Source organism: Hetaerina americana, unplaced genomic scaffold, assembly GCF_022747635.1.
Source record: "Hetaerina americana unplaced genomic scaffold, ioHetAmer1.1.p SCAF_1, whole genome shotgun sequence".
NCBI classification, from domain to species: domain Eukaryota; kingdom Metazoa; phylum Arthropoda; class Insecta; order Odonata; family Calopterygidae; genus Hetaerina; species Hetaerina americana.
In genome coordinates this window covers 33,824,090-33,896,178 of record NW_027286069.1, presented here as the reverse complement: position 1 = coordinate 33,896,178, position 72,089 = coordinate 33,824,090, and positions in this window count along the sequence as shown.

Sequence of the window (72,089 nt, the reverse complement as noted above, 5' to 3'; positions counted from 1 at the left end):
CAGAATAGGTCATAAAGCAGTTGAATTTATTTCACGTGCGCAGGCTCGCCATATTGGAATAGCGGAATACATCTTACAATTGCTATTGCGATTCGAATGAAAACACAGCTCGAACGTTGCAACATGAATTAACTTGAATTTATATTTATGTGTATATTTATATTATATATATACATGTATATAGTATGTTGTATATATATGTATGTGTGTATATATATATATATATATATATATATATATATATATATATATATATATACATATATTCTTTCACATGGAAATAGATATAAGGAAAAGGGATAGGAACACATTTAAAGGACGAACACAGGAGAGGTGTGAAAGCGGAATCGAGCAGATCACAAACGCAAAAATATCAACACCGGATCTTTCGACTTGCCGGGCCGATGCTCTAACCACTTTCGCTATCGAGGAAAAGTAATTTGCACTGGGAAATATTTTTGCGCTTGTGATCTGCTCGATTCTGCCTTCCCTACCTCTCTTGTTTTCGTCCGTTATGTGTTTCTATCCCTTTTCCTTATATCTATTTCCATGTGAATGAATATTTGTTCACCGTATGGCGGGATTTCGTGTTTGAATATACATATATATATATATATATATATATATATATATATGTGTGTGTGTGTGTTGTTGTTTAATTGTCTACGGAATATAGGTCCAAGATATTTTAGCTTTTGATTGACGGAATGCGGCGTGGATACAGGAAGTCAGCTAAATGGAAGGAATACACTTCTGAGCCAATTGAAAGCGGGAGTTTTACGATATGCAATATTTGTTGACCATATTTTGTTTTCGTAATCCAGTTAGGAATAAATTTCAACTGCTTCATTTTCACACTCAAGAGGCAAACACGTGTAGCGATCTTTGAAGCTTCCCATGGACCAAATTAATATTGTGGACATTTGTCGAGCCATAATATCGTCGAGATGAATTATTTCAAAATATTATTTTTTCAGCTTAGACTAACATCCAATCGGAAAATCACAGTTAAAAAGTCGAGAGGCAGGCGGAAAATAAGATATCTTTATGGGCCGTCACATTATGGAGCCTGTTTTGTTGAACAATTTGTACATATCTTCACAAGCATTTTTCACATACGTACATGACTTTCTCGAGCTCCCATTTACGCACAGCCACCTTCCCTTAAACATTTATTTCTTGTCGTCGCAAATCCTACTCCTTTCCTTCGTCCATCCACCCCTCTCTTGCGCATATACTACCTCGAGCCACCTGCTCACTCGCGTGGGACGGGAAGGACTCGAGAAGGAAGGGGCGGATGGAGGGAGACGCTCCCGTGCATGGGGTCGGTGTTCTTGACTCCGTTTACAAGAGACGAGGAGGAAGATGAGGGAGGCCAAAACGAAGGCAGAATATGTATGCGTATGAACGAACGAGAGAAGGGAAGAAGGGAGGGAAAGAAGGGGTTAGGGTGGAGGAGAGAAGGGCGTGGATGAAAGATGGGGGTGGGATAAGGAGCGAAGGCGAGAGAGAAGATGACGAGCGGACCACTTTATTTTTTAAGGCTCCTGAGTGAGGTTAGGCAAGTCAGGAGCCAAGGTAATTAAGAAAAGGGTTCCTCCAACGTCTTCGTAACTGTTTAAAGGCATTGTTTTGCGTGGAGAAGGGCACGGCGGGAGAGGATATCGAGCGGGGAGGGTTTGAGAGAGTTTGGGAAGGGGGTGGAAGGATTTTTGAAGGGAAGCCGGGGAAACCTCGATGTGGAGGTTGGGGGTTTCGGTGGGTGAGGCCGTCTTTGGGGGAGTCTCGAGGTCCCTCCCCCACGGGGGTGGGAAAGGGGGGGGGTCGGAGACGTGGTGGTTGGAGTGGAGGGAAGGAGTATCCGTAGAACGGGGCCTTAAATCTCACTTGATGAGAGAGTCTGTCTCCCCCTCCCCGTCCCATCTTTCCTCTCCTTCGGCGAAGGCGAGATTGACTCCGTTAAAGAGAGGCGGCGGGAATGATAACAAGGGGGCAGGGAAGGGGGGGAGGCGGGAGGTAGAGGGGGCAATGAGAGGGCCGGGGGCGGCTCTTTCGGGGGAACTTTTGAGGGAGGAAAGGTTAGTGGGGGGGGGGGGGGGTGGAGGAGGGTGTGGGGAAGGTGGTTCGGAAGTGTGGTGGGGGAGAAAAATGGATGTGTGGTGAGCAAGGGGGGTGGTGGTGTGGACCGCTTTGGGTGGGGAGAGCGTGGTTTGGCGCGGGAGGAAGGTTTTTACGAGCACTCCTTGGAATGAAGAAAGATCCTGAAGAGATGAAGTTCCGTTGAGTCAACAGCGAGGGAATGTTTCTTCGTGGCTTGAGGAAAAGGAGTTGGATTGCTTCCACCCTCTCCTCTCGGTCCCCGCCCCCTTTGGGCACTCCTCGATCCTCCCTTTTGCCTCTTCACTCCCCCACCCTCCCACTACACCCTCCCCAACCCTCCAACATCCTCCCACAACCCTTAGGCTCCTCTTCCCTCCCTCGTCTTCCCTAGTCCCCTTCCTCCTTGCCTTGCCGCTTCCCTCCTCCTTCCCGGACTCCTCCAGGGCTGTCTTTTGCTTATTTTCCTCGCGATTTCTTTTTTCTCGGTCGGCGGTGAAGCGGACGGGAGATTAAGGTGTGCAAACTTTCCAGATTCCCAATCAGTGTTTGTTACGTGAAGAGAGTTTCCGATTTCTTTTTCGGATTCTTGAGAAATTTGGCGTGGAGTTTTGTGCTGGAAAGGTGGAGAGCGGGTGATAAGGGTGTGATCCGTGGTTATTACGACACAAAGAGCAATTGTAGGGACTCCTATTTATCTGCAGGTGTTTGTTGTGTGTATATAAATGTGTTTGTGCATATATATGTATATATATGTGTGTGTGTATATGATATATATGCATATATATATATATATATATATATATATATATATATATACTAGCTGAATACCCGGCTTTGCACGGGTTAGGGAGAAACAATAATATAAATATACTACATAAATAAAAACAACAAATTATAAAGTACAATAATACACTACTTCATACATATTAAAGAATCTTTTTTATTTAACCCCTGTTTATAAACTACATTTTTTGTTTCATATCCAGGAGAAAGAATATATAAATTTTTAGGCGAACCTACTCTGGAGCAAGTAACATAAAGTTGCCCGTGGCTAAAACATGGCGATCTTAGATCAACACCACAAAACTTTAAAGACTGTCCCTGTGATTTTTTAATGGTAATTGAAAAAGCTAGCCGGACTGGAAACTGTAATCTTTTAAAGTTGAAGGGAAGATCAGTTGGGATTAGAGGTATCCGTGGAATAAAAATTATTTCACCTTTTCCTTTGCCAGTTTAAATGACTGCCTGGATTATATTTTTCATTAATTTTGTCACACACAATCGTGTCCCATTGCAGAGTTTTGGTGGATCTAAATTTCGCAATAAAATGATTGGAGATTCTACTTTAAGTATAAGACGATGTTGTGGCAATCCAGCTGGATCAAGTGAATTTAGGAATTCCGTTGGATAATTGACGGCTTCGTCAGCATCCACTACGGTATCAACCGATTTATATTCAATCACGTCTCCTGGCAGCATGGCTAGTTTCTCCTTGTTAATTTCATTAACATCATCGTTCTTAGGAGCAAGATTGGCTCTTTCTCGCAACCATTCTAAATTTTTATAATTTTGATTAACGTTGGGATAGACTGCTTGTATCATATCGCGGACAGTTTTCGCCGATACACATAAATCTGATGACAGTTTAATCATAACAGATGCTTCAATTACTAATCTATCTTCTCCAATCTCCTAAAGTTTATTTGCAAAATTTTGAGCATTCCCATCTCTTAAGAGGATTCGCATGTTTTGTTTAAGGCTAATTTCTTGGACATGATTCCATAGAACAGAATGTTTTAAACAGGCATAAATTTCATCGGCTGGAGTCGATTTTGGAATGACAGGCAGAGTTTGACGGAAGTCTCCACACAGGAGTACCAGAGCTCCTCCCATTAAACTGCAGTTTCCTCTAAGATCTTGAAGTGTTGCGTTGAGGGCCTCAAGAGATTTTTTATGAGCCATCGTACACTCATCCCATACTATCAATTTACATTCTATAAGAACTTGTACCTGGCCGCTTGTTTTATTTATATGACATGTGGGATTTTCTTGTCGGGAAATATTAAGTGGCAACTTAAGGGCAGAGTGGGCTGTTCTTCCTCCTTCCATTAATGTCGCTGCAATACCTGAAGATGCAACGGCTAGAGCAATTTCTCCATGAACCCTGATTTCAGCGAGAACTAAATTAATTAAAAATGTTTTTCCCGTGCCACCAGCAGCATCAAGAAAAATGATACCTCCTTCTTGTTTATCTACTTGATCCATTATTGTTTGGTACGCGAATTTCTGATCTCCATTAAGAAGTGGCTATTTATCCGCGATGTATGCTTCTAAGTCTAAGACATTGTAGCTAGTTTCCCGTATATAATCTGGATAAAATACACCCTGTTGATCTTGTACAGGTGCAAAAAGACCGAGTTCCACTAAAGTCTTGTTAACCATGGTGATACACTTTTCCACCAAAATAATCAAAGTTTTATTAAAAATGTCGGAGTTAAACGTAATATCCAATGTAGGATTTTCACTTCGAACTTTAGCCAGTATATCCTCACTCATTGATTCTTTATATTTTTCCCATATTGTTTTTGGGTTAGATGGATTACAGGAGGTTATTATGATGCAAACAAAATTCGGATTTGTCCTGGAAGAGAAATCAAACTGGCCTCTCGCAATGGGTCATCCCAGTGTTGATCTCCTTCTAGCAACCCTAAATTCTGGCAAGCTTCTCTGAATGTCTCACATATTTCTCCGTTTACCGTTCTTAATTCTGCAAATGAGCGAGGTCCTCTAATGGTATGTAGAAGTATTCATAAAAAATAACATTCGGCGTTGTTAGGATGGACTGGGTAGACTCGGCCCAATGCGTCACATGAATAAATATTATTCTCAGGATCAAATTTGCCCATTTTTCTTCTACAAAAGACTTTCCTTGATGTATTCCACGTATAATATCTCGGCAATTCTGAATACAATAGTGTTCTTGCAAAAGTATCCTGCTGGCATAGTTGGAAAAATGCTGTTTCTATGACAGCAAAAAAGTAAACAAATTACATACATACAAACAAACACTCTCCTTTATATATATAGATATATATATATATATATATATATTAATATATATATATATATACATACATATATATATATATATGCATATATATATATATGTATGCATATATATATATATATATATATATATATATATATATATATATATATATATATATATGTATGCATATATATATATGCATATATGTTTATCTTCGAAACAGAACGCTCTTCTTTGACGACACAAATGATGATGACGGCCGTGCCGTCGAAACTTCAAAACTACATATGTGAGTGCCCTTTCTTTGTGTTTCTGTGTTTTATTGTTTTGATCATTGTTTGATATATAATTACATTTATATACATATGCCATTGCATGTGTGCATAAATGTCTGTTTAAACAGTCATACACGCATTATGCTTTGCATAAATTGTATACTATTGGTATACATCGTATCTAGAAATGTTAATTCAGCGAAAGGAAAAATAAAACATGTTTTACCCCAATTTTAGGATCTGGTAATATCTTCAAATTTTTTAAATTATGTTTTGGACTAAATAGAAAACCTTAAAGAATGATCACTATTGATCCAGGAAACCATTAAGAGGCAATGTGTTTCTTCTAATCTAGTTATAAACCTGTGAGAATGCAATTTTCTGGATGAAATTTAATTTTCTTCGTGGTAGCACTTACTTTTCTATATTACTTCCATTTCCATACCTTAAGTGAGATTTGTAGGGCAATTCCAATTTTACTTCTGCTCAATGAAGATGTACAGTCGGCTTAATAACGTCATGAATCTGGCAATAAAAAAATTTCACCCCGTATCATGTAATGCATTTAATATGCTTTAAGCATTTTCACGAGTTTTCCATTTTCGAGGCGAGCTTCCAACGGGTGATATATACCCGCATCGACCGAGAAAATTCCTCTTCGGCAGGCAGCTTGTATTTTTTATTTTCTTTCCGCATTGGTTATTATGTAAAAAAATGTCTGTCTTTGATTTTAAGTAGAAAATGTGAACTTGCAACAACATTTGCAGGCAGCTTCCGCTGCGTTACTGTAAATGTCTGTCGCCGTATTGCTACCGCTGAGGAAGTTAACTAACCATGTGTGTATAGAGTATTTTTGTGGAATTCGAACGCGTATTACTCATCATTATCATTATTGGTACACTACTGGTTAAGGTAGGTTTTGGATGTACACAGCCTACACAACGGTAGGACGAAACATTTATTTGTCACTCCTAACAAAACACAACCCAAAATCCAGCACTCCAATTAGCCAATATTAACTTCTACATACTGCCTTTCTCCCTTCATTCTATCAAACATTCCTATTCTATTCCTTCCCTCCCTCATTTGCCAATCGTTCTCCCCTCTATCGCAGAATTAAACATCCCATCGCCAGTCTAAATGCTCGGTTTCCATCTTTCTTGCCTCCTTGGATCCCCCCCAACGATCGCCTCTCCTCCCTTAATCGAGGAACACTCCTACTACATCATCTGCCCATGTGTAACAATATATTTCCATATAAGAGAATGCAAAAGTAGATCGGCTAGCATCTAATGCGCAATTATCCAAAACAGTATTCTTGAGTTGAAGTGAAGTTTCCAGATAGAAGAGGAAAGAAAATGCATTCTTAGGATTACCGAGGTGGCAGAAGAAGAGAAGATTTTCAGCCAGAAGACTTCTGCGAGAAGAGGAGTAAACTCGCGAGAGTAGTATCCCCGCTGCATTTCCGTCTTCCGGGCGTCCGCAATTTGTTCACGTGCGCATAATTTTAAAAATTTTCCCGAGACGTCGATCTAGTTCCGTCGCAATGCGATCATCGCCCCTCAAGACCACATTCCTCTTCGGTTGGGGCTTCTAAAATGGCGGAAAGAAGAACGGAACGGTGCGAGAGAGGAAATGAGAGTTGGAAAGAGGGAGGGAGGGACGTATATACGCAAAGAGCGATAGAGATAAGAGAGGAGACTTTTGATCGTCCATTCCTGGGAGTCCCTTTGTCCAACCGTGCAAATGGGAAACGAATTAATCCTCTCCCTTTCAGGAGAGAAGGTTTGGTGGTCCGAGGGAAGTAGGAGGAGAGTCGGCCGTGGTCCACGTGTTGTGGCAGGGGACGGCAAACGACGGGGGGGACACACTTCTAATCCTCGCGGGTGGTGAGGTAAGACTCCTCCCGCACACCTGAACCGGCGCCTCCCCTCTTCCTCCCACCTCCTGTTCCCCTTCCTCGCGATCCCTTTCTCCTATTCACTTCAACCGGACTTGCTCTACCCCCCCCCCACCTCTTTTACCCCCCGAATTATTTTTTTCCTCGGCGGTCATTTCCTTCTCAAATGCGGGGAACCTCGTTTTCTCTCCCGCTCGGAGACGAAGTACGCCATCGTCAAGTGTCTCCCAGAGTGCGCGGAGGCGTATCATCATTTTGTTTGCATTCTTTCCACAATCGCCTGGGAAAAGATTCCTCCCGGAAGATTCGATGAGGATTTGGGCCCTATGTGTGTGCGCGGGGATGCTGATGAGGGAAATGTATCAAGCGCGAAGTCTCGCTGACAGATCTCGCGTCCATCTGGTGAGACACTTGATGCGCGCATAATCTGTTTCCATCTCCTCACTCACGTTCTCTCTCTCTTTCTCTCTCCTCACCCGCTTCCCACACCCTCCCTTCCCCCGAAGGAGGGCGTGAAAGTACGCATTTCGTTCACCGTGGAACCATTACCTGTCTGCCCGTCCGTCTTGAGCCCTTCTCCCGTACGAGGAGTTTTATTTTTGTTGGCAAAACGAGACGCATAACACTCCATTCATTCTGTGCACCGTGGGTTTCTCCCCCCCCCTCCAAACGCAAAGTATAAATATGCGCCCATCGAGATCGGGAAGCATTAAAAGAGTTTTCTCTGAAATATAATCTTTTCGTTTCTTTCGTCTCACGTATTTAATAGCATTTGGTGTAACATGTAATAGGGCTTTACTCCGTCGTGGAAAGAGCATGAAGAATGAGATAAAAAGGGCAGAAATTTATAGCTGCGATACCTTAGCACTTACTTACTCTTCAATAAGTCCATTAAATATCAATTTGGTCAAGCGCGCATTTATATCGCTCGTCGGCATTAATAAATAATAAATTGAATTGTTTTGTAGGCATTAATGGAAACCTAAACCATAGTGTTTAATTATTTTTGAAATTTATTTATTTCACACAAATAAGAAAACAGCACACCGGCCTTTAAATCGGACTTTTAATAATAATATAGTAATAGAAAATTCCAAACACCCAAACTCTAGTTGGAGAAAAACCCCACCTAGGCGGGAAACCCACCCGCGACCTCTGGGTTGGCAGGTGAAGACGTTCTCCCGCCGTCACCGGGACCGGCAACAACATTGCTTTCGAGCAACAACTAATCGAAGATTTTACCATTTATGTATTTATTTTTAAAGAAATGTATCCGTTCCATATATTTCGGGAGGGGTGGCCGTGGATAAAGTATTAATATTTATTAATGTTAAGTACCACTGAAATAAAATGTAAGGGTTTTATAACAACTTGTGGACATATTACGAGTTAGGTTCGTGGTTTAACTCATTGAGCATACCTGTGTCTAGTTACTAAAATATCGCATGTTCGAGTTCAACCTCTGGTATGTAACCTGTTCTTGTGACTTGACCACCGGGAAAAAATGTGCTAAAATGAGTCCGAGTTGGAACACGAGTCGCTAATATTGTCCAATAAGTTATATGAAGAATAATATATGAAATATTAAGAGTGATAATACTCTCATAAAGAGTGGCATACTTCTATAAATAATGTTTTATCTATATTAATATACAATATTAATGTATATAGTGTTCTGCGTAAAGATAAGCCTATAGCTGTCTCTGACAACTAATGATTATATTTGCGAACTCTTTTAACCCTTCCAAGGGTTAGGTGGAAGAAGGACTATAAGTCTCAACCTCGCCCAGTTAAGTCGATAAATAAATAAATAACACTTTGGCAAAATATGAATGCATATTACTCGCTATAATTTTCTTTTTCAGATATTCATAACTCCCGCCATCTTTCATGTCGTTTGAAATGGCTGCTATCCTCTGTATTCTCTTCCACTTTCACGGCGTTATTCCTTCGTATGCGGTATTTCAACACTCAGATACTCAAAAGACTCCATTCTCACTTTTGCTACCTATTTATAATCGAAAATTAATTTGTTTGAGTATCTACAGCTAGTTTCGTCAATGCGAATTTCTTTATTTTCTATAATTTTATGGATCTTCATGCATTAACAGTGATCAGAATACGATGGTGATGTGTTGTGATTGGAAAATTTTGATGTGTATCTAGACATATCTCAATACCACATAAAGTTGCTTCAATAGGCACGAATTTTAAGTGGGAATGTTAGAGCGTCAATGTGATTTTAGTATGCAATGGAATATTGAGAGAAGAAAAGTTTTCTTTTAGAGTGCAACGAAAAGTTAAAAGCGTTCGAAATCAATATGAGATATTTTGACTGTTTTGGAATAATAAGGAGATGTCGTAAATCACGAGATGCATGGGAATGCAAACCATTAAAACACCGACACTGAATGTAAATTCACCATTTGAAAAGCAGTAATAGACTGAATATAAATTTGGGTGCGAATTTTATTCCATTGTATTGTGTTTATTAATATTTTTCTTCAAATATAACGCGGCTCCAAATAACATGCAGGCATGGTGGGCACTTAAACGCCCATTTTTAATGGCGTTCCAAAATGTACGTAAAGAGATATTTAAATTCTCGACATTCGATGAGTGCGATGCGCCGTGCGATGCTTCAGTTTTTTTTTAAAGCAGTAGATTTTGAGTCTCTGTCATGTTATTGTCCGTGTTGTGAATCGGTGCGGGAAATACAAATACTTTGAGATGGGTAACATTCGCACTCGAAACCATATCAGGTGAGCATGTGCGGATTCAAAATGAGTAAATGGGATGATTACCCCCATAAAATAGCTGGGTACTTGAAAACATTAGCCTTATAATCTCGTCACTCGAGTTGAGCTCGTCAGATGAGTGACATAAAACATATGAATGGGGTATTATAATTAATTGCATTCTTTCACCGTTAGGGTTGGCGGAAAAATCTCTCTGGAAATTCGCGAAGAACTAGGTTAATACTGCTGTCTACGAATGTGAATATTCATCATGCGGAAGATCTCATTATTAGTGAGGATATAAAAACATAAGTCAGCCAAATAATACAATTTGTCGCCGATGGCTTACGGAGCTAGGCATAGAGCATTATTTATCTGGCAGACTTCCATTAGACATCAATAGATGGCATCTTAATTTTATTTTCACCTTTAATTCGTTTTTCATATATTATTTCATCAATTATGTTAAGTGTCTTTCATTTTTAAGCAAAAATACATAAACTTTTTTTTTAACATGTCAGTAGCCACTCAGTTAACACTCAGTTAACACTCAGTAACCTTGAACAACGACCGCCTATCTTATGATCAGTGTAGACTGCCCGTGCACAATGCCTGTGGTAGATTTACTCGTTCCAGTAACAGGAACATCTCTCTCCAACTTCACTCGGTTTTCATGTGCAATTATTTCTTAAATTATGAAAATAAATCTGCCACAGTTACAATCGCGGATGGATCCGTTAATTCCGGGCTGAAAAAAAATTCACAATGTGATGGACGGGGCGTGGAAATGGCTTCCTCTTACCCCATTTGGCTCTTTTACGTTTTGGTCCACCCCTCAAAGATTGGGCCCCCTCATGCTAACCCCTACGGCGTGTGAAATCCATGTATATATCTGGGTGTGGCTACCATATTTACTTTCCTTCTACCAGATGAAGCTGGATATAATCCATAATCTCCACAATTTGAACCTAGCCCGTCTACTCAATGGTTCAAAGTTCTAAAGACTAGGCAACCACGTCCCTCTTTTATAGATGCCTAACATTCTTAGATAATTTAACAAATTTGAATAATACAGTGATTATGAGTATACATGGTTTGTATCGAAAGTATCGAGAAAAGTTTCGGAAAAATAGATTCATTTCAGATCTTGCTACAAAGCCTCAAAATTCTTCAATGTACATCCCTTGAGCGTCGACACACTTTTTCCAGCGTCTTTTCCACCACTCTAAGGCTCCCTGGTAGGTAGATTCCGGAGTGTCCCTAAGGGGACGCGCTCAAGCTTCTTTGATGGCACTTAGATGGCACATGGTGGTGTCCTTAGAGGGAGAATTTCACTTTTGGGATTGGGAAATAGTCTGCTGGTGCCAAGTTGGGACTGTAATGGGGTTGGGGAATCGTTGCTTTGGGTTGCAGGTCTTCGCAAGCAGACACTCAACTCTGCTTTTGGTCATCCGTCAAGATCTTTGGGACGAGTTTAGCGCAGATGTTTCGCATCACCAAAATTTCAGTGATAGTGGTGTGCACTCTCATCTTATGAATGCCAATACGACACGCAATATTTGGCACACCAAACCGATTCTTTGAACTCAGCACTTCACGCACACGTCAGGAAAATATTGTTACCGATACTTTGTATACAAACCTTGTATCCATACCCTGATTGTTTGGACATAGATACATTTTAAAACAACTTATTCGCTAACGATTGAATTGAAATTAGTGGTTAATTGGCCAATACCAAAATGTTCGATAGAAATATTTACAGGTTTAAGGTTTCCATTATTCTATCGAATGGGAGAAGTCACTTAAAAATAATGATCCGGAATGGAAAAAAAATCTCTTGGGCCATACGAACGTCTGCACTGTTCATACTTCCAGTGGGCGTCCGTCGCAATAGATTTCCGAACTCGTAGCCAACTTGCAGCATCGGTAAAATAGACCAATGAACTGCATTAGGCGTGTACTTCCTCGTCTGGATGGAGTTCCATCCATTTGAACAAATTTTTTTTGTCGCGCCATAATTTTAGGGACGCGATTACCACTGATGACCACGCTGGAGGGGCAAAAATAAGTTATTCGCCGCACTTTTATAGATATGTATGGAATGGGTTTACGCGATAATCTCCCGGCGAGGTAAGGGAAGTTCTCCCTCACCCCCCCCTACCAACCTATGCAAGACGCAATAACGATGACACGGGTGGCGGGGATGGGGAAGAGCGTGGGGAGGGACCACCGCGATTGCCGAGGGGAGCGTGTTCGGATTCATTTCGTCGAGAGCGCTTTTAAGTGCGTTTCCTTATATTCCACTTCTGCGTCACTCAAACGTTTGTCCCCTCGCAACTCCGCGGTTTCGTCGCACGACAATGCGAGATGGCATTTGGAGGAATAAGGCATCAAAATCCGACCGGTAAATGACTCCGTCGCATCTCATCCCAGAAAACCTCCCCCCCATCCCAACCCTCTCTCCACCCCGAGATAAAAAAAAATGAGGGTGGAGAATTCCTTCGCTGAGCACTGAAAGATTCCTCGAACTCGTATCATTTTATTGTTATCCGCAGCGTCGTTAAGCAATGAATGCCGCGAAGCTTCGAGACAATAACTTATGCGGAAAAAATGGAAAACATATGAATGGAAATCAATATCGAAAGGACGGGGCGGTGGGAGGGGGGGGGGAGGAGATGATGATGGAGTTCTTGCTTCTGAAATCCTTTCCTGAGCGAATAATGGTGGATTGAGATTGCTCTCTCTCTCTCTCTAAATATTCTCCCCCTCCTCTCAGCATCGATTTGTTTCGAACGTCGGCAATTAAAGTCCCGAGACGCGCGAAAAAAGGCAAGGAATGGATGACGCGGATTGGAAGAGAGAGTGAGAGGATCGGGGGACGGGGGGGGGGAGTGGGTGTATGCATTGGTTCCAAGAGGGTGTGGGGGGAAGGGGCAAGGGAGTGAGTGGATGAAGCGATCGCCAAGGGGTGAGGGGAAGGATGGGTGGCGGGGGTGGGAGGGAGGAGAGGAGGAATGGAGCAGCATTGGCGGGAGAGGGAGGGGTGATTGGACGTCGAAGGAGCGAACGAGGAAAGGCTATTAGTGGCGAGGGGTTTGAGCGCAAGGGAGGCAAAGGAATAGAATAAGTAACGTGTAATTCTCGGAAGATGATTTCTTCACTTGACCGTCTGCCTGAAATACTATCGAAATGAGAAATTGCAAATTGCACACAGTTTTAGGTTACTTTGGTAAATAGAAAGGGTCTTTCTATGAAATAAATATATTCTTGTGTTGTGGAAAACAAAGGAAAAGCACTTGGAAATGAAGAGAAAATTTAGGACATTGATACCAGGTGACAACACCAGATAAAACTTTGTTAATGCGACAACACTTGCCTGTGGTGACAGATCTATGAGAGAGCACGACCGAGAGTTAAATGTATTATCAATAACACTGGTCATTACATTTTCTAATGGTTTTTGGATTCAGATAATAGTTTTACCGCTGAAAAGCTAATGGCGAGGCACCCCAACTTCTCAGGTATGCACTGTAATTAATAAAAACGAACTGAACTAATTTTCCACGGTACATGCGTTTAATAATATTCTATCGACTATTCAATGGCTGTACATTTAAATATAGTATATAAAAATACAATATACAACTTTTTTCCCCCATAATTTGATCATTCTACTATTTTTGTCCCTGAGGATACGTGCGCATTTATCGTGCTTTAATTCGCGACCGACATGAAATCGGTTTCCTGTTAAACTCTGAGAACGAAATATTGCAGTTTCGAAATGCCCCCCATATTCCTTAAAAACGGATATTTTAGAAGATATGCGTGAAGAAGATAAAAATCATAAAATAGGGATTAAAAATGAACTTATTATGTAACTATTATCATCGTGTAAAATACACTGTTAATATATTGTAGCACTACGAAGTTGGTTAGGTTGCCGAATTAGATCGTCTGCAGCGGAGATAAGCTGAATTAGTATGAATAAATTATATGATAAACTTAGGAGAGTATTAAACTTTTATTCTAAGTGGCCAAGTAAGTTATCATTATTTTATTGTTCTTGTTACAAGCAGCTCGTCTCTTTTGCCAGGCGAGGTTTTTTACACTAAGATACCGTAGTGCACATAGCTGTTGTAAATATTATTTTCATAATTGGTTTAAAATAGTATTTGATGGTAAGCGATCGATCAAAACCTAATCTTTGACATTGCCAGTCTGGTGTTGAATCACCATGTGTCACGCACAAAGGGGTAGCTCAATTGGCTGCATATTAGTTCAGAGGGTAGAGCGTTCCGCTTCGAGCCGGAGTGTTCCGGGCACTTGGGTCGGGTGTGAGATCTTTTACCTCACGTGGCAATGGAAAAGATTCTGACTTAGTACAAGGTGAAATATTTTTTCATCAATCAGAATAACATTGCTCGGTTGATTGGTGCCGTTTGGTATGAGAACACTGACCCATATAACCTAAGTACGGTGGCAGACTAACGTAATGTATTCGTTGGCTATAACAGCGACTTGGTTATACTGGGAGAGCTTTCGACTTTTGTTGCCTTTGAAGAATTTTGTGGTTCAATCTTTGTCCTCGCGTTTTGGTCTTAGCCTTCAGCAGGCAAGTGGAATCTGTTGGGTGGTTTACCCCATGAAGACTCACTGCAATGCGAGAGAAATGTTTACTGGTTTAAAACAGCCAAGGATAGATGCCATAAGCAGCCAAATTCGGAAGATACCTCAATGGAGAATATTTTGGTTGACTAATGTTTTATTGGCATTCTACCAGCTAAGGTAGGTTTTTTATGGACACATCCTATAAAATTGCTCAATGATGTATTTACTTTCCTCTTCTAACCAAAAGCAAAACCTGAAATCGAGCACTACGGCGAGTCCATCTTCAATTCCACGTACTTCTTTCCTTCCTTCATTCCATCTCCATTCCTATCCTTTTTCTTCCCCTTCCACGTTTGCCCAGCGTTATCCCTTGTATATGAGTCACCAATATCTTCTTGTCAATCAAAACACTTTGCGTCCATCTTTCCTGCCTCCTTTAGATTTCTCCCAACAATCGCCTCTCCTCCCCAACCATACCCAGCACTTCTTCATTTGTTTTCCTACCTGTCCACTTCACCTTCTCCACGTTCACATTTCAAAAGCCTCCAGTTTACGCCTATCATTTTGCTTATATGACCATGTTTCCGCGCCGTACAATACAACACTAAAAATCATAGTTTTAAAGAGCCTTTTCTCATCATCCTAACTCAACGACCCTATCATCAATTCTTTCCTCCTAGTGAAAACTTCTGTGCTTAATACAATTCCTTGCCTTTTATCCCTATTACTCTGAACTTTTTAGTCCAAAACACTTCCGAGATGCGTAAACTATTCCACCTATTCTTGTTGCTATTTACATGCTTTATCGCATTGACCTTCAAATACACTCAGCAGAGATTGAAACCTGGATCGCTGATCGGCAAACTTCAACCTGTTCATCCGCAAATCTCACTGATTTAAAAAGCTAATTTTAGCAATGGGCGTTTAGATGTTCAATTTTTGTTGCGATTCGTGCCATGAATCTTCCTCAGCGTGTGTGCTACCCATTATTTGGTATTTCTTTTGCAAATTAAGGGATAAGGATACATTTACTAAGGTAATACGCGAAGGTTCGGCTTATTGCGCCAGAGATGCAATCCATTCCTGGTATTTTATTAAGTGAATGTATTGCAAAAAATGCATTTTCTGAGGAAATATTTTCTACGCTCGAGAAAAAATATTTGTGGCTTAGTTTAACCAAATTTGATTCTATACGTCATATGTAGTTACTAGCTTTTAAACTTAATGAACTTTCCCACTCTGATTATATGTATTTTATATTATAATGCAGGTTTAATTGGTAGCGTCAAAGAGACGAAAAATCATTTTCGGTGTTTTGGTCTACTTCAATGCCATTGAAGAAAATCATATTTTGAAAACTAGCATCGATGTATCTTCTCAAAGTTTGAAAAAAGTGTTGTACTATTTGAAAATAATACCAAAACTTTCAATCCATTGTGTATCTTTCACTAGTTTCGAGAAATGGTAGACAATGTAATTTCAGCCGAGAGTAAGGAAATTGGGAAAAAATAAGATTATCGTAAATTTTGGAAAGAGGTAAATGGTTCTCGCTTTATCTACTTCAACATGAAACCCTGCAAACCACCTCTACAGTGTGTGATAGAAGGTGACTCAACACCAGGCATGCAACATTAATTTAAGTAATTTTCGTTGTAGAGTTATCTTTGACCTAACCTGACCGTTGCCACCAGGAAATTTGCCTAATTGCAACGTAATTGTGTAAATAAATAAATAAAAAACATCCAGAAAAGCTTTTTTAATTCAATTAGTACTAGTAAATATAAAATATTTCAAATAATATGAATCATGATAACTATAGGTACATGCACTAAGGTATCAAAGTGAGATATACACCTCTAAGCATGAAATAGGAGCTATTAGTAACAAGAAGGTTTGTAAGAAAGGTTACATAAAATAATATAACACATTAGGCAATTAAGAATGAAAAAAGACAAAAACTTTCCCCCCTTCTCGCGATTACACATAACCATTCCGATTCCATACTATTCATGATGAAATTGAAATCTTAAAACTCTCTGTCCTACACTTGTTTTATCTAATTTTATTGACATAATCTCTCCTACCTTAGTGCGATGGGATCGTTGTAATACGTTTCTAACATCAAAGCTTAAGGTACTTACATACAATTTATGAAATAGACTTAATCTGTAATTTAACCTTCACTTCTTGAGTAATTCCTAACCTAGTTCCTCTAATAATCTTGATTGGCCACTCAGTTTATCATAACAACGTTTTACAAATCTAGCTCCCCTATGCTGCACGCAATCTAATTCGGAAATTAATCCAACTCCATAAGGATCCCTTTCATATACGTACTTGCAGCAATTTCTAAATGAAACCTAACTGACGAAAGATTCCATTGCTCTTTAAAATTCTCGTTAGATTTCACTAATACTCTTATAATAAATTCTATTATTTTTCCTATCTTGTCAACATATTACCTGTATACTATATGCTACACATCGGAGGTCGTGAGTAAGGGCAAGGCATAGGTATTTCATCAAGTCTACACTTTCTCTTTCGGTATTTAGATGCAATATGAATTCGAAAGGGAACTAATACTATTCCAAATATTCATCGTTACACATTTTTAAGTTTAACTCAATTTCTTAAATAGTACTCACATGATATTGAGTTAATGTTATTTGCTAAATTAACTGCAATTTTAGGACTATAGATATTTCTGAAAATCACTGTGTCGTTGGTAATAAGCGTATTTAACCTTTAACCACGGAGATAATATCGTTAATGCAAAGAAGGAATTAAATAAAGATGTCCAATAACACTTCTTTGGGGGACACCTTAAGTGTCTTCTACTGCATTAGAGCTAACGCCATCTATGACTACCCTTTGTAGGCGACCATTCAAAAAGTATTTCATCCAGCCTAGGATAATTTTGTCTATGCCATATGCTTCTAGTTTTCTGAGTAGCTTGTTTAGAGACACTTTTCTGAAGACTTAAAGCCTAGAAAAACCTAAAGATGCATTCCGCGTATAATACACATACATTATTTATTTATGGAGTAAAATTCGAAGTTTAAGTTCGTGCAAACACATTCAGAATTCCTCGCAATACATAAGGTACCCTTTTTCACTATTATTTATCATGACGTATATCACGTCATAACGGCTATACACCCTAATTAATCGTGACCCATTTCTCAGTTATGCATTTTTTCATCCTGTCCCTCGACGAATGTCGAGTCAAGACTGCAGCTGTGCTCTCACCGAGCAGGAGTCTCCTCGCTCGCCGATATGCCGTGTAGCGTCTATTCAAGTCGGCACTGGAGGGTGTTGTGTGCTCAACTCCCGCTTCGTTGGCGCAACCGACGTTAAGAGGCGAAAAGGGCGGAATGTTTATGCGCCCGACGAGAATTCAATGAGAAACTTCAAATGGGGCGGTGAGTAAAAATCTCGCTTGCGACCATCGAGAATGGCTCGAGAGCAATATGGGAAAGGTCGCGTGCCTGGTGAGTGTGGTATTGGGGAGGTGGAGAGTTTCCAACACCCCGCGGCACGGAGACTTTAGTCCTCCCGGAGGGGGCTGGAAGGGGTGGACGCGGGTTTATATTGAAGGGGTAGGGTGGGGGCTCGAGATACTTGGAGGCGTGCCATTGCCACTTCCAATCACTTCCTGCAGTTGGCGCGCGTTCCATTCCCGAGGCCCTCGTCCTCAAGACAATTCGTTCGGTGGTTAAGGATGGAAGGGGGGGAGAGAAGACGCGAGGTGGATGGGGACTCTCCCATCCCCCCGCCGTCACCCTTTCTTCGGTCCCTCCCCTGCACAACCTGCGTCGAACTCACCCCATCCTTCCCGTTTTCTTCAGCTCGAAAATGTATCGGTCCATTGTCCCTCGAAATATTCCTACAACCACCTTATCCCCACTGAACACACACATACACGAATGCGTACGCACATTAACGAGAATGCACTCGACCATTTCGCATTCCTCTCGTTCCCATCTTTTCAGGACGCCCCTCCCTTCGACTCCCGCCTTCACCAGTTTCTCTTGATCGTGCAGAGGATGTGCAGATATCTTTTATAACGCATCCCGATGTCCGTTCATCTCTAGAGGAAAACGTCGAGGTATTTAGTCAGGGTGACGAAGTCGAGGTAGAATACGAAATGACGAGCTACATTATGTAGATATTTCGATGACAATGGACCGAGTTAGTGGAGGCACGCGGAATTTTGGCTGCGTATATGATGACATGGAGCCTTCAAAAATATACCCTTAGTGAGGTGATCGCAAGCCAAAAAGAATTTTCGGGGTCACTTAAACCCTCATCCCTTTATCGCATTGCGTTTTTGACACCAAATATGTACGAGTATGAATTAACTTCAGCTTCCCTTGCAGGAAATAAGTGGACAATTATAATGAATGAAGAGAAAACTATTTCACTTTATACTTGAATATGAAAAATGATAGAAATGAAATGGATGGCTTGATTAATTGAATATTTCAGAGATGAGAGGAAGAAGATAGAAGTACCAATGTAGAAATGAAGAGGTAAGCATACCGGATGTAGTTTATGACACGTTAGCTTTTTGATGAGCGTTACGAAGGGGAAAATGAGAGCCGAAATTTTGCGAGAAGGATTAGGTAAAGGTTTGGTTAAGGAGGTACGGTTGGTTCCAGTACTAAATCGGTGGTTCAACTATTGTGTGTGTAACCAAATCATTTAATGCATGAAGGCCTTTTTAGTGTATGAGGGAGTTACCTTCCCTGTTCAACCTGAAAAGTCCCAGAAAAATCACACAGTATGGGTGACGATGAGGTAGCCTAAGTCACTGCGAGTAAAATCCGAGTGTTTCCGTCATTGAGGATCGCTCTGTTTACCAAACTATCTTTCCCCAAATGCAAAGCGAGGAAGCATGAACACCTGAAGATAGAATTCCAATTGTTAGTGCGTCTTACCAATCTTAAGATTCATGAAACGAACAGGGGGTGGGACAGGGGGGAACTATTGGCTGTGATTTTATAAGTGGACAATTCTATAGCCAGTATTGATTTTTTCTGGAACCTTTATTTCGGCAAAATCGGTAAAAAAAATTTCGGCGTAAAAAATAAAATTGTCTCCCTAGGATTAATGAATATGTGGAGTTCATTTTTGAGGTCATATTTAACAGGGAAATTTCAGATGTTTTAAGCGAAAACTTTAGGATTAAATATTGCCGGATGAAATGAGCCATTAGATGAAGGAAAATAGCTTTTCACTGTTGTTCTGAAACTCTTTACCTGAGAAAACCGTGCGCACTAAAATTTAATATCGTTTGGAAGTCGTCAACTATGGGTATCCTAAAGCAATCGCTCAATAATACTGTAAGGGCACAAGCCTCCATTGGCCCTTAACCAATTTTCACCAAGAGCAACGTTACTCCAATACATTATCCTGATGCGCTGTGCCAGAAGACGACGAAACTGATTGATTATCGCACCTCAGGGCAATCGTGTTTTATTGATCGGGAGCGAGCTTTGAATTCTCACTTCTCCATTGGTTGATAATTTTTAATTTCAAACGGATTCAGATTAACATTTATTGTTCCGCGTTTACCACCTTAATGACAAAAGACACGCTTCCAGTTTTTGTTTAACATTTTTAATTATATTTCTTACATTTCGATCTCTATCATATCGTATATAAATGCGAGCGTGAAGAGCGCGTTTATCATCAATGAGGACCAGTCCCATAGGTAAGATAAAATAAAGTCGAATTTAATGCGACTTTATTGTATCTTATTGTATCTCTATTGTATCTCGTGACTCAACAACAGAGAATGAGCACCACCAATCCGCTATCTGCTTTTCTACCCTCGCTCCAGCCTCCATCACCGTGCATCTTTCCACTCCCAAATCTTTCCTCTTCACGCCGTCATCTGTGGGAACAGTCTTGGTCCGTCCTACTTAAAAAAGTCAGCGCCTTCGAGGTGTGGTAGGTGGGAAGAGGGGTATGTTTAACATCCCCCGCTTGAAATGTCTGGGATGGGATGGTGGTTGGAAAGGGGTGGAGACTTCGCGCGACACGTTGCGTGTGTGAGGGATGGGGGAATAAGACGAGGGAGAGTGCCTTCTTATTCCATCGCCATCATTATAATTATTATTATTATTGTTATTATCGAGCCAAAACGGAGAATCAGAGTGGTTGGACTGAGGGGAAGCTGAAAAACTGTGGGAGAAGGGAAGTGGGGGGGGAGAAAAGAGTGGGATGCAATTAAGAAGTATGGAGGGAGATAAATTGCTCCATATGGGAAGAGGAGGGGAGCTCAGGTGGAGGTGGAGGGATGTGTACAGTTCTGGGAGGAGTTAAAGAGTTTGTGGAAGGATTCGCGGGGGGAGCGTTATTGTTTAAAAGGGGAGGGAACGGGAGTTCGGTGTGGTCAGAGTCTTGCATGTATCATTTTTTTTTAAGAGCAAGATATTTCTCACAAATGGAGCCTTAAATACAGGCCTGTATGTCCACCCGACGGATTAAAAAATAATGAGCGGCCAAATGAATAATTTATTTTCTCTTCTTGGGGTATATTTTTATCCTGTCTTCTCGCGAGTCACGGAGGACCCTGAGGGTGGGGAGGGGGAGGGTGGGTGTGGTTCGTGAGAGCGTGCGCAAATGTGTTTCCTTTCGTCGGTGGAACGAAACTTATTTAGGCGGTGATTTGACCGCTGCGGAGGATTTAAGTCATCCATCTATTCTCGCAGTTTCTCATGAAAAAAACACTTAGCTAGAAATTTGAGGTTTTTTTCAGCAAAATGCGAGAGAAAATTTGAACGGGTTAACTATGTCTGTTAGCTAGATATTAGATTTATGTAAAATATTTAACTTTTTTGTATTTCCCGCCTGACTGTTGCACTATGCCAATACTCGGAGCACGGATTCGTTCGTGTGCGGATTCGGAGTCGGATGTTACTCATATAATAATTTTAAGTAACGCCTAAAACTTGGTAGGATAATTATTAATATAAAGAAAATATTGTAAAATTTTATTTTTATAAATCCGGATGCAGAGATATTTTTCATTAGCCTTTAATTATAGATGTTATCTTCCTCATTTTCAAAATTTGTTCGGTTACCTCTGGCCCTTCCCAGCACCATGCTCAATCTTTTACCTTTTATTAGATCAGTATTCAACGTGGAAAGATACCTCAAATAAATAATATTTCAAAATTTATTGTAATCATGAGACGTGTTTCGAAGTTAAAACGTAATTTTCAAGTGCCTTTATCAAACGTTTAAACGCGCCATGCAGTGTTTTAAGTCTTATTAAGTTTAAAGTCATTCCAATTTAAACGCCTCCATTAGCAGCCAAATGTTCAATAACAATTCCCGATACCCAATTCTGAGTAAAAACAGCCATACTATGCATATTTTGAAAGCCAAGGATTTCCATTTCTTCCCCCCCTACATCCATTTCAATAAAGAAGACAATCAAGCTTTAAAATCTAATCGTGTTAAGTAAATAACCTCTTTTAATTTAACGGTAGCAACTTAATTATGATCTAAGATTATTGAAATTGGAACTTTTACTACAGAAAATGATTTACGTGTAGGTGTCAGTTTTAGGATTGATGTGGCAGGAAGAGTTTCTTTGTGAGGTCAAGAATTTAATGAGATCACTTCATCGCAAAGCAGAAACTCCCTAACTTAGGGGCGGGGATGATTTTCGACGCAAGAGCTGATGAGCGCGTATATCTTAGCAGGGGACTCGATAGTAATTAAGAAGGTAGATACTTGCTTGGATGGGCCTGTAAAAGTTTTCTTTACGGTTTGGCCACTTGTGGAACTCCCTCTGGCAGGAATTAAGAGCTCGGCCGGGCGAATCACGGAGTGGCTAACTCGTATTATATCTGCGCGAAAGACGACGGCAACGCTATTACGGTCCCTGAAAATTCTTGAAAATAAACCCAGCATCATACAGCAATACCACGATTTGTTGCTGGAGTACCAAAAATGTCCATGATTGTAACTTGTGCAGAGAAAAATCGCGTAATGGGTAGTGATAGTAGTGGCGCGCCAATAAAATAGCACGATTCCTATCCTGGCCCGCGAATCATAATTTCCCAATCCATGCCTTAACCTTGTTATAAAGAGATGCATGTTTGATTGTGTATGGGTATGAAGAAATCGCGCCGATTATTAGCACACATTTGTGTGATCTACTCGCTCTTTTGTCAATGGTGACAAGATTTTGGTTAATTGAAAATGATCGAATCCATTGAAACTACAGGGTTCGTCCGGAAAATAAGTGTACTGATTTTTTCCCGCCGCTCCAGGCGCGCCCAGCACCGCTCTGACGGGCTGCGATTGGAGGGGGGTATGTTGGCAAGCGACGCTGAAAAAGGCAGTCGGCTCTGAGCTGTGGTGTAGTGAGGAGCTCGGTTAACGCGAACCGCCACGCTCGACCCACGTCACGGAACGCGATGCCGAAGTTTTTGGAACAGCGTTATTCCATCAAATTTGCGGTAAAGCTTGGGAAATCGTCTACCGAAACTGTCGGTATGATTAACCAGGCTTACGGGGAGTCAGCCATGTCCAGAAACATGATCTTTCGGTGGCACAAGATGTTCGTGGAGGGCATAGAAGAGGTCGACGACGAGTCTTCGAGAGGTTCCCGATGATGCCTTCGCGGGAGCGTTCCAGGAATGGGAACGCCGCTGGAACAAGTGTATCGACTCACAAGGGTCCTATTTTGAGGAATATTAGCTTAAGATATGTAAAAGTGTAATAAATTTTTTTTCCTGAGCTCAGTACACTTATTTTCCGGACGAACTGTATTTGAAATAAAACATTATGATTGAAAAACTGCAGGTGTGTTTCACATCATGTGTAACACTTGCAGCATATCAGGCCCGATGACGCAATATTTATATATTGCTGGAATTTGTAGGTTCCAGGATGTAGATTAATAATAAAAATTAGTTGATGACCTTTCTCTCTTGAATTATTTTCTCTTTTTGGAAACACTACGAGATTCTCCAGTCATTAGGTTTCAGTTCACGATGCATTCTTTTTCGCGAATTCAATCTTTTATCTTTTCCTTTATTTTATTAGATTAAATTGTCATGTTATTTTAGAAAAATGAATTCCAAAACATTTTCTGCAATTATAGTTCATTCAGGAAGCCGTAAGTTGGTGGAATAGCATATAAAATGAACAGATTCCTCTTTTAAAACGTGCATATTTTATCCACAATAAAGGTTTACTTATGTCACGTGACCCGTTTTGATGTACTTGTATGTTCTCAACGTCTGATGATATTCCACAAAACCGGTCGTTTATTGTAGGAAAAATTGGAGCGGAGGAAAGCAACTTTTTAAGTAGCACAAAAAAGAAAACCTCATATTCCCTAATTACCCTCCAGTTATGTTCAAGTCTTTGAAAAAATAATTAGCAGGTGTATGACAGTGCTTGCCATTTGTATGAAAGGCTGTTCGTCAACACCGAACTAAAATGCAATATGTGAATCATTTCAACAATAGTGTTATTTCATCCATGTTCCAGAAATTAAAGAGAAGTATGATCTTATGATTATTTTCCAAATCAAAGTAGTTGATGACTCCTTATTTTATGCATTATTGGGAATGATATGTGTGCCTTTATTAAATCTATCAGCAGAATAGAAAATCGACGTGAAACCTGTTCAAAGGAAAAATTAATATGGGAAGCCCGTATCGAGGTAAAGGGAAAAAAATTGTCGTCCGCATTCTTATCTCCGCATTATTAGTACCCTTCGCCTCCAAAAGAATAACATTTAATGTCGAAACGAATTCCCAGAACTATGTGCAATCATTTTATCTTTGAATTTTATGTTGTCTGAAAAACATACTATTCCATACTAATGTTTCTGACGCAGGTTTTATCGTATATTTTTTGTACGCTTTGGTCACACTTCACACAAAGGTTTTAACCGTCTCATCAAAATATAGAGCTCATTTAATCAAATATTACTGTTTGTTTGTAAAATTCTAATCATCTCTAAGTATGCATGCAGCTCAGTTGTGTGCGATAACGCCTGCTGTGACTTACTGTTCCACGCCCAATGAAATGACACTTGATAAGTCGATTTCTTTGCCAACTATCTTTCGCCTTCACGCGTAAAAAATGCAGGGAAACTGACGGATTCGTTTTGTTTTCTTCATCCGTGCTAATGACAACAGAGTAAAATTTTACGTATACCCGACCCTTTATCCTCTCCTGCAGATCCTGCTCCCTTTAGTCTTCTTCCTTTCCTTCTCCCCACTTCTCTTCACTCGCCTCCCTACATTTCCTTCCTCCAATTCCACTCCAGACAATGCCAACCTCTTCCTCCACCCCCCCCTCAGGTACGAGTCGGGGAGTGAAAGTATTCCATCAGAAAAAGGGCGCATAGAAAAGATGAAATGGAGGTTAGAAAGCAGAGTGAACAAGAGTGAAGGAGAGACGCGGAGAGAGAGGGAGAGAAACAGAGGCAGAGAGAGAGAGAGAGAAAACGAGTCGAAAGTTAAAAAGCCTCTCCACACGACTCTCGCATTGATATCTTCCGCCAACCCGAATATTATTCGCGTTGAATTCCTGCGCTCACAACCACTCACATCTCTCTCTGTCCCTCCCTCTCCCCCTACCACCCCCCCCGCACTTCTCTCCCAGCAACGTCTCGCGAAATGAATAGGAATTAGCCAATTTCTGTCAAATTAAATGTGCATTAGCGCTAAGTAGTGTGCCGGCGGCTGCCGGGAAATGGGAGGAGCTGGTGGGGATGGGATGGAGAAGGGCCCTTGGTGGGCGGAAAATAAGTGATGGGGGTGGCGGGCGCGGGAAGGCTCGGGGGGACGGGGCCGTGGATGGGGAGACGTGTGCCAGGACGGGACGCGCGGGTTGGGGGAGAGTGAGGGGTGTTAGAGTGTCGGGGATGGGGGGGAGGAGGTGGGGTTGATGGGGGGGGATAAGTCGTGGGACGGAAGTGACGCAGGGCGGCGGCTGACACTTCATCGCCGCGGAGAGGTAGGGGGGATGGGGCAGACCGTCGAAGGGGTAAGGGGGAAGAGGGTTCCTGGCGGATGGGGGTCGGGGGAGAGGTTTTCGAGTAATTTTAGGGTTTATGGGAGTGCATTCGAAGTCTCTGGGAAAGAGAGGGGGACTGGGTTGGGGTGAGTATTCGAAATATGCAATAGGGCTGGAGGGAGGCTTGCTTGTGTTGCCGTGTGTGTGTTGGAGAGGGGTGTAGGGGGAAGGGATGTGGGGTTGTTAAAGATGTGAGTGCAAGTAAAACAATGGGCGCACGTGAAATGTGGGGGTGGGAGAGTGGAGAGCGTTTTCGGAATGTGTTATGGGCGGGGAAAGGAGGTTGGTTGGATGATGAAGAGGATGACTGGTGGAAATGGAGAGAAAATGTGTATCTACATGCATATTTATGCATTATATATATTTAAACACACACACACACATATATATATATATATATATATATATATATATATATATATATGTATGCGTGTATATATATAATATGTGTGTGTGTGTGTTTGTATTCATTGGAAATAAATGTACTATGTATTTTAGTGTGGGTGTGTTTGTACATAAATAAATGCAAATATGCAATATCTGTGTATCGCAGCCTGCCAACCCCTAACACCTCTTTTGCTCGAGCGGCTTTTATATTACTTCACGCTGCATTAAGGTTCTTTTGTTTCTACCAAAAAAGGGACGATAAAAATATTCAGGACGTAAAAATGAACGCAATAGGGTCCCTTTTTGTTTCCTGTGCCTAACCTTCGGAGTTAATCGCGGCGTCGAATTCCTTTCTATACCCAAGAGAGCTTCGGGTTTAATCATCAATTCATCCGGCCGTTAATGGCGGGTGTGCAAGTATGCGTTCCCTCACCCCTTGGCTCACTAGATTACGAACTTGGATAAAGAAACGAGTGCAGGGTGAATTTAAAGAGGAAACACCGCAGCAATTCAGTAAAAACACTAGTGTAAACCCATTATTTGTTACCCTAATATTCTCGATTGAATATTATCAGTATTTCATCGTAAAATTTGACAAAATACCATTTAAACAATTCAAATAAGGTCATAGAAGTGTTAAAGAAATCTTTTTTGGAAAATCAATCAAAACGCGCTCGCGTCATTGATAAAATAAACCGCATACATCTTGGATGTAGTGCGAAGGCTTCGGTTAAGAAGTATATGTTCTTTTATTGACTGACTTCTCCAGGTCACGCACTTGGTGAACTTCGATTTTTATGAATATATTGAATGCATCTTGCTTATGAGTGTTATGTAAATTCTTCGTAATCGTGGGGATGAGTTTGCTTTTTCTAAACTAAATTTCGGGTGCGATGGCTTTCTTAGGGCAACGTTGCACAGTAAAATGAATCGTTGGGTTTGAATAAAAATTTCCTCAATGCTCTGCATTCACTTTTTGATTTTTATTTAATCAAATTGAACCAATAATTAAGAATGTAAGAAATGTTACTTTTTAATGAATCTAAATATTACAGGGTAATTAATAATGTAATAGCGCCGCATGCCAAGTAAATGAAGTCATTAAAAACGTTACTTGAATAAGAAAACGAGATGCGTGGTTTGGCTCACTTCCGGAAAATGTATAACTTTTCAAGAATAAGTTGACAGCATAGGATGTCCACTTAAAATACAAACAAACAACATGCTTTTGCAATTAGATGGTGTTTTCAACGACTGAGAGCCCTTTCAATCCACGTGATTAGTATTATGAGAAAACAATGGGAGTTTAGAGCGAGCTAAATTCGTGATCTGATCTTGCGAGCTTTACGACCTCGAGCATTTGTTATTTAAAAGCGGTGTTTTAAGTCAACAGGGTACGGTGTAATTAACAAATAGGAAGGCCACCGTTCCAAAGGAATGCTCAGGTTTCATCGATTTGAGACGAAAATATTGGGAAGGTTACTGAAGAGAAACCTCATTAGATGAACACTGAAAAAATTGAAACTCGGCAACTACTCGGAATGTCTCATTTTAGGCTGAAGAGCATGACAAAAAGTGAACAGTACTCTCCAACTTCATGATATCCATTTTTATTTCAAAAATTTAGGCAGTTTATTAAATTTGAAATTATTTAATTTCGATGGCAGTTTGACGATAATGGTAACGTTATGTCCTATATCATACTTGGTAACTTTTAGAAACGCAGAGACAAGAATCCCATCTGTAATACGCCTAAACGACGAGTGTTTTTTTCTGGAATATGTTATGAAACATTTTCAGCGAAATTATTTACGCTGTTGCAAAAGGAAGAACTCGAATATTTAGCGTACTATTTAGTTTTGAGGCAATGCTTCGGCTAGAATTTGAATCTTGAGCGCGCAGCGGCTAAGAATTTATGAACAGGCAGAAGGAGAAAAATAAATCTCTAAAAGACACACATGCCGCAGTTTGGAATGAAAAGTGCGGATTTCTCTGTAAGTATTCAATAATTTAAATAAAGTTTTCAGAAATGTATCATAAATCCTCGGAAAGAGGGACAGAGTAGTTCTGTCCCTCTCTTCCTTGATAAAGGTGGTCACGACCACCGAAAATTCGAAAAATAGTGAGTCTCTTTTTTGTGTGTTTCTGGGTGTTTTTGTCTGTGTCCACTAGTGCTAAGTGTTATACATTATATATATATATATATATATATATATATATATATATATATTATAAATATATAAATATATATATATATATATATATATATATATATATATATATAATATTAGATCCAGACCCTGACAAAACATCCGCCCACATTTGAACCCCAAGTTGTTTTAAAAGTTTGACTCTTTCTTCGGTAAAAGCTATATACTCAGCAATAGAGAGGTTAATTAAAATATTGATCGTCTCTGTGTAGCCATAGATTAAAAACAAAAAAGAAATATTTTCAGTTAAAATTCCTGTTTACGAGTGATACCACCGTCATGGGGTCGAACTACGTCGAAATCGAATAACTATCATCACAATTATTTGTAAGAGAATTCTATACGCCACGGAGACGGAATTAGTTGTATGCATTTTCCTCTATATCGCGAAACCACGAAGCAGAGAAACTTCAGTAGACGACTCGTCCGTTTTGAATTCGGATTCTCATGGAAAAATGAAGTTCAAATTCAAAAGAATGCCATTTTTTTTATTGAATAAAGTGATTATTAATTTATCATTATTATCCATTTATTGATTTGGTGAATCATATTTTAAATATTTGTAAATTGTTGGCCATAACTACCAGAGAAAGAAAGTTTCTTCCAATTAATTCATTTAATATATCTTCTGGTGAGCACAAACCTATTTACAATTGGGGAATAATGCTTGGGAATGTTAGAATTTTGCTTTATTATGTGATAGATGTGATTTTTTATGATTGAAAATTTAATGTAACCTTATTTGAAAGATCTAAGAACTTGAGAGATTGAGAGACTCATTCATGTAATTAATACGCCATTTAGACATTATTTCTGCGCAGACTCGTTTGCAGTTTCACCGAATATATATTTTATATCGATGTAGTGTAATCATATATCGACCGATAGCTTAAAAATATTTTATGAAGTTGATATGCTTTATTAAAAGTGATTTTAATTTTGAAATGTCCTCTTCGTTCTGAAAGTTAAGGGACATTACAGAATCGGAAGATCAAAGTTGGCTTTGTTGGGGCGGATTCTCTGTCGACGATTTTTTATTTTTTCGCATAAGGAATTATTTGAAAATAGGCGTCCGGTGGCAACGAACTACTGTTACGTGATGAGAATAGCTTGCTAGAGATTCGTAAAAATTAATAAGTTCCAAATATGAATTCATAAATCGCAAAAGGAAATAATAATTGACGTATTCATTTCCTTGTTGCCAGTGACTGTCATGATTTTGATTTCTTTAAAAGAGACTTATCCCATTTTATCAGGAAGCTTCCTGGGGAAACAAAAATTTACGAAGTTCCATAATAAGCTTAAAGTAATTCGATAAAATGAGTTCCAGATTAAAAAACCTTTACTGGATCAATTATGAGGATATCGAGTTCTCGTTATTAGTATAAAAAATATAGTAAAACTCTTAAACGCGAGTTTTAAATCAATATCGCAATGTTTTCATCACCTTCTCCGTAAGCATAGTTCTTTAGCATCTGCATTAATTTACTCCGAGTACTTATTGTGGAGGTTTGTGTTATCTTTTGTAGATATCTTCAGATACATTGCCACTTTTAAGGAAGAAAGCCATGTTATCGAAAGGAGATCGAAGTTGAAGAAGCCTACTTTGGATTCATGGTTTTCATTCTCTATATTTGAAAACTTAATAGTCATATACTAATTTGCAACTTGACCAAATTTTCTGAAAATGCGATTTTGTATAGCTATAAAAAATATTTAACTTTCAGTTATTCATAGAAAAAGGTGCCAAATGAGCCAACGATTTGCATTATAGTAAATATGGGATTGAATCTGGACAATATTCTATTGTAAGTATATTCCGACAAGTTGAAAAGTGAAATCAAAGTTTAAAAATGTTTATCCTCGCAAAAAAGAATAGCTAGGGTGACTGTGATGTATATGAGAGATAAATAACCAATGAAATTAGTTTTTTAAACATTTTCCCTTGATACTTAGAATAATTGTATGTTAGCTGATTGCAAGGCAATAAACAAGAAATCTCATAACAATTTAAGGGCAGATCAGCCTCATTGATTACCAATTTCTTTTACTTACTCAAGTTTATGGCCCATACACGTGACCGACGCACTCATAACCGCCCGCTGCGATTATTTATTCATTGTTCTGTCTCATAATGGTCCTGATTCGTGCGGTGGAACGGACACTTACGGTCACGGAATGGTCTGGGGCGTGGCCCGGTTTGATTTCCCAATTTGTGTGGCTGACATTTCGGTATCGTTAGATACTGTTTGAATGTTGTCACGAATACATGATCCGGCAGAGTACAACGTTGTTTTAAGAGTTAGCTAATGCTAATATTGTCTGGGTTCCGCCTATCGATCTTCATCTTCTCAGCTGCCGTCTTGTTCAAATTTAATGCGTGTCTTGATCGGTTTCTTTTCTACTAAGCTCGGTAATGTGATTAAATATTCGTTCTCGCATGAAAAATACGTTTTATTATTTGTGGTTTAAATTTGGAAAACCCCATTTTCATTCTTTTGGAAATATCTTTTTTAAATATTTGCATTACTCAAAAGAAAATCAAATTGCCCGGAAGGTTTTTTTTGCAAAATATTTATTGTAATTACAAGGTTCTGAATGAAAAAAAAACTACAAGGACCTCTAAATTTGCTGGCAGCTGAAAAAAACTTGTCCACACTTGAGTCAGCTTTCTTGTATCATTTCTAACAGTTTATTTTGCTTGTTATTGGCATTGAAGGTTATAAGGCGACTATTAAGGGATCAGTTTCCTTGAGTGTTTAGCGAAATTTAAGTTTAAACCGAAAGCGCAGTCTTTACAATATTTCAACGCTTTAAATTGGAAAAAATATCGATTGTGTTGGGTGATAATTTTTTTATAACATAAGGGATAGTTACGGAAAATTGTTTTTAAATATTACTCACATACTACTGGCACGATCCAGATACAAATTCTACTATGAGGGGCAGTCAAGTGAAAACCGAACCCCCCACAGCGCACAGCCCGCGCGAAAGGTGGCGACATTGTTTTTACGTATCGATGCTGGTAGAAGATACCAATACTCTGGTATAAGGACTGCATAATGACAACTCACGGTCCATAACGGCCCGTTTGCACCCACGCTCCAAAACCATTCCACGGTCACGTTGTAGCGGGTGTTCGCTTTTGATTTGACTTCCCCTAGTACTACTCACATACGACTCAGGCTATGTGATGACGTAAATGAAAGTTGACGTAATCACTCTGGAACGTAGCAGTGTGTAATTTTGAAACAGACACCTATTTTTTAAATAGGGAAATGAGTGTCAATTGGAAGCTATTGAGGAGTGCTTAGGCAAAATCGAATAAAATACAAATAGGTTGGGCAGAGAGGAAGGCTAAATAAGTCTTAAGTTTGGCAAAAATGAAGAAGAAGGTTTTGGTGGAAAGTTTAAGGAGGAGAAGGTAAGGCAGGTGGATTAGATCTTGAGATGTAGTAGAGTTTTACAGCGATAGAATGGAGAATATTATAGACACAGGGTAAATAAAATAGAGATGGGAATACCATGAAAGTAGATAGCAAGTTGGAAGAACCGAGGAGGGATTTAATAAGGGGATAGAAGAGAAATTGTACATAATAGTTGATAGGGCCCGTCAAAAACCTACCTTTAAATGCAGGTTAAATAGATGTTAGTGAACAAGTCACTGAAATAAAGAATGTATGAAGTGAAGATCATGAGATGGAATCAGGTGTGCCTTAAGAATCTATTCTTGGCCCTTTGCAATTTAAAAAATATATAAATGACATATCCAAATACTGCCATTTCTGCGAGTTGATATTGTATGCTGATAATGCAGTACTACTCATACCAAAGCATAGGGAAGTAAAATCAGGCATTCAGGGCATGAAACTTCAATTAAATAATATCAGTAAATTGGTACATGATAATAATCTCGTTATCAATGAGAAAAAATCCAAAGTAATGTTTGTGAAATACAAAACCTCTGATATCATAGATATTCAATTACAGATCCATTCACATTACTGCCTGTAACTTTGTGAACATATTTTAAAAAATAAATAAAAAATTAAATTACATCCTTCGTCAAGTTTACTACATTTCTAGTTTCTAGTAAGTTTGAATGCCATCAAAAGAGTGCCTTTTGCCCTGGTTGAGAGTATTTTAAGATATGATATAATCGTCTGTGTATCCACTGGTTCTACAAAAATTAATATGCTAAAAAATAAACACCAAAAATTTGTGGAGGAAATGTCTGAAGCTATATCAAAAAATGCAACTATTCTAAATGGAAGAAATATCTATCAAATATTTGGAATTTTGATGCAACAATTTCAGAGTGTAAAAATCATTCGCCTTGACTGGGATTCGAACCCAGATCCCTAAATTTCGAATCCTCAGGTTCGAATCCCAGTCAAGGCGAATGCTTTTTACACTCTGAAATTTTTGCATTGAAATGCACATTAGCGGGTGACACTGTTCAAAGTTACTGTTGCGGCATCTCCCGCAGTTTCTTTGGAATTTGGAATTTTGCCTGTAGACAGGCTGCACAGAGATACCATCATAATAGGAAACTATTTCTATGACAAATATAAAATACCTGATTTAAATAAAAAACAATTACCATTAAGGGACAGTGTTAAGTATATAGCAAAATAAAATTCATACTTATCAAGGTGGAAGAAAATTGGAGGTTACTGCACCCATAATTTTTAAAGAAATACCTTAAGATTTAAGAATATTACAGTCAGTTAATGCTGTGAAAGGGAGAATAAAAACTGACTATTACGCAGAATGGATTAGGGCTTGGAAAAAAACGTGACACAATATATTTAGCTTATAATTGCATACACCTTAAGCTTATTTATTGTCTTCATTCTTTGTATATCACATATGATGAATATTGTACTACTAGAGTTATTAATAAAATTATACAAATGGTACAAAGTAGATACCTATGTTTATTCATGATGCATACCATACGAGTGCCTCAGTTAGTCATTTCGAATTTCGTGTTATTCTGCCGCACAAATAACCGCTGCCTTTTAAAAATACAGTTCATTTAAAATTAATAGCTCTAGGTCTTAGCAAGTGATGGACCTTTCATATGCCGGTCTGTCAACTGATCAGACAGATCCAAGGGCTGAAGAAGTAAGCTCTCTTGTCTTTTACTATATTTCCCCAATCTTGTTTTCATGACAATTCTATAGTTCCGGAATTTGAAGAAACGCGCGAAATACGTACGCCACAATTGGAATACATCTTATTGGAGAAACCTCAACGGGATAAAACGTGAGCCGCTCGGAGTGAGACCGAAAGAGAGGGAACGCTCTGTACTCCGGCCGTTGACAGTTTGACGACGCCATTGTCCTGAAAATGAAGTTTGAGTTCTGTTGACGGTATCTACGCGCTCCTTCCTGGTGTAAGAGGCATCCGGAGTCCACCGTTTGGCAGGCACGATTTGCCCGCCTCCCGAGTGCGATGATCTCTTCTCTTCGACCTCCGCTGCGTTGCGTGGATCCCCCGATCGCTCTTTCCGAGTCGATCAGAAATAAATGGCTGTCCCTCACAGATTCTTCCTGGCTCATCACTAATTCTTCCCCGAAGAGACCGATATAAGAGGTTTTCCATCCCTTTGCAGGAGCTCCCATTCGAGTGGATGCACCATACATGTAGGAAAATGTGTATGAACATACATGCATGCATATGTATATACTGTGTGCTCTTACTTCATCCATCCCCCGTTTCAGATGCCGTGTTCGGCGCGTATTCGTGCGCGAGCGCTTGTGTGTGAGGAGGGAGGGACATATCACCCGTGTATTTCCTTCCGTTATTATTTTTTTTCATTCGAAATCCCCATCCTCCGAATTCCTCTACACATTCGAATATATCCAAACGCGCGGGTCTCTTTCCATGCTCCTCCCTCCCCACGTATGTATTTCCCAACCTTTCGCCCAATCCACCCTCCTCCTCCCACGTATCCCACCCTCCTGCCGCTCTCTCTCTCCAGCTCTCTCTAACCCAACCCTTCCTCCTTTCCCCCCCTTCTTTTCCCCCTCTCCCGCGGAACACAATGCATAAGCCCACGAATTAAAGGACGAATTTTAGCGAAACTGCGCCGAAATTGAAATCGGGGTTGGTTCGTGAAGGAGGGCGGTGCGGGAGGGAGGAGAGGGAGGAAAAAGAGGATGGGAGAGAGAGAGAAAGAGTGAGGATTCTCTCTTTTTTGGGGGTGGTTGGGACAGGGTCGGGGGAAGAAAAGGAGGAAGGGTATGAGGGAGACGCCGTCTTTCTCTCTCTCCCCCCCCTCCCCGCACCAGGAAGGACCAGTGGTAAGGGAGAGGAAGGTATGGAGGTTGGGGTAGGTTTCGGGGGGAGAGGAGTGAGGCAGCAGGCAGGTTCCTCAGCCCCCTTCTCCCCCACTCCTTTCGGGCGTTTCAAACTCGGGATCGGCTATGTGGGATAGGGAATGGGGGGGAAGGGGGCAGGACGGCGGGGAATTCATTTCATTCCATGTCGACTCTCTCACCGAAATGGGGTGGGCAGAGGGAACCGGGTGTGGGAGGTGCGGGAGAGTAGGCGGTGGGCGCGGGCCCGGGTGCTAGGGAGGAAAGGCTGGGGTGCGGAGGTGGGGCTGCTCATTGGTGGGTGGCGAGGGTGCGGGAGGAGAGCGCGGTGGTGCACGTCTCCGGGAGGTGCTGGAGGGAGACGCCGACTCCTCCTCCGGCCCGCCGCGGATTTTCCTCCAATCGGTAGGGAACGAACGCTAAGATGATCGAGCGACGCCATCGTGCGCGGGGAGACGGCTTTCTCCGCTGCCTCTCTCTCCCTCGCTGCTGCTTAAGTATGTTTCCAGATCGTCAGCTTTGTTTACTTGCTCCGATGCAATTACTTTTCATAGATTGACTGAGCGCTTCGTGGAAAGTCCTGCTGTGTTCGATGAGAATGAAAGGGTTTCCTTTTCAGTGGTTTTCCTCACTCTTCATTTTCTGACCGTGATTTCAAATCTTCATCCTCTTCCAAGTTTACTTAATTCCCCATAAGTTCCCAGGGATTTTTTCTTTTTCAGGGAATCCTTACCCACCTGCCATTAGGAGAGCTCGTGAACCGATTATGAAATTAGAAGCGAAATTTGGCCATATGCTTGCTGGAGTAATTTGAATACTTGTGTTGGCGGTGATAGAGTACTGTACCTATTACTCTCTCCTGTTATTAACAGCAATCGCATAAGGATTTTACATGAACTCTGCCTATGTTTATCATAACTCCATCTACGGCAACGTCCACCCGGGCTACTTTGTCTTTTTATAAATACATCAAGTCCAACCTGTAATCTTCATGACTCTGATCGTTTCCAATCACAAGATTTCTAAAAATTGTTTGATTCCTTCTCTTCATTTATAGCATAATTTCGTGAGTCGAGTAGTTGTTTTAATTTGCTCCAAGTAGAATAAATAAATTTTTAATTAAATGAAGAATACAATGTATCTTTCCACTGTCATTTATTTTCTTGAGCAGCGTCCCATCATATGATGTGAGGGCTAAATAACGCGTAATTAACCTTTTCCTTAATATTTTTGGATATTTTCGTCCTATTCGGGCTTTGACGTCAAGTTTCCTTGATCCAACGGAGGAGATATTTCAAATTGGTTTTCGCAATATTAGTTCCGATAGCTTAGAGACTATTTCTTGGCTATGTAATTATATACATAATTATATATAATATACATGCGTTTTTGTTCATGTGCTTATTATGCGATAGCTTATATTTTCCGGTAGTGTAACAAGCATTTTTTCCAACATAAGCTATAGGCCTTATACGTAACGCCACTTTCACTGAGATTACTCAAAAGAGATTCACATTTTTACTTCGTCAGTCTCGATAGATGATATACCATCAGAGAATAGCCTCATGTGCCTTGCTAGTTTAGAATTAATTTGAACTTTGTGAATGAAAAAATAAGAGAGAGACTGATTAATATTGATTATTACAAAGGTAGTTCTTAATCAGTTATGAAACCTGCTTCCTATGTGATGCATATTCTGAGATTGCGCAGAAAATGCACATACGTTTGCACTTAAGCTGATATATAAATACGAAAACCCATGTATAGACAAATGGTTAATATTTGCACGTTTTGGACACAAATTTACTTATACACTGAAAATAAGTTGGAATCGAGTTTCCCAATAAAATATTTGCTCTGTAATCGTAACAATTTCTGCACTTAAATGAAACAGTAAAGTTTATGCTGCACGAGTAACAGACAATCATAGGTACCTGTAGAGATATGTTAATTGGGACCATAATAAAACCAACACACTGATTTATCGTTTTTATTGCAAATTGCATAGGAATTTTATCGAACTGTAATGAATTTATTCAAATTCACTAATTTTCTCATATTAATACATACATTTTTTACATTTTTTCACATTTGGGATTAATCTTGCCGGAATGTATTAATTTTACTTTTTCCTTCTATGTTCTTGGATAATATATTTATGATATAGTTACAATGGATAATATAATAATGATATAGTTACAATATTTGTTCCCAATCAAGTTTAAAGATGCCTTCTCAATCCTTACTTCATGCAGTTTAATTATATCAAGATTGAACACGTTTATAAATGGAGGAGGTTGGCTTGCGGTTTCCATTTCGCCCGAAATAAGGGAGTTTATTTACCGCCCCATAATTTTGTTCCCCCGTTGGGACGAAGGGCTAGGGGCTGGAGGTGCTGAGGGTTCTTGGGAGGATGTGAACGTGGAGGAGGTTGTGGTGGTGGTGGAAGATGAGGAGGGGGACGAGGAGGAAGGCGTGCGGTGACATCTGGATTGAAAACGAGAGGAGCGGGGAAGGGAATAATCTCGAGCGACTCATGGAAATGCAGCATCGTCGACTCGTCGAACTAGCGGGGATGCGTGGAATGGAAGGTGCAGGGGGATGGCGCGGGGGCGAGGGAAAAGGCGCGTGATCTTCGTTTCAACGGTCGCGCTCGGTTACACAGTAAGCTGCTGCTCTCTCCGGAGTTTACGGGATGTTCCGTCGGAGTCGGGGGGTTAAGGGGGGTGGGGTGTGGGGGAGGGAGGGAAATGGGGGTTTCTCCATTGAGAGGAGTTTCGGGGGCTGATGGAAGAGGTTGAGTGGAGACCGTACACCCCCTGGAGGGGGGACAGGCGGAAAAAGCGGGGACACGGTGGGGGGAGGGCGAGGGAGGAGGTAGAAAAAAAGGGGAGTGGCGTTATCCAAATCTGTAATATTAGTCTCGAGAGAGGGGTTGGAGGAAGCGATGTAGAGAGACGGAGAGGATTTGGGCGGGTGGGGGGGGAGGAAGGTGGAGAGAGAGAGAGAGGGATATATGTGGGGGTTTGCGAAGAGTGGGAGGACATAACCCATCAAAAGCCTACCACTCGTCCCCTTACCCCGACGAATCCTCCCCGTTTCCCTCATCCCCCGCTCCTCACTCCCCCGTCCCCCCTTACACGGATACGACTCCTCTCCAGACCCCCCCCCTGGCTTCCCTCCCCTCCTCATCCTCACTTCCTTCTCCTCCCATATCCCACCACTTCCCCCCCTTTTTACGCCGAACTCCCCTCTCTCTCGACCTTTTCTTCGAAATGGCTGTCGAAATTGAAATCCGACGGCTTTGAAGGGTAATTTCGGAGTAACCCGATTCTTAGCGGTCCTTGCTTCGAGTGAACGGAATCAAGATAAGGAGTCGGGACACGGGAGGAATTGCAAAGGAAAGAAAGAGTGTGGGTGTTGGCCGAGATCTCATTTGCAAGTACACACATAATACACTGCCTAACGCTGATAGGACGAGAGACCCGATTGGCTAGGACACTAACTGTGTAATAAAAGAGAGGAGTAATCATGAGCTTTGAAAGGGAGATATTTTTTGCACGATAGCGTTTCCTGCTCCGTAGCCGCTAATCTCGCGAGAGACACCCCTGGTTCTGTCGGTTTGGTAGCCGATTTTGTTTATTTTGTCTCGCCTATCTTTTGAATTTCAGCCCTAGAACCATCGTTATGATTCTAGTGGATTCTCAAATACTTCATTTTGCCATTAGATTGACCAAAGGCAGATGTTCGCTCGAACGGAGTCATTAACCTTCAGGTTTACTAATATTCCTTTGTAGCAGTTTTTCGCAAACCGGTCAGAGATATTCTTAGGTTAATGTTCAATGCGTGGATCATAGCGAATGAGAAGAAAATAACTCGCAATGTACGTAATAATCCAATTATGTTAATTTATTGCGACCACTGAACCTTTTCATTTTACATATTGACTTATTTAAGGTCGCAGAGTTCAAATAATATAATAATGTGAGCCATTGTTACCTAAGATGAATCCACAATACCCATGGCGTATTATTCAGTTGAATAGAAGTAGTATTTCAAAGAACTGCAGCAGGTACCGCGAGGGTAACTTTAAACGGAGTCATCCGCTAATATGCATTATAATGCATAAATTTCAACGTGTAAAAATTATTCGCCCCTACCGGGATCCCGGCAAATATTTTCCTGCAAATATCTTCGCAAAGTCGAGTGAATTCAGGTAAGGAAGGAGGCGAAGAGTGACCGCAGGTGTTCTGTCCCCTTTTCATCCCCCCCTGTTTTCCCTTCCCGCTCTCCCTCGCCCCCCTTCTCCCCCGCACCACTCCGTCTCTCAACTTCCCAGCCATCCCACCGCCGCCCCCCAGCTCGTGCTCTTTTCCCAAGTCGTTCCGAAAAAAAAACTTAACTTCGGGTCTGTGTGCTACACCCCGCTCTTCAAAGCAACGATGTCAACTAATAATAAGGACCTTGTTTACTGTTAACGCCCTTCGGATCCCAAAAGAGAAACCTGAAACGTGACTATTTAACCTTATGCGTACACTGGTGAAAGTGGAAATTTTCTTTGAATCAGAGGTGGATGGAAGCGTTCATGGGTAACCCATCATTATCATCGTCAAAGTCTTTCGATTAGTTTGCCACAGTCCTTCAAGTTACCCCTTTTCCTACAATTTTTCTTCGATCCTTCGTTGTGCCTTGCTCTGAAATATTTCATCACCTCTCCCTCTCAAGTCATCTGCAGTTTAGAAATATTTAAAATTCACTGCATAGTTTTAATTTTCTTTGTTAAAAAAATCATTAGTCTCCATTGTGGCAGTTTTAATATTATGACGTTATACAGGGGAATATAGTATACCTGTATATTCCCCTATAATGGGGAATTAGGTTCCGTTCCACTTGTTAACATTTACCCAATTTACTATTAATATTTACTATATTCCCCATTCTTTTCGTTACTATCTCATGCAGTATGGAAAAACAATACTTACACTAGCTTGGAGTGTGATACCATATTCCTCTTTTTTCTTAAAAATATAGTGCAAGGTGGTTTGGGTCCATTACATCTCGGCGTGACTGTCTCGTGCCACCAAAGACCCGTTCCTCAGAAGATACCAGCCGATTGATTCCATGGATTCCGTCTAAAACCTTTAAATTCACATATTGTGTAGTATAGGAAAGTTATAAGTGCTACAAATCTTATAATATCAGTATGTGCCCATCATAAGGGCTTCGTTTGAGTAACGGGCTACTGCTGAATGCGTTACATCGTTCTCTCGCACTTCTGCCGCGATATGCGCTATCCATAATTTTGTATTTTTAGTACCCTACAAGCCACCACCAGGAGTGTGGCAGGGGGTGAACACCCACCAGACTAATTTTAACCTGAATATTTTTACCCCTACCGTGGTCAGACAATGTTATTCTGACCCCTTGTCGTTTTTGAAAAAAAACCGATCTCGTCTGCTCTACACTTGATCTCTCTAATTTTATTGACATGATCTCCCCTACCGTACTGCGATGAAGGTAATAATACTTTTTCAACAACACGGTTAAACAGACGTCTTTCAATTGATGTAAGAAATTTAATCTGTAATTTAACCTTCGCTCTGGGAGTGATTCCCAGCCTACCTCCGCTAATGATTTGGATAGGCTACTCAGTTTATCATAATAACGTTTTGCAAATCAGGCTCCTCTACGCTGCCCGAGATTCAATGCGGCAATCAATCTAACTTCGTGAGGATCCCATATACTTGCAGCGTATTCTAAATGAGTTTATTTCGGTGTTCCCGATACAGTAGGCGTTCGCGAGTGAATTGCTCTTTTTCCGAAAATTCATCACAACGCACTTTTTTAAGTTTAATATTAATTACCAAGTGTTGCACCAGAGTTGTATAGCATTCAGGTCATTAAATAAAGCTGCCATATCCTCAGGATTACGAACATCTCGGAATAAAAGAGGTCCATTTACACTTCCTTATGGAACACCTGAAGTAACTTCAACTGTATTTGAGCTTCAAAAAACCGCGTCTACTGGAAAATTGCTTTCTCCTGAAATAACAAGATCATGAACAAAAAGCGCAAGTTGTGTCTCGCAGGATCTAGCCTTTTGGAAACCGTGCTGATTTTTCATCAATAACGTCTGATTCTCGAGGTTCCTCAAGATCGAATTAGCAACTATATGTTGCATTACATTGCATGAAATGAATGTGAGAAAAATACGTCTGTAATTACTCGGCACCTCCTAGTTTCCGTTTTTAAATATAGGTGTTACATTAGCCGTCTTCCAACCATGGGAACCTTGTCATCTGCTAGCGATTTTTAAGATATAATTTCTAGATACGGTGTAATTTCAGGCGATAGTTCCTTAAATATGTGAGCGGGTATCGGATTGGGCCAGAAGGATTTATTAGGCTTAATATTTTTCAGCAAACGTTCTATTCCATTAAATGAGGTGTTAAGTTTGGGCATCGGTCGACCGGCAATAAGATATCAATTATTTATATATTTATATATTTATATAAATATATAAATATATATGTATATATATATATATATACATATATATATAAATATAAAGGAGCAATGATCTTGGAGATCGAGATGGTGCGGGGGCTATCGTACCTGCTTCCCACCCAGGAGGCACGGGTTTAAATCCCGGCGGTGTTGAATATTTTTCAGAGGTATCTCGATCCCTACTTGAGGTGCTTTGTGGAGGATACTTTGAGTGAGTACGCCGTCCGTCGGATGGGACGTTAAGCAGCGGTCCTTTGGCGCCTTTCGTAAAGAGTAGGCTAATGCCGACGCCGGGTTTCTCTCCACCCTTCATCCTCTTCTGTCCATCCCCTATGGCGCAAATGTCCTCAGCTGTCAATCGCCTCCCATAAATACTACTACCATTTGTATTCTTTCTGGTATTATCAGATTTGCTGAGCCTATTATGTGGCATAAAGTTTAACAATAATAATAAGTTCGGTATTTTGCAACAAATTCCCATTGGAACTTTCCAAACGAACAGGATAAATATATGATTAAATAATTTAACGGTATATTTTTCATATTTCCTGACGGATTAATATAGTCTACCAGTAAAGCCTTGGATCTGAGTAAATAAATGGGATAAATGTGCACCATAAATAATGTTTTTAAATTTGAAAATATTAAATCTGACTTATTTACTTCTTGAAGCATATTTCTTCATCGTTGATAGTCTACCTATTTTAGCAGGCTTTTGGACGGTCTCAAACGACTATCCGATTCCAGACAAGTGAGACACCATCTAGCTGTAGGATTGTGAAACAGAGGCCGAGGGATTAGGCAGTTATCATGTCGTGAGTTAGTCACCATTTACGGTTTATCGTTTTTTTTAAATTCCTTTTATCATCGCATTATCTACAAGAGTTATTTCTCTTTTAACTAATTTCCAATTTCATTCGGTCGTATGAAGTGTTTCAATATACCTTTTATGGTATGTCTCATTTTAAGTCAGTATCATTGTTGCTTAATTCTTTAGCAGATAGTTTGAATTGATATTTTATATATTAGGCTAGTTTTTTAACGATTCGTTAGTCATGCAGACTAATTTTAACGGAAAAAATTTTATATTCATATTATAATGGTTTGGATATCGATTAATTCAGTTTCAAATCCTATTACATACATTTATATAGTTATCTCGTATTTAGTTTGCGCTTCTAACAGCCTTTCACGGTTCCATATGATCACTATTGAATTTCTTCTTATTTATATTGACACTAATGGCTGATTCTAGGGTCAAGTTTTCATCGAGAAAAAACTCAAAATATGACTGTTTTTAGTTTGTGGGGCTTTTTTAATTTTTAGAAATCTTCGAATTTTATTGAGTGTTCAACTAATTTGACAAAATTCGATGTTGGGATGAAGAAAAGATAACATGAATTCTTAAGTGCCAGAACTATCACACGATGTTTTCAACATTTTTATCTACGAAGCACAGCAAAAACATCAATTACAGGCTCTTTCTTTAACTGATCAAAGTATCTGATGACAGAAATTATTGTGTTCTTAATGGTATTCTTACTTTAAGCTTTGCACGTAAATACTCACGGGAAATGTAATTGCTAAAGGCTTACACATTTTCCATTCTAGATAGCCTTGGCGTACAAGACTCCTTCGGGTGGTTCTCTATAGAAGAAAATTCATTCACCACAAAATTAAGCTTGTGCATTAGAAAAGACAAAATTCATAATCAAAGGCAGTCGCTAGAGTTTTATTCATTTAATCAACATGTAACATGCTCATGGTAGATCCCAGCAAATCTTACTGTAACGCAAGGATAGAATTTGTATTCGGTGCCAAGAGCGTCTGTATACAAACCTTCCTAAAATCCACGGCAGTGTTTACTTGATTTCTTAGTTCCTTCGCATGGCAAAATTCCTTCAACTTCATTGGAAAATGACCCATGCAAGTCGCCTTCTACTTTCACACCCAAAGGCACTACATATCCATAGAGGAAAGTTCCTCCAGCTCTCCTACGCCATTCCTGCTAAGAAAAAGTTATATTATATCATGCCATTATAATTTACAAAATTAACATCAGGTATGCTTGTTAATGGTAAAAGTTATTATACGACCCTGTCAAAACGGTTCTTGCCGTGTCAAAACTTTGGCGAGTTGTCTGCTTTTCACGCGCGACTCTTTGGCTTGAGTTTCACAACCCCTTATTTGTACATTTTTAACACCTGAGAAACTTCTAGCGGTCCCTTGTCAAAGCTCTGGTTTTCAACACAAGGATAGCCCTTGAATACCTGTCTCTTTTCACCATCCTCTTTTACCGACCAGAATAATTAGCCCCGCATTGCACATGCGCTCCCCTTTGATAGTGCTGTGTGAACCCACATTCAACTCTATCTCATCATCCCCTCGAACTTCAAATGCATTCTGCCGGGCACAGTGACGGCTGGAAAATGAGTAAATCGAAATTGTAACTATGATTCCTCGTACTATCGCGTCAAATTTATCCCTTGACGCTACTGAGATGTCATATGTGAACTGGAGTTCTTTGATTTCCTTTGCCATTCACCTTGATTCCTTTGTTGTCCAATTCTTGTGCTTCTTTTATTGTCTCTTCTAAAAATACGTTGAATAGTTCTGACGAGAGTTTGCATCTTTATCTCACTCCTTTGCTTATTTGGTTTTCTTTTTGACGTCAATTTCTCGGGATGCGCTATGAATTTTGTGGTTCGTCTATTTTAAAAAAGGCAGCATAGTAACCATGTAAAACAATAACTGGGGAGTGCTATTCTAACATTCCAACGAAACTGGGCGCAAAAATTTGTGAAAACAGACCCGGCTTGAAGAGTAAAAAAATCGTTTTCCATCAGGATCACACACCTGCCGACAAAAGTGTCTTGGCGATGGGGATTTACACTATAGGGATTTAAATTGAGGGATTTACACTATGAAGTGCTGGAACGTCCACTCTGATCTCCAGATTTGGCTCTATCGGACGTCCACCTCTTCCGAAAACTCAAAAGTTTCCCTCTCTCCCTGTTCGACGTTTGTCATCCAATCAAGAAGTCATTGCGGCCGTAGATTAGCACTTCTTAGCACCTCCGGAAGAGTACTACAGAGAGAGAGACGGGATAATGCTACCGGAATACCACTGGATTAAATGTATTAACATAAAAGGCCATTGCGTTGAAAAATAAAACTTTTTGAAAACATAAATTATGATTTTCATCATCATACCGAGAACTTTGCAGATCATTCTCGTAGTATCTTGACAATCTTATTTTACTCGACATTGTCAAAAACATTTTCCAAGTCCATGAATGCTACATATTTTTCATGCGTATAATTTTTTCGACCAGTATCCTCAAGCTGAGTATTACCTCTCTTGTTCCCCGGTTTTTCCAGAATGCGAATTGTCTATTAGGCTTTCTTCTATATATACAGGAGTTTCAGAAATAACTTTGCAGCTTCCACATAAAATAACTTATTTATTTTCTACTAGTTTCGCTACACTGTAGCATCTTCAGGAACGTACAAAAGTTTTTGTACGTTCCTGAAGATGCTACAGTGTAGCGAAACTAGTAGAAAATAAATAAGTTATTTTATGTAGAAGCTGCAAAGTTATTTCTGAAACTCCTGTTCGCAATGGATTTCCACAAAGTCTCGGCCTCAACCATCAGTCATTTCTTCTATATATATTTCTTTTATTCTTCGGTTAATTATCCGAATGTATTCAATTTGCGAGAAATCAGGCTACATGTTCTGTATTCTTCGAATTTATCTATTCTTAGTTACTTCGGTATTGCAATGACTAGACTCTTATCGAAGTTCTCCAGCAGTTTTCACTGCCTAAACTATCTTTGATTTTTCCAAAGAGGGTATCCTATGCATTAGCACCGAGTGCCTTCATTATTTCTCCGTTTATTTTGTCCCCTTCTTGTGGCTAGTTGTTCTTCAGGTCCTTCACAGCCCTGTCGAATTTCCTTTTCAGTATCTTCGGACCCTTAACGATCCTTCTAACCCTTCGGACCCAGTTCGTTTTTTTTCTATTTCGTTGCTTTCTTAAATAAAGTCAACCTCAAGTGGTTTGGGCACTTGGTAGAGTTCTTAAATGTATTTATTGCAACTATTCGCAATTTTTTAATATTCTATTAGTATCGAATATTAGTATATTTTCTATTTTTGTTGTACTTTCTTTGAATTGAACCTTCACCATATTAATATTATTTTCTCTGTTTACCTTCTTTATGTTGTTATTGATTTCCTCGCAGCAGTTTTCTATCCATCCTTTCTTAACCTCCTTGAACTCTCGTATGACTTGGTTCCGTAACCTTTTTAAGCGTTTCAGCCATTCCCTTTCTTAGATTCTCTTTTTGTTTCAATGGAGTTTATCATTTGAGCTGTTATTTAAGACCGCTTGGATTTTGCAACCTTGCTCGTGCCTTCCGCTACTTTGGTTATTTGATTCCCTACTTCCTTCCATCGTCCGTTTATTAAGCCATGCATGTCTCAGTACTAACTGCTTTAAGGCGAAACCGCGAATGGCTCATTAAATCAGTTATTGCAATGCAAGTCTGATTTGTTACTTTGTTCCTCTGCCAATGCCCTCAGTGACTTTCTTTCGTTGCTTTCCACCGGCATATTTGGGTCCCTTCTGGGTTCCTGTGTCGCTTTCTACATCTTTTGGTATCAGGTTGAGATGTTGTTTGAAGGAATTTACCACTACCACGTTTTTCTCATTACATCAGAGTTTCACCCGCGTCGATTCGTTTTCCTAATTCAAAGTATTCCATGCTGATTACCTCTCGGATCTCTGTTACAGTCTAACATCACGATTAGGTTCTCTTTACCCATTTTACTGCTCCTTGAATCTCATCCAGTTGTATACCTCTGTTTCCTCTTCTGAATTCTTGACGTATAAACCTGTGCTAACACTGAGCCCGTAGGCTCTACTTTTAACTTAAGCATCATGTTGCCATTGTAATTATAACGATTTGACTCTTATTACCCAGTTCTTCTTGAGTCTGAGGATTGCTCCTGCAATAGTCTGGTTGTCTCCTGGATAAAGTACTCTGGATCAGGCGCTCCAGAAGTCGTCGGCCCCGGCCTACCTAATCTCTTTCATTCCATACCCTTCCTTATCCTGCTCCTTGAATGATGAGCTCAGCTATCTCCAGTCAGAGATCCAATCAAAAACTATTTTTTCTCCTGAATATTTGACCGGTATAAATGCCATAAAGTCACATTTGATGAATACAAGGCTGCATATCCTGAGATCAATTTGGTAGTGTCCAGGTGCCTTTCACAACGCAATACTGCGGCCGATTCCGTAACTTTAACTTAGTACCTTATGACTGCTGTTTCCACCGATATTGTGGAGTAGTTTATGATGTAGGATCTAATCTCCATATTTCATTGCTTGGGTAAAACCAGAAATACATACAATTTTTCTGAGCCGAAAAGTTGGCGCCTCTGGGAATCCGAGCGGTGACCTTCAGCTTCGTATTTGAACGCGCTACCAACTTCTTGACTACCTCTACCCCCTGCCGAATTATATCGCAAATTTTACCGTAAATTTTATAGATCATTAGAGACCATCTAAAATCCAAGCAGTGAGATTTTCAGTGGTCGACGTGGCAGGAAGAGGGGGCCGATCGGTTAAGCTGGCTTGGATAAGTGGATACCACGCACCGCAGGGCTTAGGTCGAGTTGACCTCAAGCCTCACCCATCAAAATATCAATCTTACGGTTGATTACCTTGAAGGTGGTAGTGACACCTTTGGAAATGAAACTACCCGCGAGCTTACCAGTAAAAGGCCGGGAATTCCTGAGGCCCACACGATACGTGTCTGACTCATTTTTCGCGGACGAGCGAATTCGCATTTTTGAGAACTCGCGCGCACCCGATGAGTGGCGTCCCCGCTCGTGGATCACGATGCCCGCGGACGCGAATGAACTCGATCCTTCATCCTCCCAATCTTCCTCCACTCCACCAACCAACCACTCATCCGCCCTCCTCCTTCACCTCAACCCTCCCTCCATCTCCGCACACTCCCACTCTCTAACCGTCGTCAAACTCCCCTCTCCCATCGTCCCCCCCTTCTCCCACTCCTCCTCCTCCTCCCTCCCCCTCCACTCCCTCCACCCTCGACTCGTTGCGATTTCCTTTTTGTCCTCCCCCGAAACGGGGACCTGCTCCCTCGCACTCGATTCAGCTGTATTATAATCCGCTGCTAGAATGGCGCTGCCTCCCGCTCGTCTTTCTCCTCCACCTCCTCCTCGCCGTCCCCACTTCCCCCCGCCCTCCCTTCTCCGCCCTGCGAAGGGCCCCACAAAGGGAGCAGCGGGTGAGGAGAGGGAGGTGGGATTGGGGAGTTCCGGGAAGGACGAGAGAGGAGGAATTGAGGGGTGAGGGGTAGAAAGGGTTTGGCGGGTACGGAGGGCTTCGCGGATCAAACTTGGCTTATCCAAGTCGGAGGAATAAAAAATGAAAAGAGGCGCTTTCAGTGCGTGGCTTGTCAAAGGAATTGGGGAAATCATTATTGGAGCTTATTTTCGCTGCTAGCGATATCCAGCTCAATAATGGCGATTATTCGCCGGCTAAGTGATCGTTTAATATTCTAATTTCTATAATGCACGCTCCGCACCAACCCGCTTTCCCTCCATCCCCTTTCTATTCGATGCCAAGCATATTTTCTTAATACGTGTGTGTTCCACCGTTATTTATTCCTCTATGCTACCTTGACTATGCCTTCGTTTAACCCTTAGTTAAGACGCATTGCGTAGCTTAGTTGTGGTAGTCATGCTATGTGGGGTATACATGCTATCAGAGCTTGAATGAATCATGAATGAAATAATGATGACTGAGTTGAATAAGAAATGACTGCATTGAAGTACGTGAAGAAAGTGAAGATGTTATTAAGTAAAATATCTGTATTTTATTTTTCGTGATCGATGCCCTCTTCATAATTCAGTTCTATTTATCCCCATTCCTTTATCAGAATGTAGGTACACATGTATTATATGAGCAATGCGAATAGTTAAATGGGTGTATACATGTGATTTTCGCATTTCACCGCGAATCGTGGCGAATGAGTTATCAAACTGTGCACCCATGAACAATGAATGCACACACGTATACCTTGCTTTGAAAATTATTTACTCTAATATTATAAATATTATTATTCCGGCAAACAGTTTTACTGAGGTAATTGGCACATCTGTTACTATTTCCCTTTATTAAAAATGCAAAATTGTGAACAACAATATAACATTTTTGTTGGCTCTCCTCCTCTTAAAACTGCCTATCTGTTTTCTTTATGCTAAATTTATTATCAAGATGGCAGAAATATATTCTCTCTCTGCATGAAAAATGCTGACGATTTTAATACTTTATATTTCCACATAATGGCAAGTTGATATGCGAACAAGTATGTGTGACTTTGCTGAAAAGGAACCATTTATTTCTTCCGTTTGAAAAAGAAGAATCAGTATTTTAGAAATTAATTATTTGAAAGCATTAGAAAGATGCTCTTTGGCAATAAATGGATTCACACGAACTGCGAAAATTGCAGCCCATTCTTTTACAATAATGAGAAATGTTGCATTGAATCTCTGGGCGTTACTTGTATGTAACGGTATCAGTCCGATGACATATTTTCTCTGTGGAAACATCAGTTCTTTTCATACTCTAGTGATCAAGGTATAAAACTACGCAGTGAATTACTTATTCCCGATATCTGTGGTATTTAATTATTCGTCATATCATATTGAATTACCTTGCATATCTTGCGATTTAAATCTAGGAATATGAAATGTGAATCTGAAAAATAATCTGATCCCTCATCTATTTCCGGTTGATAAAGAACTCTTAAGATGAGAAATACCTTGAATATGCCATTTTACATTCCGTACGTGTATGATGTGGATTGAAAATGGCAATTGCTTAGGTTGTGTATTATCTATATCAATCGAAACCGTAATAGAAGCCTTAAAAGAAGCGAGAATGTTAAGAAAATGGGAAGAAATAAGCTAGAGTTTTGGCTATTTAGATGAAGTGATGAAAAGTCAGAAACATGAAAACCCAAAGAAGATTAATACAAAATAATATGGATAAAACAAGAGAAAGAGAGGCACCCGAAACTTAATATAAATTAGTTTCAATAGTCAGTTGAAAAACAAGAAATGATAAGTAAATTATCAATTATGCTTTTAAGAAGAAATTATTCAGTTTAAAATTTGCACGTTAATTATTTGCATTCATATTACACATTATATTTCTTACATTTTGCCTCCCTAAATCTCCAGGTCGATTCAATGGCTAGTTTGGGACGTAAATATAATTAATTCCGTCAGACCATGAAAAGAGCTTCCATTGTAAAATAAGTGTGACATTATATACCGTAAAATTTTGTTTACCTGGATCAATTATTAACTAATAAATGTTTTTAGGATCCATCGCAGAGTTTTACGGCAAGCATTTCCAAACTGGGATTGCCATAGGTATTGCTCTCTGGCCAGTGTGAGTCGAGACTTGGAAGACGAGGGAGGGCCTGAATAACGTGAGCACAGAGGAGATACACTCATTTCCTCATCTATTTATTCGAGGTTTCCAATCAGTGCTGCTCGTTGAATTAAACGCTGGGAAAGCATTTCGAGCAGCCAATAGAACTGAACGATTTGAATGTTTGAGGAATTATCGAGGAGGTACCGGAGACTCCCGACCATGGCGCCCGGTGGAAAATGCAGACGCAGTGGGAATAATAGCTCAACGCATCCACTTATTTTGTGCTTACTCCCTTCCCCGGAGACTACGAGCAATACGAGTCCATTATTAATAAACAATGGGGCCCGCAAAAGAGCATCGTGCGGTTCTCAAGGACGCGCGCGTCCCAGGGAGAGCGGATTGGGAAACGTTAAAACAGTAGCGATTGGGTTGTTGGTGGTAGTGGTGACGGTGGCATCCAACTCTTTGTGTTTCTTTTATTTTTTCCTCCCGAAGAATTGAATCGCGACAAGCCAACCGTAATGCACGATACTCCTCTCGATATGTGCAGTCACCAGCAGATTTACTTCGACTAGGATTCATTACATTCCAGCCCTCACTCACTCTCTCCCTTTCCCGGTTTTGGCTCGTGGTGCACCTCGGATAGGCCCATTAAGACGAGGCGGAATAGAGGGGGAGGGGAGGGTGGGTGTGTGACGCAGCAGGGTTCAGGAAGAAAAGTGCTTGGGATGCGGAATTCTTTCTCCGACCGCGGAGAACCCCGCCCCCGACCACCCAACCCCTATATCACGGGTTCCTCCCTTCATATATGCTCTGAGCGGGGGGGGGGGGGGGGTTGGGAATCTCTGTGGTTTCGTTTGTGTGCGAGTTGATCACAGTTTTCGGACAAAAGGGAGCCCCTTGGTTTTTTTTATTTACCCGCAAAAAGGTTACTTTTCGTGTACCCGTGCGAAAGTCTCCATCACATACTACACGTTTCTGCAGTCTCGGAGATGACGAAATTATTGCAAAAGATGGCGCGGAAAGTAATGAAATTCTTCCTTAAGAATGGGTCACTTTTAACTTCTTATCTTCACCACATTAATTGAAATGATTATCGCTTACTGTGAGCTTTTAATCGTCTTGAGTTAAACTTGAGATGGTTCCTGTGAATTGGTAATAGAGAATTACAAAGTGTTGACAAAATCTAATTCGGTAGTTTCTGAGATATGCATAAATCACCGCGTTCTGAATATTCCAATTTCCAGGAGACGAAGGAAAGGGGTTTAAAGAATAAAAAACGTAGAGGTGATAGCCATTGATAACACTTTTTTTTAGAAAAAACCTTGCTTTTCACCAAAGAGCTTGATTATTTATCATCATGATAAAAATAAGCAGGATATAGTGCTACATATTTCGAGGGGTTACTTTGGTCCTTAAGTCCTTATATAATAACTGAATCGAAATATTACAGATAAAACAATCGGCTTTCACTCAAATAATCAATCGGTCTCCTATGTATACGCAATTGCATTTCTAAACACATTCACATATTCGCATATTTTAAGTTCTAACAGTTTCTAGATCGATACACTAAAAAAGGTAACAATATAGAAATAATAACGAAAATTGCTGCATATGTTCGCGAAGTAACTAAATATAATAGTATTTAATTAAGGATCTCAGGTTTTCCCGGCGTATGGTATTCAAGAAGTTCTCTCGGGTTTCCCACCGGGTCAGGTTGCAGTACACCGACGTTTCGAAGGCTGACTCTGCCATCGTCTTCAGGGATTTCACCCTGAAGACGATGGCAGAGTCAGCCTTCGAAACGTCGGTGTACTGCAACCTGACCCGGTGGGGAACCCGAGAGAACTTCTTGCAGTATTTAATTATTGCAATTGTAAACTTTCGGGAATGAATGGTTATATTGATCGAATTCCGTAAAGAGGCCCTAGCTGAATTTACTATTTGTTCATCTAGATCGAGTTCATCCAGTTTGGGTATTTTAATGTTATTTGAGTAAAGAGATAAATGTGTTTCTGGTAACATAAATATACGGAAAACAAAGAATAGTGGGCAAAAATTGATATAAATATTGGCAAATAGTATTTGACTTACAGTCACGGCATTTTTCTGTTATGTGACTTCGGTAATTTCCATTGACGTACCCAACCACCAAGAACACCAAATTACACAATTTAGAGCGTCAAGCAGCCGAGGTCAGCATGCAGATATTCCAGAAAATGCATGTAATAGGTCCTCTTCTTAATATTTAATCCCGATTTCAAATTCTTCAAGTTAAAGTTAAATCGGAGGAGCCTTTATCGTTCTTAATTTATTTTTTCATTGTGAGCACCATCAATTTAAAGACACTGTGTTGAGATTTATGTTGTGAGAGGTCAATTTATTTAGTTTAGTTTATTAGGTTGTACGAAAATCGTGCTAGCTATTTTAATTGAATTTTCATTGAAACTGATACATCTTCATTGGATTATCACCTGGGTATCACAATTCTTGATCCCCCTCAAACATGTAGAATGAACGCTTTGGTTGACCGAAAGAGTAAGTTTAATTTAATTTATGAGCATTGGATTGCAGTAACCTACAAAAAAACGAGCATGCAAATTGCCTCTCTGGTCGTATTCTTTTGCGTTTACGACAAACAAGCAGGAAGGAGCCTGTAAAATGATTTTGCGGAAGCGTCGCAGGCGATCTTTGGGCTTGTATCTTACATCACCTCGGGCGGGACAAGTCTTCGAAAAGTGATCCTGCGGATGGTGGGAGGGAACGGATTCCCCTCCGTCCACACCTCTTGGGTAGTCCCCCCTCAATCCCCGAGGAGCTCTTGAGATTCACGGCACATAAAGGAAGTTTATTGGGGAGGGGGAGAAAGAGGCAACTCAGCAACGCCCAGGGTACATAGTTTCCATACCATTCGATAAAAGGTTTTGAATCCGAGATGAACGAGAAACGGGCGACCTCCCTCTTTCTCCCCGTCACCCGGGGTGGAGGGGACAATGATAGATGGAGGCGCCCAAGGCTGGACGGAGGATGGGGAGGAAGGGAGGAAGAGGAACGAAGGGGACAAGAGATGGGGAGGCGTTCGTGGCGCGTCGATCCATAATAAATAAAAGAAACACAAATAATGCTCCATTGGGTCAAAAATTTAAATGCTAAGATGGGTTCACCCGATCACAGTCAAGATCGAGTTCCTCTTCGGCTGAACTACTAAAGCCGTATTCGGCGTACTGATGCTGGTTGAACCGAAACATGGTTGATGGAATTTGACGTGTCTGGTCTTGGAATACAGGACATATGATTAGGAAGATAGGTGAGAGAAGGAATAGAATAACGTAAAAACAGAATTAAGTAGATAAAGTTACGAAAAGATAAGTAATAAACTGAGGTAGAAAACTAATAGGGTGAAAGAAGCGTGTTGGAAGGCGCAGTACAAGGAATTGTATAGTTAACAGAACAATGATGAAATGGGCCCACTGTTAGGAAATTGAATGCACTCCCACGAATTTTGTAAGGAAAATCCGCATACACTTCTCAATAACGACGTGAAACTTACTATTTATCGACCCTGAAAAAGAAGATTAAATGGAAAGAATGCGTAGGAGTATACGGTGAAAGTATTAGGCCAGTGTTTTTAGCAACAGAAAAAATTGATCCAGCGATACATAGTCGTACGTTTATCAAAAAACTATATACCTTTATGATTATTAGCCCTAAAGAGAGCAAAGCTTTTATCACCGGGGAGTCAATAAATAATAAAATTTGGAGAAAATTTGTGCTGTAGTCTATAGATATTCATCACCAATGAATCCAAATCTTAATATAATTCCCATAGCTACGTTTATGATCTGTATATTTAAAACAAGTTTCATATATATCCTCCATGTCCTCTCCAACCCTCAAGCAGTAAAAGATGCAATTGGAAACGTTATCCGGAACGCTTTTTGAAAAGTTACCAAACAAATTCATTAACATCCGTTGCTCGGGTGGAAATTATTTCTTCATTTAGTGAATAGGATGTGGAAGGAGATGTACAGATCAAACACATGAGAACGATTGGAGGGAGTATTTCGGTGAATTATGGCTCATGTACGATCTAGCTACATTTGGGACACAAGATGCTGAGATTTCACTAAGGATGCCCTGGTAGAGGCTCTGACAATGCTCTCCAGATTGAAACGCCCCCGAAGATACTTGCTGTAAAGTTTTCGACCAAGGCAAGTTCTCGGTATAGATAAATGATGCAGAATGCGAAATATGACCATGCAACGGGGGGTAATTATTCTATTTTTTGTGTTTGAGCATTTTAAATAGTATATTTCCAATGGGGTCCTTCGTAAACTCCAGAAAAATAAGTTGAGTTACATATAGGATCAAATAAACGCGATGGAATTAGTAAGCGGATTTTCCTTACAAAATTCGTGGGAGTGCATTCAATTTCCTAACAGTGGGCCCATTTCATCATTGTTCTGTTAACTATACAATTCCTTGTACTGCGCCTTCCAACACGCTTCTTTCACCCTATTAGTTTTCTACCTCAGTTTATTACTTATCTTTTCGTAACTTTATCTACTTAATTCTGTTTTTACGTTATTCTATTCCTTCTCTCACCTATCTTCCTAATCATATGTCCTGTATTCCCCAGCGTTTTCCTATTTACCCTTCCTGTTGTTTCGTTGGAAGATTTACATAAGTCCTTATTGAGATGTTCTCATCACTATTGACAGAACAGAACCCCATTGTTTTCTCCGCGTAAAAATTCCTCTTTCCTAAGTCCCTACTTCATTTATCGTCTCTTCCTTCGCCCACCACCATGTTCCAATCCTTCATTATCATCATCCGTTTCGCTCCTGGGACATCCACGAACATTTCCTCTAGTTCATCAAGAACGCTATTTCTTCCTCCCTATGGTTACTCATCGGTATTTAGACCTAAATAATGACCAACCTTTGGTTCAGATTTTATCTTTATTAAAAATATCCTATCGTTGACCTGCACCGCGTTTACTACAGTTCTTCCTACATTTTTGCTTAATGCTGCTGCAACCCCTTCCTGACTCCCTTTCTCTCCACTATACGGAGTTTCACCTAAACTATTGCTCAATTAATTCCCTCCATCTTTCCATCTCACCTCGCAAATTGGAATCTAACATTTATATTTTCTCTCTTCATCTCCTGCATGATATGTTCGTATATGCCATAACACGTGAAATATCGCTATCGTAAAATTGTGCATCTATTTCATTTTTACTGGAGTTTTATTTCCGTAACGGCTGCAATCACCCGTTCTTTGCATTAGATTTTTCAAGGAATTATTTTTATCATTCCAATCTTTTTCTCCTTTTCATTGCTCCTCTATTATTTCCTTTTCACGGGTTTCCTCCGGCCTACGGCTTTCTTTGAGACCTATTTTTTCGTCTAAGGAAATCATATCTCTGGTGTTACGATTACCCAATAGCATCCAGAACCCACTATATTGCTATTATCTTTTCGTCCTCCATCAATATTTCTCTGCGCGTAAATACTTCTTCATTGCTGTATTCAGCATAACGTATTTAAATTCCTCAGTACTGAATAATGGTAAATGTCGGTATTTTCCCTCGGATAATCTGGGATCCGTTATTTAATTTATAAATCTCTAGTTAACAAGAATGGAGAAAAATTGCCATCTTCCAATTTTTCCAAGAACATTTATTTCACTTGTATCTTCTCTGTAAGGGGTTTGAAAACTAAATGCATGCCACAAGAGAACTTCTCACAAGTAAAGTGGCTGGAAAACATTGAAAATTATTTTGGAGAAGGAAGTTTTCCTCATACAGAAAACATATGCATGCAGGCATCAACACTCGGACTGAAAACCGATGAGAAGGTAAGGAGAGCTCAGAACACTTGGCGGAGACCGCATTCTAGGATGATCGAAGTGTTATCTGCATCTAACGGCCCATGAGTTCGGCATTACTCATGGATTCATATCACGCTCAGAGGGGAGTGGAGGAGACAGCTTGGGAGCGTGTGGGAGCGCGGAGGTATCAACGCATTCCTCCCGTCTAACTTCGAGGCAACTGTAATATTGAATTACAGTTCCTTTGCCAACAGACGAAAGAGGCTGTGATGATGTGATGTATTTAAAGAAATGATTGCGGGGGAAGGGAGATAAGAGAAAGGATGGATTAGAAAAGGACAACGACTTAATACGAGTCTCATCAAGCTTTCAGAATTTGTGCGAAGAAATTCATGGATGACCATCACCCCTTCGCATTTTTGGGGGATGGGTGGAGAGAGAAATGGGCAAGGGAGGGTGTGGGCAACTACCGCCGCTGGGCGTGACTCAGTCCCGAGAGAGTTAAGCGGGCCGCATCTCTTCCACGTCCTTCTCGATGGTGGGCGGAAGACAAAGGTGAGGAGAGGGCGACCACGAGGTAAAAGAGGGGACAAAGGGAGATGCAGAGTGTTGGAGGTGACAGTCGGGCCAGGACTAACTAGAACGACATCGGACGCACGCGACCACTTGATGGACCCAAACGGTACGGGCGCATCGGTGGTGGTTTCTTTTCGGAGATTGACCGAATATCTTATTGCATCGCTTCAAAACCCACCCACACAATCGGTCCCCATCCAATCACCCCCGAAAGAACACCCGTGACGGTCACACGAAGAGCTAATGTTCCCTCCCCACGCATCTGGCCCACTCCACCTTCTCTTCCAGCCCGCTTCGACCATGAGTGGGTGGGCAGGTATCGGGAGGGATATCACGATGATTCTTGCCACACTGGGTGGAGGAAAAAAGGAAGAGATTTCCGCGGAGGTGTGATGAGATGGATTGGGGGGAGGGTGGATAGGCGGATGGATTCGGAAGCGGGGAGACGGAGGTTACGGCGATGGGAGACGGGAGTCATGGATCTCGCCCTCACAATGCGAGAGGGTCTCCCGAACGTTCCTCCCTCTTCCCCACATCTCCGCGGGCTCTGGGTGCCTCCGCGGACGATGTATGAGCGGGGGCGTGTGCGGGAGGGACGTAGGAAACCACAAGGCCCATCATCGCTGGGCGAGGGAACACCTCCGGGGGATGGGCAGAAGAGGGAGAGGAGGGCGCTGGATGGCATTCCATCCCGGCAGGGAGCGCTCCTTTTGTAGGAAGGGTGAGAGAAGGGTGCCGGGGCAGAAAATGGAGAGGGTGAGTGGCCGAAGGGGTGAGGAGGAGGGCAGAGAAGAGTGGGCGGAGAGGGGAGACCAGGGAGGAGCTTGGTGCGGGACGGGCGGAGGGGTAGGAGAGAGAGTGGTGCCGCAATAAAGGGTGCGACGGCACTAGGCGGGAAATGTTACCATAGCGACAGCACATCATACCGCGGCAAGATAACCACCTTTTCCCCCGACCCCTCCTCCTGCCCCCTCACTCTCATCGCCCGCCACGGAGAGGAGAGAACTATGGCAGAAGCAATTTCACTCCGTACCTCCTTCCATGCCTCTTCGCATCGTCCTCCTTCCTCTCTCTCTCTATATCTCTCGCCAATTTCTCCTTAACTACACAAAAGCAACTTCCAAAAGCCCTCCGCAGACTGACTTCCTCCACCCCCGACATCCATCTCCCCCCTTTCCACCGCCTGTTTCCTAACCCACACCTTCGACTCCGTCCTTTTGCTTCCATTCGGATTTAGAGGGGTGGGAGTCGACCCTCGCCCCCTATTCCCCCCTCCCCTCTGCTCCCCCTCCCCCCCACTCACACGTACGCGTCATAACTTCCTAGGAGCAGCAGCCCCTTGCGACCAAAGGGAAGGAGAGAGAGAGAGGGAGGGAGTGGAGAGGAGAGGAGGTAGTGAGGGAAGAGCGGCTTTTAGCTGCTAATATGACGGTCGCCATTCAAATTCGCTCCTCATATCCACCGTGCGCCACCTACCCACCTCCCACCACCACTGTCGCCGCCACACCACGCGCCCCTCCCGCCCTCCCCTTGCATTCCTCATCCGCCTTAACTCTCATTCCCTCCCCCTTGGCACCTCTCGAATCCATCCCCCCCACACGTCCCCCCACATACACACCCGAAGCACATATGTGCACATATATAAATATGTATGCACATACCATCTCCTCTCTCTCGTGCCTGCAAATATCTTTCTCTCCCTCTCTTTCAACGGGCGTTACCTCCGTTACCGCTGCATTCTCCTCCTCCCTCCTCTCGCGAACACACAAACTTCTAATCTTCCACCCGAACTGTGTGCACCATCTGATGAGTCCCATCCCTCCCACTGCCCCCACCTCCGCCCGCCCCCGACACGCCTGACATCCCGCGCGCCCGCCTCTTCTCTCGCGAGCAGTTTGAGATTGGATGGCGGTGCTTCGGTCACATTGAATCCATTTGGCGCCCCTCCCTCTCGCCCTCCCTCCTCACCCTACGGGGCACAGCCAAGCTCTGCACCCCTTATTCCCTACCCCGATCCACCTATTTTCCCCTCCACCACCCATTCCCCCTCCCTCCTCATTTCTCTCCTCTCGGGATTCCTCATATTCGTCTTCCGAGAGAAGCGTTTGCCAGCGGAGGATTCGACGGCGTCCCCCGCTCTCCGATTCCCCAAGCCGCTGCTCCCCTAACATGTCGTTCCTCCTCTGCCCTTTCCCTCCGGACCCTTCCGGAATATCTACCGCTCATTGCTTTCTCCATTCCCAAACACCTCTTTCCCTTTCTCTCTTATTCTCCCTGCGGCGGAGGTCGTCTCTTGCATGGACGAATTTACGGGGTCTCGCCTTCACCCGCGCTTACACGTTAATATTTCAGTATTTACGTGAATACCTTGACTTCAACCATTTTTTTGATTATCTGGTTCTGATGACACTGAAAACAATGAAACCCCTTCTCACTCGATTTATTCCTGTACACGCAGGCCAGCGATTGCGTTTGTGTAGGAGCCTAGAATTAGGGAAAAATTATACGCGTACCTCCGCCGAAGTGAACATTTTTGTCTCTCCAGTTGTTAATACTTATTTCATTATTTTTTTGGAAAAATAACCCTTGGAAGAAAGAGATTCAAATGCATGGATAAAAAATGTCAGGTTATAACCGAAAGTTAATTGATTTTTTCGATCATCGTTCGTTTTTCCAATTTTGCTGCCAGATGCGTATTATGACATGACTTCGTAATCCTTTACTTGGCTTGATTTTCCTTTATAGAACGGCTCTCTCTCTCTCAATCAATTATTTCCTGGAATTACTATAATGCAAATATTGAGAATTCGTCTCAAGCACATGGTTCAACTCTCTGCGTTATTAACTTCACCATAAATCTCCCGCTTTATTGGAGTGATCGGCGCTTACGAAACCTGATTGCGACAATCACCCTGAAACTTGTAACAGGATCCTTGGGCGTGTATAGTGGTCTTATCAGATGATTATTAATTGCCGTCGTAAAATACAAATTCGGATTTACTTCGTGAGAAAATTAATCTAGTCACAACCTGAAAGATAGAAGTCATTGAAATAACTTGTGTATCAAGTACCCTACTGGTGTCTTAAGACACCAACAATACATTAAATGTTTAGTCCATTTTATATTGAATTATATTTAAATAAACATATGCCTCTGGTAAGCGATTATCGAGCAAAACTAAACTTTACACACACTCTCTCTCTATATATAGATATTTGTGCTCTTGCGAAAAATAAGTCTGAAGAAACTAATGAGACGAGAATACAAAATGGCAACATGTTTTCAGAAGAAAAAGAGGTTTTAAACAGATGGGCAGAATTTGGCCCAATGCCGATGCCGATAGGCCAACGAATTGCTGAGGAGAAGAGGAAGCAGCCACCTGGAAAGGGGACCAAACACTTGATAAATTGTGAGAACAGCATTCACAATAAAGGAAATCAATTATCAGGAACCAAACAAGGAAATGCAGGAGAAATTAACCCAAATTCCTTCCTTCTTTCCAAGCAACTTTTTCTACTCCTTTTTCTCTATTACCTTTTCCCTCGATATGAAATAGAAAGAGGGTGGGATACTATAAGGAAACGTTATGAGGAATTAAAAAATGGCACCATTGACGTTTATCTGATCCGAAGAGAAAAAATTATGATGGGAATTTGGGACAGTTGGGTATATTTATTTATTCGTCTGATGAGTTGATGATTTACCTTTGACCAATTTATGAAAAATCCTAAAACATACAAGGATTGCATGTTGCTTGTCGTGTAACGATTTCACGGGATTATAAATCACGACCCTGGGGTTCGCACGTTTTACATTAGCTAACTATATAAACTAACCGAATTCACTTTGCAAGGGCAAAATACGGGAAAAATATATCAGGGGATGCTTTCGAGAACGGAAAAGATATAGATGGCCGCACTTTGAAATATATCAGATTTCAAATATATTTGCGTATATTTCTTTATATTTTTACTACCTTAGTCTATAAGATATTGTTCCATGGGATCCGATACTGTGTGGAGCTACTGAACGCTCCGAGTATGCCTTGAACATCCCCCACGCTCAATGAATGGATAGAATAAAAATGTCCTTATACGGTAGTATTATGTTTATTCCCCTAATACTTCAGCTTTTAAATCCGAATATTTTCGGCCATCTAACATTTTATCTAAAACAACTACGTTTTTTTCCCCACGATCGTTCGACATCTCCTCTCGATCGCATCCTTCAAAACCCAACCAAGTAGTTTAAAACCCCATTGTCCTAGATTATCCCTTCCACCTTAGGGGGACTTAGGAACCTGGGGCAAAATATTGTCGAGAACGAGGAAGGACAAAAGAAAGGAAAATGAAATATTGACAAAATTCAAAGTAAAAACATATCGTAGAATATCAATTATACAATTCTCAACCTATGAAAAAGATAAGAAAATGTCAATTTGACTTGAGAGAGGGAAGAAATTGATGAATAATGGAATGGATTCATTAATTATCTTCAACCTGAGATAAGAGTGTAAAAAAGTTTTAATGAGACATTATGGGTGGGAAAAAGGGAGAGAAATGGGGAATAGTTGCATTTAGAATGTGCGAAAGATGTAAACGAGAGAAATTGAGACAGATTAGTCATGCTGCAAACGCCAAAAATGTATTGGAAGAAGAAAGCAAACGGAATCTAATGAGGAATAAAAATTACTACTTTTGGAAAATGGGGGTGGAAAATACTATATATTGGCAATTAAAATTGGAACAATTGCTTCAAATGTTCAACTTATACTATTATGGGTTGAAAAATTGGTGCTTGAAAATTGAATCATAAGTTTATCATTTTTACCCCATTTAAAAAAAATGCAATAAAATATTGTGATAACTATGAAGTTGACTGACTATAGTACCACCTTTTTATAACCTGCATACATCTCCCACTCTTTCCAAAACGTCTGAAAACAATGAGTGGTTTTACAGAGGAAATGATGGGAGAGTATGAGGGTGGTTTCCCGGCCAGGAAGAGGCAACTTCTCCTCAAGTATTCATCGTCTATCAAATGAATGTAAAAGGTAATATAACCCATAAAATGAAACAAGTGTATGACTATACAGATGACATTACATGAGTGACCCGGAGTTTAAAGGGACTGAAAGTAATGCTTCAAGTTGTACAATTAAAGGACCGAATTTAAATTTGTAACTAAATGGGCGACTAAGACTAAGTATTGCAAGTGAGAGTACGCACCAATACAATAAGGACCGAAACTACAAGGGTAGTTTTGGTCCTTATTTTAAATCTTGCAAAAAAAAGTTCAGTCAATCACCTATGAATTTTGCATGTAGGAAAATTGTTTATGATCAATAATTCCGAAATCATAGAATTGAAAATGATTGTTAGATGTTATCCATTGAAGCATCCACCACTGGCGGCCATTGTCACCCTGCTTTGCCGACTCGGTACATTATTATGGCTTTTAAGGCGACTTGAAATATTGTTTTGTCTTTGAAACATCCTCTCTCTTGAATTGGAAATCAAATGTTTGCAAATAGTATTGATGGGAGATTGAAAATGTATGAAGTTATTTATCCATCGAATTACCTCGAGTACCTTCAAATGAATACAAATTTATGTAAGAAGCCTTCGACGATTTCACAAGGAAAATTTAACGTTTTCCTATGCTCGCGTCATTTGATGGGAAGGTATTTTGGCTCTCTACGGTAATCAATCATTTGTCTCGTAGTTTTTTGTTCAATTAGTTTCCATTTTCGATTCTCTGGGCAGGAAAAGAATATTCAATACCTATAGGCGAATGCTGGCTTTCGGATGCGTGTGGGCCGCACTGTGCTCTCCCGACTTGATGAGCCGTGATTTCAGTATGGTTTGTTTCATCAGCGCCATCACATTATAATCTCGAATCTCTGGCTATGGCGGCGCCACTATTTCATTGCTCCCTCTTGACTCTTTCTTATCCTCGAGGAGCTAGCCCTCACTCTTATTTCCGACTCGCCCACATATCCATCTCACATACACACACCACAAACACCTCATCATTATATATTCCATTGGGCGACCCACACGTGAAGGAAGGGGTGCTGTGCCCCGCACTCTCCCCCTCCAATCCCTTTCCCTCCCGCTCTCCTGCAGTAACCAAAGTATCGGAGAGTTTAATGAGATGCCTTAAGCCCTGGCGTTATTGGCTAGACGAGCGTATCACGGCTCGGATGCCATCTCTGTTTGCCCTCTCACTATGGATTCCCTCGATCCTCCATAAAGCATTTGCCGCCCTTTTATAAGTCCTCGAGCGTCTTTTTGAAAGGATCCCGGACGAGCGGAGAGCTCCAATCTGTTGGCGGTTCACACACACACAGACCCACACACACATATGTATATATTGGACACAGACTTATACATATATACTTCGTGTGAACATGCATGCCTGCTTGATGTCAGATCGAGCACCCCGGATCTGTTAAAATGGAACCGCTGGACCAAAAGGATGCTGCTCGCTTGGTGTTATCTCTGCCTGTTTGGAGAGATAAACGCCGTCTTTCCGGCATGCGGGACGGCCCCGTTGATGAGCGAGTGATGAGATTTGGATGCAATTTCTTCGGAAACAATCATATGAGATGTGTAACGCGGGGAGGTCGTGAGTGTTTGACGGCTCGTTTTGAGCAGCTTTTGACGTCGGAAAAGTAGACGAAGGTGCGGGAGCAAGGGGATTCGTCCTCCCCTTCCCCTCTCCCAATCGGTCAAGAGCATTTTGTAAGGCGGGGGAGTAAGGTGAACTCGGGCCTTTTCTTTTGTACGCTACGATACTTACTCACCATCCAGCGGAATTAAAGTATATCTGATTTAAAAGAAGCGTCCATTTCACCCATCATCACCTCAGGTGCAAATGGTAGCGTTCCAGATAACCAGTTGAGTGAAAACGGGGAAATGGCCGAAGAAAAGATCTCGTAGATATACATGTATACGCTGATAAAGACAGATTCGGTTGACACCATGGGGAGAGAGGGCAAAATTAGAGAGGATGAGCTGGTTGGGACCTTTGAAAATTTGCAGGTGACATTTAGGCAATTTTGTGGCGGTCAAAGAGTGATACCCCTGACGGTCAAAGGAGTAGTCAGGGTTGGAACAGACCCTTGGGGCGGAGAGTGGCCGAGACGGGAAATGCAATATGAGGGGAAACTCAATGAGTCTGGAAGGAGTACACTACTCGATTTCTTCTAGGACTTCACGCGGGGCGTTGGCAGAGATCCTCATATCGTTATGAGTTTACTAATCTTGAGCCAAAGGTTAATGCGCTTGAAAAAGTTCCCAATTTGGGAAATCATTATTAATCTATTACTAAAGACTGCAGGACACCTCGAGATATTTTTGGCTAAACCTTGAAAGGCGCGTAAATACTCCCCATAACCTCAAAGGCTACGCCTTTCTATTACGCGTAGGTTTCAGAATAAGAGAAAAAACCCTCGGCCCTTTATCGCAAGTGTAAACACGCTGACAAAAGTATTCAAGGCCAGAATGAATGAAGATGACATAATGGTGGCTATCTTGTAGCACATATGCAAGAAACGCGGGGATTTTACGCTGTTCATAACAAGCCTGAGTCAACTAGGGCTCCACTTTAGATTGAGGGAGAAGATGCCAACTTAAAATATCAGCTAGCCAGCGGCGCGAATGGGGAACCCAAGTCACACTTGAAACCACACTATCTGATTTTTTGATAGACCCAACCGCGGAACACGTGAATCAGCAACGTTCTACCGGGATGGACAGATCGGTAGCTCGAGAGGTTTCTTGTGGAGGAAACGGAATACCTTTGGGTAAGGTGACCTGCAGGCTCAGCAGTGGACCCACCCCTGAGGGCCATGAAAAAGGTGGTAATGTTTTTGAAAAGAGGGATTTTACTTGGTGACAAGAATACTATATTTTGTCTGTTTAATATTGGGAAGCGTGGTTTTACATTTGACTTTACTAAGGGGCAGTTTTTTCCATTTATGGAATAACTGAAGGGAAAAATTGTTGGGAGCTTATAAAGTCAGAAAAAAACTCGAGCTTTCGTTTGGGCTTTCTCTCGAGGTTCTAAGGCGGAAATTAAGAAATTTCGCGCAGATTTTCGCATACCAAATCTCCACGGAGGAAGACATTTAGGCACGATCCTTACCCTACCAATTTCAATCCCACAAAAGTATACTTTCTTTTAACATATATTAACGAACTGTTATCTTTAGGAATAGTCCTTATATCTTAGTGAAGTCATTTGTCTCTCGTCTTTTTAGTCCCAATGCGGAAAGGATTCTATACTGTCGTTGACCGTCTAAATTTGGATGAAAATGTAATTTTGGGTTGTTTCCCGCTCCCAGTTATTGAGAATTCTTTTTAGTTAATTAAAGATACTACAGTCTTCTCTGTGATTGATCTGAACTCTGCGTGATGCCGTATCACTTGGTGTTCCAGAATCCGACGGCCAAGAAATAGAATATGCAATTGCATGTCGATCTCCATTACAATTAAATATTATCATGAAGTGATATAAGACAACCACTTGAAGCCAACAAAAACTTGTTTAAATGTATCAAGGAAATTTTTCTGGAAGGCATTCCGAGGTAATACCTTAAAATATGTTGAGACGATATCACGACTGCCATCGGGATAAACCCGGCTCCAATTGAAAGATAGGCTTGCATTCAGCTGAAAAATCTACCCGTCACTGAGAAAATATTTTTTTGACCAATTAGGAAAAATCATGCGGTCAGTGAAGAGAGCACGGCTATTCTAGCCAATATGGCTGGAATAGCCGTGTTCTCGGCTGTGTTAATGGAGATTCTGGCTTAATTCTGGCTCTGGATTAATATAGCTTCTTATATGAAGATTATTAAAAAATCGGTGTCTACCGATTTCTTTATATTCTCCATACAAGAAGTCATCGCGAGTACTACCAAAGGAAGCCTGAAGCAAAAGTATTCCGCACTATTTGGGATTACAGAGAACATTGCAATGCATCCCGCTTTGAATCAAAATTATTTAAGGATTTCCGTTTTTCATATGGTATGATACACATTTGGCTGGCTCACAAAAATTAACAGAAGTTTCGAGCTGAAATTTTCGCGGGAGCTTGGGGATTCGCTCTCACCCCCTCCCTCCCCATCGGTCGAGAGCCGTATGTAAGGCGGGGAGTAAGGAAATCCTGGGATTTTTCATTCATTATGTGATCATCCCATTCCATTTTTTAGAGGGACCCAAATCGACCCATCAGCACCACGCCCTGGCGTTCCCCCAGCGGCGCCCTTTGCACCGGATCTAGGCGCTCATAGCCCCAGCTGCAGAAAGCCTTTTTTGGCGGAATGCGGTATGGTTCCCCCTTGTGGAAACCACAAAAGCTACATCTGCGGTCCGGGCCTTCTCTTTTTTTGCGCTCAGTTAAGTGATTGTCTCAAGGGTGAATTAAAGTGTGGTTGATGCTAAACGAAGTGTCAATATCATTTTCCCCCATCATCAACTAAGACGAAATGGTAAAGTTTGAAGTTGATTAAGCTTCCACGCGACACATAGCTTGGCTAAAGATCAAGGTAAGAATTCTCAAAGGCGAAGAAGGTGGAGAACGCCGACCTTGTTACGCAAGAATGAAATTACATGAATCGTTTTTTATGGGGACTTTAGAATGAATGACACGACCTACTGTGCTGAAAAGCTTCGTAGCGTGCTGTAATAGTTCTTTCGTTTGAAACCTTAATCTTCCTTTTTGTAAATGCTAATTAGTTTAGGGTGCTACTGACGAGTAAAAGCACATGAATTAAACACTGTGTTCTAAAACGTTGTCAGTATTTTTACTCGACATATGGTGTGATGAAGTTCCAATAGATGCCTTTCTTGTTATTTTTCAAATTCTATTGGTTAGTTCCCATATTAGTATTGGTAATCGGCTTCAATAATTTTTAGTTCTTTAAGATAATAACTGATTAGTCGTTCTCAGAAGAGATAAAATATTAAAATGCATACTTGTAGAACCATACTTCGTCAGTACATTGAAAGAAATAAAAAATATGAATTTCGGGCATTTTGATTGGTGATGGAATTTCGAAGCCAGTGATAGAGGCGAGAATGCTAGGAGAGCGAGAAAAGAAGAGAACAAGAAGTATGCTGGACAAAATAAAAGGAGGAAGGAAGTATACGGAATTGAATAAGGGTTTATTGCATGGCAGAGTGCTACGTTATGTCCTATTAGCTCCGGGTAAAATACGATATGTATGCAGCGGTGATTAGCACGTATATTCAACCAAAACGGTAAACTACCATTAATGCATACCACAGATGGATACGTCATTCCAATAGTCATACTTGAATATTTCTCGTTAATTTGTCACTAGTGATAATAAGCTCTATCTTAAAATATGTATCGATATTCGCAGTATCCTCCATTCTCCAGTAGGAGCTAATATTATTAATATTCTTACTTTGAGGGTTGCTCATGGGGTAATGCGAGATCTCTTCCAAGCTTTTACGGCACAGTTTAAATAACTAACTACTGCGATAATAAATCAAGAAATTTACATTAATTATGCCAATATGTATTTAGTTTCAGCTTCATTCCTACCCTGAGTATCATGGACACGACAGCTTCCCCATTTCATGCTTCCCCGTTTCAGGCAAGTTAACGCATCATGTTCGCTTTAAAGCGAGCCTTAATTAATTTCATAATAAGAGGTTTATTCAATAAATAGTGATAATGCATTTTATTTGCGTGATTGATCATGTAAAATATTAGTTTTATGTATAATATGGAATTTGCCCTTGTTGACATTTAAGGATATCAAATTTCAACTCAACTCGCATACCTCGAAGTGTTTTGGGCTTAGCTAAAAAATAGTGTAAGTATTTATCCAAATTTTCTATACCACACCGCTCTTCCGGGGGTGCCTTCGTGAAATGTGCTTTCCCGAAAAAAGAGCAGTCGTTCGCCAGAAAAGATCAGTTTGGCTCGTCGGTCATTTGCACGAATATCATCCCAATTCTCCGTCGGTGTTCCCTTCTTCCATTCCTCCCAGTCGCTCCGATCCACCGCCCGAGGCCGATAAACTCTGGCATGCGTCACTGCACCCTTTTCCCTCTTCATCTGTTTCCCCTCAACTCCCTTCTTCTACCGCCAACGCCCCCCTTTGCCTCCTCGCCTCTTCATTCTCCTCCATCGCACCCTCCTCTACCTCTCCCCATCCACCCTCCCCCCTCTCGTCCCGGCCAATCCCGGCACGCCTAAAATTTGCGGAGTTCCTCATTCTCCCCGCCTACTCCTTCGCCCCAAAATCCCATCTATTTCTCTCTCTCTCTTTCCACCCACAAACACACACAAAACACACCCTTTCCTCGTCCCGAAGCCCGATCTGACTCTCTCTCTCCGGTCCCCTACGCCTCCTCTCTTCCAGCCCCTCCCCCCGAGAGCCGTCGTGTGTGTGTGTGGTACATGTCGGACCCTTCCAACTCCTCCTCGTCCCAGACCTGCCCCCGTTCCCTCCCACCATCCCCTCGAATCAAAGGGCACTTCGTCAATGCGATGCTAAATGTATACACAGCAGTCGGGTTCCGCCCACACCCGAGTCGAACGGCTGAATCGGTGGACCCCGATGGCTGGCTCTAAGAAGACGGCGTCACGTGCAACTCCGGGAGTCTTTCTTTTATTATTTCTCCTTGCACCTATCTGTCCTCTAACGCCGATCCAGACCACCTTGGAGGAGCCCATGGAGTCGCAGATTGTGGCAATCAAGCGCGTTCTTACCCGCTTTGACTGATTTTTGGGCGTGATTTTAGATATGATTTGGCTCGTATCCGCGATTCCAAAACGTGCTCTGCCATTTAAATATGTAGATCGATGACCATGCTGAATGTGCTTCAGGATGCCGGCTCCTAAAAAAAGTATAAGGCGTGCATGCGTGGATCATTTCCTTTTTAGGCGAGTAGGTACTGTGTGTCCCTTAAGGTTCTGGGGTCGATTGAAATAGTTCTAAACAACTTCAAAGGACTGCGAGAGATGCTGCGACAGGAATTTAAACGGAGTAATTTGCTAATTTGCATGAAAATGCATCCATTTTAAGTGCATAAATCGTTCGTATTGTCTGAGTTTCGCTTTAACCTCGAGGACTGTTTCTCAGCGGGTACGACTATGAATATCTGTGACATTATACGTGTATATAAGGTATTTGGTTATAACATCTTGTTCCTTTAGAACCACTGGAATTTTAAAGATGAAGAGGATGCCTCGTTAGCTTGGTTGACATCAGCACTCGGCCGGATATCGAGTGATCTGGATCCCGGTCAGTGCGAATGATTTTGCGCTTTGAAATTAATGACTTTCAAGCAAGTTTAAGAAATTATATTTTTGGTCCTCAAAATATTACAAGTATACTTACGCTACCATTATCGGTTTCTTTGCATGAGCAACACCATTACTTGCATCTACCACAGCAGGTAGTGATTATTATAAATATATTTAATGGTGATATATAGGAACATCAGATGGGCGTAGTAGTCCTGGGGTAGAGCCTTGGACTACCGAGCAGGGGATCCGGGTTTAATTCCCTGGACCTGTGGACACCCTCGGTTTTACCCAAGCTGTGTACTTTTTCTGGCAGCAGAATTTCTCGAGGAACCATAGGCGGCACAGGGAAAGGAATTGGCTCCTCTACCCTGATGTATGAATTTCACACGCCATTGAACTTCTAGTTTTACGTAGAAACACGCAGTTGAGTAGGCGGTCACTGAACCCTTTCGGTGATGGCTTCCCGCCATCGTCAACGGAGATAGCTAAAGCTGGACGGATGAAGAAGGGAAGTGGTTTGAGAGCGTAGGAGAGGTGAAGAAGATATGAACGTGATCGGGTGGGAGGAAGGGAATTGGTGGGTAACATTCAGTCCAGGAAGATTAGAAGCCTTGAACCTCAAAATATGCGCTTAATCACTGGTCTACCCTTCGATACTTTTGGTGGATCCAGGGCCGAAAGAGAGAAATATTCATCAAACAGTAGGTCATGAGTTGCGGAATTTATGGGAAGAGTAAGATTGAACGGTGAAAAATACTAAGTTCTAAAACCGACGAAGGTGACATGACCGCCGTAACGTTTACTCAAGAATTTTTTGCGTTCATCCAGTTCATGTGTCATCTACATATGTCGAACTTAGCCGTTTTTTGTCACAATAATACGTCTATATATATATATATATATATATATATATATATATATATATATGTTCATGTGTGTGTGTGCATTCGTCGTAGACTTACCCTCTTCCGAGTTAAACGGAGAGTCACTCAATAAGAGAAATGAAAACCAGTTAAATTTTGAAAAAAATACCTACCGTGGATATGTAAATATATGATACAAAAAAGGAGATCGACAAAGTGGACGGGAAATATTTCATTTCGTCAGCAATACCGAAAGAGGGCCAGGTGTTGAGCGAGAGTGGGGAAAAGATCTGGTGGGAGGATGAAGGGAGAAAGAGAGAGATAGGTGGGGCATGGGGACCGGGTTGGAGGAGAGGAAGGGGAATGGGGTGGGGCTAGGGTGAGGGGACCGATGGAAATAAGGGGAATGGAGGTGTATAAGGAAAAAAAGGGGAAGTTGGACAAAAACGACTTTATACGACCCAAATTGAGGCTATCGGATATCCCCCTGACATTTCATCCATGCCCTGGCATCACATCATTGGTGAGTTTACCATATATTCCTCGAGGCGAACGAAGAGAGCATTTTAAGTATCGCTCAAGAGGAAAAAATAATTGAGGGACTCCTGCATCCCAGGAACGGTTAATGCGCCGACACGTTATTTTTTCATTTCGAGAAAAGTGTGCGGCTCTCAACGTTTTCGAATAAATTGATATGAAAATTTCTAGCATTACGTAAACATTTATCAAACAAAAGTTGCTGGCAAAATGCGATGGAAAGAATTCTTTCGCTCCAATGTCGCCAAGAGGGGGAAAAACTCTTTTAACAACTGGCGAATTGACGGCGGTATATTTTTATTAAAAACTGAAATGAATGTTTGCAATATTTCCGGGAAAAATAGTGCATCGAAAGAGATGATATTTGTTGGATGAGATGACATTGAAGAGAAGGAGAGCGCGTAATGGTATGATTGCGTAAGCATAAACATTGGGCTCTCTCGGTAATATTGAGAGCGGATGATATAATGGGAACGGTAATTTTTTACAAATACTGATCTCCTCATAACGAGCAATTTATCTGTCTTTTATCGGAAAAGCAAGGTCATTGGTACCTCTATGATCATGATGATATTTTTGACCGTAGTAGAATTTCGACTAGTTTCAATGGTAGTGTGAGAAATGCGAAAGCTGAAAACATCCTTCATCATTTTAACATCTCTGATATATTTCGTGAGAGCGACCTAGTTCCATTCCATCGTGCAGCAACAAAAGTTTAACGAAAGTTGTTTTTTGAGAGTTGATGGCGAAGCTAATCCCGAACTGAAGTGTGTGAATTTTACAAAATCGGGGTAGTGAAACCAGTGCCTTTAACTGCGTAACCATTTGTTTTTCCGAGTAGTTCTCTCCAGGCGAAAATCACACTTTTTGAATTTCAAATGACAGTTCAAAGAAAGGGATCAATCGACGTTTCAACGGGAGACCTCCTGGTCTGAGCAATAGCTAAACGCTCCACCCACTCAACTACCACCAAGGGTCTACTAGAGTTATTTGTCTTATATCTTATTACATCTGGTACTTATTTGGTAAAATTTCTCTGGTGGCTGGATTCATATGGTGAAGAATATGTAACTTCTATGTAGTTAGTCACGTGATCGCATAATGACCAAATATCTATGGAATAGTAGACGAGTTAGCGTAAATGTTTTCAACACTAAATCGATCGGGACAAAAACTTATCTCAGAATGTAAAAAGAAGAAAACTTGAAACTTCTATAAAATATGTTTTATTCGCGACTCATTGGGATGCAGCAATAATGGCTATTTGGCAAGAATGTGATAATATGCATAAAAACCAGCAGTGAGTTCACTAGCAGTGAATAAATAATTAAATTACAAATAAATAATTTTGTGGAGCATTAAATATTAATTAATTTCGGAACGCAGTGGAGCTTCACCAAACGATGTCTGTCACCATGCCTTCGATCTTCTCGCCAAAAGAAAAAAAAAACAATTTACTCGTACATTCAACAAGAAGAATCCGTTCATGTAAACGCAGCAGAAATATTATATCAGATTAACGCGCAATTTGCACGGACGGACAATGACCCACAGCGATGAATTACATCATTCCCATCGGGTGGGACGAGATCTTGGGCTAGCGTGCTAATAAATTAAACATGTCCGTCCGATCCCCTCCGGGTGCCCGATCCGTTCGCACCGCGTATGCGAGGAGTGAACGGCGAGGAGGAAGAGCCAAAGAGAGGGGAGGAGTATGTGTGTGGGGAGCAAGGGCGAACGGGAGGGGGGGAGGCGGCAGGGTAAATGACGTGGGAGGATGAGAGGGGAAAAGAGAGCGGCAGCGAAAGGGGGTCGAAGGAGGGTGACGGCGAAGAGGCATGCCCATGCGAAGAGGGTGGGGCTCAGAGTAAGAGAATGAGTGGAATATTGAGAGAGAGAGAGAGAGGGAATGGTCCGTGGATTGACGCATCGCCCGCAGGCCTCAAGAGGAGGGATGAGATATATAAAATAGGCTGAATGGAAGAGCGGAATACTCGAAAGTCAAACCTTCTCCCCGCTTCGCTCGTTCGCTCGCATTGCATCCCCCCCACCCACTAACCCCTCGGTAACCCCCTCTATTCCCCCCCCCCTCTTCACCTTCCTCCCTCCCCGCAAAAAACTCTCCCTATCTCATTCTCTCCCATTCTCTCTCTCTCTCTGCCCCTTCCTTGTATTTTCGGTGGGAGGGTGTTTAGGCCCTACCCTCCCCTCTCCCACTCCACCCCCATTCCACCCCCTAACCCTCTTCCACCACCACCGTCGACGTTGTACCGAGAGTGGCTTCGGGGCCCAACGGAGGGCCATATATATACGTGGGAATGGCTCTGAAAAAGG